At 39.5% G+C, this 72,089-nt stretch overlaps 1 protein-coding gene across 3 annotated transcripts; it reads left to right on the top strand.

Annotated features, from left to right (window-relative positions):
* The first annotated feature begins 17,371 nt into the window (after positions 1-17,371).
* On the top strand, positions 17,372-66,979 carry EIF4E (eukaryotic translation initiation factor 4E). Of its 3 annotated transcripts, none has more exons than XM_025385000.1 (7): positions 17,372-19,406; positions 46,633-46,739; positions 56,791-56,886; positions 60,165-60,228; positions 60,920-61,033; positions 63,059-63,198; positions 66,669-66,935. In XM_025385000.1, exons 1-7 carry the CDS (start codon positions 19,389-19,391, stop codon positions 66,781-66,783), a joined length of 654 nt encoding a protein of 217 aa, XP_025240785.1. In that variant the 5' UTR covers positions 17,372-19,388; the 3' UTR covers positions 66,784-66,935. The 3 variants fall into 3 exon arrangements, with proteins under 3 accessions (XP_025240785.1, XP_025240783.1, XP_025240784.1); XM_025384998.1 differs by lacking the exon at positions 17,372-19,406 and adding an exon at positions 19,415-19,606 and having other exon boundaries at positions 66,669-66,979; XM_025384999.1 differs by lacking the exon at positions 17,372-19,406 and adding an exon at positions 41,310-41,396 and having other exon boundaries at positions 66,669-66,979.
* Positions 66,980-72,089: the final 5,110 nt, after the last annotated feature.

The raw sequence follows: 72,089 nt of genomic DNA, 5'->3' as shown, positions 1-72,089 counted from the left end.
TCTTTATACCTATAACTTTCTATGCAAGCCTGTCTTCTACCTACTGGTTGCTTTCTGTCGTGCTGCTATCTTCTTTCTAAATTTACTTTTAAAATAACCTTAAATAACCTCTGAATTTAGACAAAACTACTCTTTTCTTTTAAAAAATTCTCATCTTCAAAATTTTTCTCATCAAAAATACACCTTAATTTCTTGCACATCTTGCATGCAGAATCACATATGGTAATTAGAATTATTAACTCTCAGTAACCCTAATTTCTAGTGAAAGCCCAGGATGCAAGCAAACTCGGAACTATCTGACATACATCAACCTCCTATGAATATGTATTTCATAATCTGTAGAAACACTTGCTTTCTCATAAAACAATTTTCCAATGTGAAACACAATGTATTTATTAATAAGCCCAAATACCTTTTCTCTTTCTTTGAAACTTAAGAAGTCAAAAGTAGGCCAGGTGTGGTGCTTCATGCCTATAATCCTAGCAGTTGGGGAGGCTGAGGTGAGAGGACCTCTTGAGCCCAGGAGTTCACGACAAGCCTGGGCAACATACAGAGACCCCATTTCTACAAAAAAAAAAAAAAATCAAAGGCCGGGCATTGGTGGCTCACGCCTATAATCCCAGCACTTTGGGAGGCCAAGACAGGCAGATCACGTGAGGTCAAGAGTCTGTGAGCAGCCTGACCAGCATGGAGAAACCCCATCTCTACTAAAAACACAAAATTATCTGCGTGTGGTGGCACCTGCCTGTAATTCCAGCTACTCGGGAGGCTAGGCAGGAGAATCGCTTGAACCTGAGAGGCAAAGGTTGCAGTGAGCCGAGATTGCACCATTGCACTCCAGCCTGGGCAACAAAAGTGCAACTCCAGCTCAAAAAAAAAATCAAAAAATTAGCTGGGCATGGTGGTTCACACCTGTAGTCCTAGCTACTGAGAGGCTAGGCTGGGAGGATCTGCTTGAGCCTGGGAGGTAGAAGTTGCAGTGAGCTGTGATCATGCATTCCAGCCTGGGTGAGAGTGAGATCCTGTCTCAAAAAAAAAAAAAAAAAAAAAAAAAAGCCAGGCACAGGGGCTCATGCCTGTAATCCCAGCACTTTGGGATGCCAAGGCAGGTGGATCACCTGAGGTCAGGAGTTCGAGACAAGCCTAGCCAACATGGTGAAACGCTGTCTCCACTAAAAATACAAAAATCAGCCGGGCGTGGTGGCAGGCACCTGTAATCTCAGCTTCTTGGAAGGCTGAGGCAGGAGAATCGCTTGAACCTGGGAGGCGGAGGTTGCAGTGAGCTGAGATTTTGCCATTGCACTCTAGCCTGGGGGACAAGAGCAAAACTTTGTCTCAAAAAAGAAAATAAAAAGCCAAAAGTAAATTAATTTGAATCTATGTTCAGTAATTAATGTTTTTATATTTTATCTTATTTGGCTATGACCTAGACATTTAATGAATAACTATTATTTATTTAACATAACTTTAAGATCTCAAATTATATGAAAAGTTCATTTATAAATGCTTATTCCCTTTTCATTTACCTAATTTATTTTTTTAAAATTATGCCTAGATTACTTATGAAAACAGATATTACACAGAGCTAATCATTATTTCAAGTTACCTTTCTGTTAGCCATTTTTACAGCATGTGAATGCTAGATGTTCACCTAAAGTAAGAACCTTAAAGTTAAGCATATGGATATTTTATCGATAACTTAGAAGATACAGCTGTTTTCACTAAAGTAATAATATTAAACTAGTCTTATTCATCAAAAAGTTGCACAAAAATAGGCTAGGCATGATGGTTCATGCCTGTAATCCTGACACTTTGGGAGGCTAAGGTGGAAGGATCACTTGAGCCTAGGAGTTTGAGACTAGCCTGGGCAACATAGTGAAACCCTGTCTCTATAAAAAAAATTGAAAAGAAAAAAAAGTCCGATCTATTTGCGAGGCTGAGGTGAGAGGATTGCTTGAGTCTGAGAGGTTGAGGCTGCAATGACTCATGATCATGTCACTGCACTCCAGAGTGGGAAACAGAGCAAGATCCTGTCTTTAAAAAAAAAAAAAAGGAAGGCCGGGTGTGGTGGCTCATGCCTGTAATCCCAGCACTTTTGGAGGCTGAGGCGGGAGGATCACCTGAGGTCGGGAGTTCGAGACCAGTCTGACCAACATGGTGAAACCCCATCTCTACTAAAAATACAAAATTAGCTGGGCGTGATGGCGCTTGCCTGTAATCCCAGTTACTCAGGAGGCTGAGGCAGGAAAATCACTTGAACCTGGGAGACAGAGGTTGCAGTGAGCAGAGATTGCACTATTGCACTCCAGCCTGGACAATAAGAGCAAAACCCTGTCTCAAAAAAAAAAAAAAAAAGGTGCCATAACTGTATTAGTCAGGGTTCCCTAGAGGGATAGACTAATAGGATACATATATATACACATATATATGTTTATAGATACATAGGGGAGTTTATTAAGTATTAACTTACATGATCACAAGGTCCAACAATAAGCTGTCTACAAGCTTGAGGAGCAAGGAAACCCAGTCCAAGTCTCAAAACTGAAGAACTTGGAGTCCAATGTTCAAGGACAAGAAGCATCCAGCATGGGGGAAAGATGTAGGCTGGGAAGCTAGGCCAGTCTCTCCTTTTCATGTTTTTCTGCCTGCTTTATATTAGCTGGCAGCTGATTAGATGGTGCCCACCAGATTAAGGGTGGATCTGCCTTCCCCAGGCCACTGACTCAAATGTTTATCTCTTTTGGTAACACCCTCACAGACACACCCAGGATCAATACATTGTATCCTTCAATCCAATCAAGTTGGCACTCAGTATTAACCATCACACAAAGATCATTTTGCTTTTAAGGCTGGAATTATAGTTTTATGACCTTTGTGTTGAGTCCTGACACTTTAAAACAGCTAGAACAAATATAAAATTGTCTGAACAATAAATGCAGGCAAAAATATATGCTCACAATTCTAAAAACATTTCTATTTTACTGACAAATTTAAAACCAGCTTATCTATCAAAGATTCACTTAAGTCACATAAACGAAAAGGCATTTGGGTTAATTACTCCATATTTCAACAGTTTTAGATATAATTTTACATGAGTACCCATTTATCTCTAAGCCAATCTAAATAGGATTCTTTTAGGGATTTCTGGTCAATTATGCCAGATTTTACCATGTAGACACAACATATAACATGCATAAACACATATGTTAACAAAGATCTTAATAGCTTTCACTTTGAAATGTATTCATAAGACTGTACAATATAGTAACACAAATTCATTGGTTGGATCTAAGTTACATCCCCATAGCAGTCGGTAAAAAGAAAAAATTCTCTTACCTTTTTTTTTTTAAAGCCTCAAATTTAGTGGTTAGTTTCTCAAGTGTTTTTACATTTCAGCTAGGACTCACGGAATTGTATAATGGCTGCTGAGGCATGCAAAAAAAAAAAAAAAAAGAACTCACCAGAAAATACATGAGGTAAATTTTATAGAAATCAGAAGAGTATACTCTCCAGAAAGATAAAATGTCTTTGTACCAGAAAGGATTTGTCAGAAAAATATGTATTTTCTAGTCTCAAGAGCGATACAAGGTCCTTTATTAAGGCAGCCATTATCCAAAACAAATCCCAAAGAAAGTCAAAAGAACTCACCAAAATGAGGGAGTTCAAGAACCTGAGAGGATTCACCATGACAGAAAAGGTGAGCTGTAGGATTGGAGAGCTCAAAGTGGTCAATGTGGGAACTTCACGTGATTCCAGGGTCACCGATCCATCAAGGCAAGCTCACTTTGGTCCCACTTCTCAACACCAGATTATGTCAACCTAAATAACAGGCAGAGAGAGACTCTATAAAAGAAAATAATGGTTTTGGGGATTGAGCATTGCAATGAGAATACAGGGAGCATGTTCTGGGAGGTAAAAAGGTTTTTCAAGGAAAAATGAGGGGGATTACATAACTATTTTGAAACAATTATCTTTGACTACAGAGACCAATAACAAGGATGGTGTCAGTCCAAGGCCGGACATGCAGTTGCTCAGTACATGTGCTCACAGAAGTATTTTTATTTTTCACAGAAGTATTTTTTTTGTGTGAGCTTGAAGTAGCCTCTGTGTAAGGTCGTGGTTTTTGCTGTCTTTCGTGACAGTTCTTGTTATCAGGCATACGTGTGTGAGAACCCTCCTTTCAAGGCCTTCCATTTGCCAGGGTTTTACACAAATGATTCCATTTTCATTCTGACAAGTTTTATTATATAAACTGAGATTACATTGCATGTAATATTTCATGAAATCACCAAAGCACAAAAACTTTGATAACTGGTTTGGTACAGTGGCTCAAGCCTGTAATCTCAGCACTTTGGGAGGCTGAGGCGGACAGATTACCTGAGGTCAGTTCGAAACCGTCTGGCCAACAAGGTGAAACCTCGTCTCTACTAAAAATACAAAAATTAGTCAGGCATGGCGGCCCATGCCTATAATCCCAGCTACTTGGGAGGCTGAGGCAGAAGAATGTCTTGAACCCGGGAGGCGAAGGTTGCAGTGAGCCGAAATCGCGCCACTGCACTCCAGCCTGGGCGGCAGAGCGAGAGTCCGTCTCAAAGGTTGATAATTTATTAACCAGAGTATGAGGCAATAGGCACTATCATATGCTGATAATGAGAATGTTAATTCAATCTCTGCCCAGGATGTTTTACAACATCTATGAAAATCACATATGCACACCTAATAATTTGTCTTTTTTTTTTTTTTTTTTTGAGACAGCGTCTCACTCTGTCACCCAGGCTGGAATGCAGTGGCATGATCTCGGCTCACTGCAATCTCCTCCTCCCAGGTTCAAGTGATTCTCCTGCCTCAGCCTCCTGAGTAGCTGGGATTACAGGTGTGAGCCATCACGCCCAGCTAACTTTCTTGTGTTTTTAGTAGAGACGGGGTTTCACCATGTAAGCCAGGCTGGTCTGGAACTCCTGAGCTCAAGAGATCCACCTGCCTCGGGCTCCTAAAGTGTCAGGATTACAGGCATGAGCCATGGCACCCATCCTAATAATTCCTCTTCTCAAGTCTATTCCAATGAGTTGTGTATAATGGAAAGTTATGGAACCATTCTTTGCATTAGAAAAAATGTTTTTGTTTTTGATTTTTTAAAAAGAAAACACACACAGAAAAGACTCCAAGATACTGGTTAGATGAATTATTCCTCATCTATGAAATGAAATAATTTGCAGTCAATGAAAAGAATTAGGCAACTTTCTATATACTTATATGAAAGTATCACCTACAAATATGTAAAAATAAGTAACACAAAGCATATACAGTATACTCCCATTTGAGCATGTGTTTTTTTTTTTTTAGTACATACATATATACTCAAAAATAAGTGGCAGTACGGAGATAAGATTGTTTTAGGTGCATGCAGGGAAATCATCAGCTCAATAATTAAGGAGTAAAATTTATTCCATCTCCTACTTTACATTCCTTATTTCTCCATTTCCCCCTCCATGTTGACTGCAGCCAGTTTAAGTATTCACATAAAAACAAATTCTCTCAAGAAAACGCTCTTACTTCGAGTCTACTTTCTCAGGATTGTAGAAACCTTCCCAGAAGCCCTCTAGTGGACAAAACTTTAACACCATACATCGGCCTGTTTTTGGAGACCAATGAAAAAGCAACAGGATTGCCACAAATAGTTCAGACCAGTAGTTTTCAACCTGAGATGATTTCACTGTCTAGGAGTCACTTGGCAATATCTGGAGATATTTTTAGTTGTCACACATTAGAGAAAGGGTGCACTAGCATTTAAAGGATAGAAGCCAGGGATACTGCTAAACATCTCACAATACATAAAACAACCTCCACAACTAAGAATTACCTGACCCTAAATGTCAACAGTATGGTGACTTCTGACTTAGACTAATCATTGTGAGAGATTCTTGTTGAGAAGTCATCCACCATGACCACTACGATAACCTTGACTTGCATAAAGTCAAGTGTCTGCATTCACCCTTTCAGTTATGACTCCTTCTAATTTTCCACCCACGTCACGTGCCTCCAATAATGGTGTAAGGGGAACCATGAGGCAAGTCCCAGTAGAACCACATAGTTAGAGTGAGAAGGAATAGGTCCCCAAAAGATAAGAATTGCAATTATTACAAAAAGAAAGCTGAATTATAGATCTATAGATGTCCACTATACTAAGACAGTGAGAATGAAGAGGAGAGAGAATATTTGAGAACATAAAAATATGGCCAGGTGTGGTGGCTCACATCTGTAATCCCAGCACTTTGGGAGACTGAAGCAGGTGGATCATTTGAGGTCAGGAGTTCAAGACCATCCTGGGCAACATGGTGAAACCCTGTCTCTAATAAAAATACAAAAATTAGCTGGCATGGTGGGGTGTGCCTGTAGTCCTAGCTATTCAGGAGGCTGAGGCACAATAACCGCTTTAACCCAAGAGGCAGAGGTTGCAGTGAGCCAAGATTGAGCCACTGCACTCCAGCCTGGGCAAGAGAGGGAGACTCAGTCTTAAAAAGAAAAAATAATAATAATTGCTAAACCTTGCTGATTTACTGGATGTGGAGGATGAAAGAGTGACCATCATTGGAGAGATGATGACAAGATTTTAGGAAAAGAGTGACTGGAAGATGATTTTATCATTAACAAGGATAAAGAATTCAGGAAAAGAAACATATTTGGTGAGGTAAAAGAGAGATTAGTACTATTTTTAGACTTCACTTACCTTCATCAGCATTCATCTGGGAGCAATTATCAGGATTAATTTTATAAGGTTGTCCTTGAGATTGTTTATTTATTTATTTATTTCAAAAAATTGAGACACGGTCTCATCATGTTGCCCAGGCTGGTATCAAACTCCTGGACTCAAGTCGTCTTCCTCCCTCGACCTGCCAGAGTGCTGAGACTACAGGCGTGAGTCACCACACCTGTCCTGTTCTTGAGTTTTATAACCTATTCAATAATGACAAGTGTCACTAAATTTCTTAGTCTGATATAGGGAGATACTTAACCCATGAGTCAGCTACCATATTTGTATTCTAGGGCCCTGAGTAGTGCAGGCAACACACAGCCAAATCTTTCTGGACTTTCCTTTTCAATGTGACAGGGAGACTACCGCCAATTTCCTTTCCTCTGTTAAAGCACTTTTTTAGTTCAGGCAGAGTATATTGCAACCACACAGTTTTACATTCCTTGGTTAAAATCACAATCCAATTGTTCTTCCCTAAAATTACACCTTAGTTATATTTATTTGATTTTGGTACTTTCCACTCATTATTGGGGAAGTAGTTTATGTTGTTGCATTCCTTTGAATTAATTAAAAAGCCTAGAAACTTACCAGTCCAAGAGGACTGTCCTAATTCCAAGCTCCTTAGCTGCTGAAGAGAGAATTAGAGAAGTGGACCAGTCTACCAGCAGCCCTAGTTTGCAATTATGCTTTTGTCCATACATTTACGTAACTAAAAGCAGCCACTACTGTGATTCTTCTCAGAATAAAAACATACTAAGGGGAAATTCTGTCTCCACTTAAAGTAGCAGCTGATAGTTTCTAAATTTGTTAAAACAAATATCAAGTTCTACATACCTAGACAACACATTTCACTTACTTGTTCCGTTCACACCTTGCATCATGCCTTGCTTTTAGCTCTGTGAACCACTTAAGTTTACTCACTCCCTTGCAATTTTTGTTATTGTTTTGTAAATTATTGGCTACAGCTCTATCTCAAGAGACTGGGCCTTAGAAATATTTTAACTATCCCCAGCCAACTTTCTCTTGTCTCAGATTCCTCTAATACCTTATTTTTCTTTCTTATTTATTTAGACTAAAATGCACTTTGTAATTTCATATCAGTACCTTACCAATTTTTTCTTTCTTTTTTTCTTTCTTTCTTCTTCCTTCCTTCCTCTTTCTCTCTTTCTTCTTTCTTTTTCTTTCTTTCCTCCCTTCCTTCCTCCCTCCCTCCCTCCTCCCTTCCCTTCTTCTCCTTCCTTCCTTCCTTCCTTCCTCTCTTTCTCTCTTTCTTTCTTTCGAAGTAGAGTCTTGCTCTGTCACCAGGCTGGAGTGCAGTGACGCTATCTCAGCCTACTGCAACCTCCGCCTCCTGGGTTCAAGCAATTCTCCTGCCTCAGTCTCCCAAGTAGCTCGGACTACAGGCGCACGCCACCAAGCCCAGCTAATTTTTGTATTTTTAGTAGAGACAGGGTTTCACCATGTTGGCCAGAATGGTCTTGTTGGATATAAAAATGTTCTGGAAATAAATGCTTGGTGCCGCAAAGTGAAACGAGCACTCAGACAAAAGTTGTCTCAGCCGGGCGCGGTGGCTCAAGCCTGTAATCCCAGCACTTTGGGAGGCCGAGGCGGGTGGATCACGAGGTCAGGAGATCGAGACCATCCTGGCTAACATGGTGAAACCCCGTCTCTACTAAAAATACAAAAAACTAGCCGGGCGTGGTGGCGGGCGCCTGTAGTCCCAGCTACTCGGAGGCTGAGGCGGGAGAATGGCGTGAACCCGGGAGGCGGAGCTTGCAGTGAGCCGAGATCGCGCCACTGCACTCCAGCCTGGGCGACACAGCGAGACTCCGTCTCAAAAAAAAAAAAAAAAAAAAAAAAGTTGTCTCAGCAGGGCAATTTACTTCTGAAGAAGGGTGCCACTTGTGTCAATCAAGATCACAAGAGCACCGAGAATAAAGGAGACCAGGGGGTTTTTATATTCTTAATGCAATCCCTACCTCTTTGTCCCTCCCCGATGGGCTGGGGTTAGACTGCACAATTTGAGCTGACCCAATTGGCTACTTGCAAATATTTTTCTAAATATGGAAGGGAAGGGGGATGTGAGGCACAGTGGTGAAGCATGTGAGACTGTTTGAGACGAGCAGTTTCGGGAGAACAATGGGTGCAGGTAGCCAAGGGAAAAGATGTGTTATTGATTAGAGCTGATGGGAAGGGGGTAGGCTGTTTTACAGTAACTAGGGGCAAGGAGGAACAGGAAAGTTGAGTTTGAGAAGAAAGGACAAGGATGTTAGCAAGCTAAACCTTTGAGGAGAAGCTCAAAGAAATTCATTGTATCTTACAGTCTGGATCTCTTGACCTTGTGATCCGCCCGCCTCGGCCTCCCAAAATCCTGGGATTACAGGCGTGAGCCACCACGCCTGGCCAGTACCTTACCAATTTCATCAGCCTGGATGTTATTTCTCTTACAGATAGTCTTCTCCCAGAGAGTACAACAGCTATTCCCTCTTCATTTCAAATCTACAAAATCAGTGACCACTACATTCTACAGAGTCTGTGTGGTTTTCATTATAGAAGACACATCCATTGGTTTCCAAGTAGTTGACTCTTAAACGATGTGTGAGCTAGGGGTGCTGAGCCCCCCACACAATTGAAAATTCACATATAACTATTTTTAAATTTTTTAAAAATTTAAAACACTTTTTTTTTGAGACAGTGTCTTGCTCTGTTGCTCAGGCTGGAGTGCAGTGGCATGATCTCAGCTCACTGCAACCTCCGCCTCCTGGGTTAAAGCGATTCTCGTGCCTCAGGCTCCCAAGTACCTGGGATTATGGGTCCATGACACCATGCCCAGCTAATTTTTGTATTTTTAGTAAAGACAGGGTTTTGCCATGTTGGCCAGGCTGGTCTCGAACTCCTGGATGTGATCAACCCACCTTGGTCTCCCAAAGTGCTGGGATTATAGGCATGAGATGCCCTGTTGAAAATTCACATATAACTTTTGACTCCCCCAAAACTTAACTATTCACAGCCTACTGTTGACCAGAAGCCTTACCAATAACATAGTCTATCTATTAACACACATATTTTATGCATTCATGACATACCTTTTTCTTAATTTTTTCAGTATTTCTATGCTATGCAGTTTGTGAGTTTTTTCAAATTGTTCTAAATCTCCAAAAAATTTTGCAATATATTTATATTTAAAAAGTCCATGTGTAAATGTGCCCACATAGTTCAAATACGTGTTGTTCAAGGGTAAACTGTATGTAATAGTGTCCTATTAATGTCGCTTAAAACACGTTTAAGGAATTTTGGATCTTCCATTTTTATTTGCTTTTCATGTATTACCTGAACCCCATATATCCTCACTAAAACAGGAAGCCTAGGATAGTACTTCAGGCTCTGGGTATCAATGTCAAGTCAAACCTGAGTCCGACAGTATTAGAACTGCTTGGGTGTTCCCCTTTACAAAGTATACAATTACACAAGTAAACAGCCAGAGATCATTTTGGGGGAAGAACTGGGGAATCATTAACTCCGTTGCTTGCCACAGTTCCTTTCTTCTGGCACCTAACTTCTTTAGTCAATGGATTTGGGGTCTAAAAATTGGCTCAGGTCCAGGAACTTGGCAGGAGATTGTGATGTTTTATTGGTACAACTGCGTATGGCCTCCTTATCATCCATCATTTATTTTTATTTTTTTAAGAGGCTGGGGCTCACCATGCTGCCCAGGTTGGTGGGCTCAGGCAATCCTGCCTTGGCTTCCCAAAATGCTGGGATTACAGATGTGAGTCACTTCACCTGGCCCTTATTTTTATTTATTTATATTTTTTCATAGTACAAATTGAATAGTACCCTTCTTGGCTACCCATCTGTATTGCACCTAGAGACTCCATGTTCTATTAACCATTTCCATAACTCTTCCATATGGGACAGGCCCCTTGGCTACTACACACTTTTCAAAATTACATCAGTATTCTTATCAGTCCTTATTTGTTTGTTTTGAGACAGAGTCTCACTCTGTCGCCTAGACTGGAGTGCAGCGGCACGATCTCAGCTTACTGCAATCTCCGCCTCCCAGGTTTAAGTGATTCTCCTGCCTCAGTCTCCTGAATAGCTGGGACTACAGGTGCACGCCACCATGCATGGCTAATTTTTGCATTTTTAGTAGAGATGGGGTTTCTCCACGTTGGCCGGCTAGTCTCAAAACGCCAGAGCTCAAGTGATACACCCTCCTCAGCCTCACAGTGTTGGGATTACAGGCGTAAGCCACCACACCCAGCCCTTATCAATCCTTATTGATTCAAAGATTAACAACTAGAGAATCTAGGTGAAGGGTTTATAAGTGTTTGTTGTATTGTTTCACATTTTTTGTAGATTTCAACATTTCCAAAATAACAGGTAATGGAACAAAGGTAAAGGTTGTGAATAAGTAAATATTGAAACTAGCAACAAGAATCATTAACAATACATTCTTAATTCCTTTAACACCCAACACTGATAAGTTGGCTGTGACATCTTATGCTGATACCACACTTTTGGAGAGCAACATGAATTCCATTATGTATAAACAGTCATAACTATGTATCCTATAAACTAATTCTATTGATGAAAAATTATCCTGAGGAAATCATCTAAATAGGAAAACACATTTCTCATAAATGTATGCATTAGAACATTATAATAACATAAGACGGAAATTACCTGAATATGTAACCATTTGGAGCCGATTAAGGGAACTGTGATATATCTACTCAGTAGAATATTCTGAAGCCACTAACGTTACCAATGATGATGTGATGCACCAGGAAGAATACAATATTATTTTTGTACTATTTGTCAAAATGACTGAAGAAACTGGCAAAATATGAATATTGATTTTATGATTTTTATTTTAGATAAAACTACTATTATATTTCATGATTTCATTATTTGTATTACGGTGCTGTAAGAAAACGTCTTTATTCATAGGAGTTACATGTTGAAGTATTTAGAGGTAAAGGATCATCTTGCCTGCAACTTCCTCGCAAATGGTTCAGAAGTAATGAGATTAAGAGAGGCAATGCAACAAATTAATAATTGGTGAATTTAGAAGGGCTTAGAAGAAGAGTTACTATTACAAGTATTCTGTAAGTTTAAAATTTTTCCAAAAAAAAAGTTTAAAAACTGTTATCCCATCTATAGGGAATGTCCAAAATATTTGCAATAAGATGTCATGCGGAAAAAATGTAGAATTCAAAATTGTTTGTGCAGGCTGGGGGTGACTCATGCATATAATCTCAGAGTTTTAGGAGGCCGAAGCCAGAGGATCTCTTGAGCCCAGGAGTTTGACACTAGCCTGGACAACATAACAAGATCTTTTCTCTACAAAAAATAAAAAAAAAAAATAGCCAGGCATGGTGGCACATGTTTGTAGTCTTAACTACCATTCAGGAGGCTGAGGTGGGAGGATTGCTTGAGCCGCAGAGTTAGAGGCTGCAGTAAGCCAGGATTGTGCCATTGCCCTCCGGCCTAGTAGTAGAGGAAGACCCTGTCTCTAAACAAACAAACAAAAACTCTTTGCACCCCATAATTGTAAAAGCATAAAGTGTTGGCACATGGATATATTAGAATAGAAGAGGTTTCCCTTAAAAATTTTTTTTCTTTACTTTTTCTTTTTATTGATTTTCTTTTAAAAATCAAGGTGCTGGCCGGGCGCAGTGGCTCATGTCTGTAATCCCAGCACTTTGGGAGGCCGAGGTGGGCGGATCCTGAGGTAGGGAGATTGAAACCATTCTGGCTAACACAGTGAAACCCCGTCTCTACTAAAAATACAAAAACTTAGCCAGGCGTGGTGGCAGGCGCCTGTAGTCCCAGCTACTCATGAGGCTGAGGCAGGAGAACGGCGTGAACCTGGGAGGCGGAGCTTGCAGTAAGCCTAGATAGTGCCACTGCATTCCAGCCTGGGTGACAGAGCGAGACTCTGTCTCAAAAAAAAAAAAAAAAAAACCAAGGTGCCTTATTAGGCAGTAGGTAGTGCTTCAGTCTCATAAAAATCACCAAGGAAAGAGTAAACAAAAAACTAACTAGAATAATAAAATAATTTTTTACATTCCAATTTTGCTCCAATCTTTTAATTTTCAAGATTCCTTGGTCATGTTTGAGTACATCCCATGTTTTTAAGCAATGTCCTGAGTAGGTAATGGGAATTGGTATCTCTCAAACTGTAACATTAAAATAAGGGTTCGCAGTGGCTCACGCCTGTAATCCCAGCACTTTGGGAGGCCGAGGCAGGTGGATCACGAAGTCAGGAGTTCGAGACCAGGCTGGCCATTTGTACTAAAAATACAAAAATTAGCCGGGCGTGGTGGTGCACGCCTGTAGTCCAAGCTACTCAGTAGGCTGAGGCAGGAGTATTGCTTGAACCCAGGAGGCGGAGTGAGCCAAGATTGCGCCACTGCACTCCAGCTTAGGCGACAGAGTGACACTTCTTCTCAAAAAAAAAAAAAGAAAAAAGTGTTTAAATGAAGCATTAATCATTAATGCAGGTCAAATATTTCAGTGAGCAAGTTTCAGTAGTTTATAACAATTAAAAAGAAACCTGTTAAATACTAGTATCTGAATTTTATAAAAATAAGTAAATTTATTATTGATGGCAACTAAATGATATCTATAGTTTTTATCATTCAATAGATTCTATCCATTCACTATACTTTTCTGGGTTGTCCTACAGCAAGTACATGTTTTTAACGGTGTCTGTCTTTTGTGCAGTTCCTGTAAGTTTGCTATTAAAATACATTAAGGCTGAGCATGGTGGCTCACACCTGTAATACCAGCACTTTTAGGGGCTGAGGAAGGAGAATCACTTGAGGCCAGGAGTTTGACACCAGCCTGGACAATATAGCGAGGCCTCGTCTCTACGAAAACAATTTAAAAATTAGACAGGTGTGGTGGCACATGCCTTGTAGCCCCAGCTACTTGGAAAGCTGAGGTGGGAAGATCTTTTGAACCCATGAGTACAATGCTGCAGTGAGTTATGATCATGCCACTGCACTCCAACCTGGGTGACAGAGCAAGACCCCATTTAAACTATATTTTAAAAGAGTTCCTAATTCACAGGTCTCCAGCGATATAGTTAGAGTACAAAGAGAGGCTCATGGCAATTCCTGGGGAAGGATGGTCAGTTACCCAGACAATACCTATAGGATAGCATTTCCTCAGAGAATCATCACAGTCTCAGGACTCAGAGAAAATCCAGTCCAGAGGGGTATCTTTCCCTTAGCCAAACTCATAGAGGGTAATTATGACAAGCCAACAAAGCAGAAAACCGAATACCATTTTTAAAATGGACTCTGAGCAATGTAACTATTGTGGTCTGGATAGTTATATTTTCTGATCAGCCCTACATGTAAACCAATATGGGAAGATATGTTTATCATATAGTTGCTTGATGAATCTGGAAGTCAAACAAGGTGAATTAATCATACGGTTTGTGTCCTCAAGCAACCAACCCCAAAAAAGTCCAATGGACCAGAGATTCATATTTTTGTGCCAAGGCACCCTGTCCCTGGGACAATGCTGGAGATGGATTACCAAATATTGTCATTCTAGGTTGTTCTGTTATAGATGTCAAGCAGTCAACTCCCACCTATTAACATATTTCTTTGTTTGAGACACGGTCTTGCTTTCTTACTCAGGGTGGAGTGCAGTGGCATGATCATAGCTCATTGCAGCTTTGATCTCCTGGGATGGCGCAATCCTCCCATCTCAGCCTCCCAGGTAACTAGGACTATAGACATGTGCCACCATGCCTGGCTAATTGCTTTTTATTTTTTGTAGAGACGATGTCTCACCATGTTGCCCAGGCTCATCCTGAACTCCTGGCTTCAAGTTATCTTCCAGCCTCGGCCTCCCAAAGTGCTGGCATTACAGGTATAAGACACCATACCCAGCTTTGAGTTATTTTTAAAGACTGTCGATTTATCCCATATATTTTATTTTTTCAGAATTTCAGTTTTATAAGATAAATTCCTTTTGATAAGTATCTTGTTGTTGGCTCAATATACTACCTACATACATTTTTCACATACTTTGCAGATTATTTCTTTCTGTTTCAATGATCTTTCTTATTATAGGGTCCAATTACCATCTAGTTAATAATATATAGTGGTTAAGAGCTCCAACGATAGAATTGTGTTTTTGTGAAAGTTATTTAAGTTTTTTAAGCTTCAGTTTCCTTATCTGAAAAATAAGTATATCTACCTCAAAATATTGTTTTGAAGATACAATGAGGTACTATAAGTGCATGTAAATGACTTAACACAGCAACTAGCATATAGTAATTTTCCTACTAGTTCCATTATTAGTTCTGAGACTAATCTTTAAAAAAAATTACACTTGGCCAGGTGCCTGGTAGCTCACGCCTGTAATCCCAGCACTTTGGGAGGCCGAGGCAGGCAGAACACCTGAGGTCAGGAGCTCGAGACCAGCCTGGCCAACATAGTGAAACCCTGTCTCTACTAAAAATACAAAAGTTAGCCAGGTGTGGTGGCACACACCTGTAGTCCCAGCTATTTGGGAGGCTGAGGCAGGAGGATGGCTTGAACTCAGGAGGCAGAGGTTGCAGTGAGCCAAGATCGTGCCACTGCACTCCAGCCTGGGCAACAGAGTGAGACTCCATCTCAGGGGAAAAGAAAAAAATTACGTTTGAGTTTTCCCCAAATATTTTATCGCAGTCTATCTACAAATCATCAATGAGCTAATATTTTAGTAGTAGAGGCAATCAACAACTAATTAAATAATGTTTAACAGCAAGTTTAGAGTTAGGGTTATGAACTGGCCTACAGAAAACCAAAGCAGAGTAAGGGGATAAAGAGTAATGGAAACAGTAATTTAGATAGGGTAATCAAGGAAGTCCTCCTTCAGGAGATCACATTGGAACAGAGGCCTGGATGAAATGAGGGAAGGAAGTATGTGACTCTCCCATTCATTATGTGAATGTGTGCTGGCTGTGGTGCTTGCTAACTGCATCCTTTTGGTTCTTAGTCACACTTCTTTATATGGGTACTGAACTATTTATAATTCTATGACTTAGTACACCAACCAGATTTTACAGTCAGGGAAGGAAGTGCCTGTACTTCCTGTGTCCTTTGAATATCCTCCACTGGTTACATAGTTCCCATTACTAACTTAGTGCTTATTGGATGGTTTCTGGTCAGTTTTGTAAATGAACTTGGAATTACAAGTCCTTTGAAGAGCAATAAAGAATAATGGAGAATAAATAGAGAAATAAAACATACAATTTCAGCTCTGTATATTTAAGATTGGCAAAAACAAAACAAAACAACCACATACATGCATATATAAAAACTTAATCGTTAAATCTTTGACATGGTAGAATCTCAAATAGGCAAAGACACATTAATGGCCATAAAACACATGCAACAAAGTATATACAAAAATGGAGATTTTCCTGAAACTCTGTGCTTGAAAAAAATAAAGAAAAATTGTTAAAAACTATTTAAAAATGGAAATAAACTAAATCATAAAGAATAGAACATCCATAAGTATTGTAAAAGTATGAGTCTTGATTGACAAGAGGGAGTTTTTTGGTCAACAGAAAACTTAATAAAAACGGACACTGTTGTTTAAAAAAAGTTTTAAGAACATCACTAGCTTTCAATCCTATAGGTATTTCCTTGCTAATCTCATTGATTTTCTTCTGTTATATAACAGCTTCGTGAAAATAGGACATCTGGCCAGGAATGGTGGCTCATGCCTGCAATCCCAGCACTTTGGGAGGCCCAGGTAGGGGGACCGCTTGAGCCCAGGAGTTTGTGACCAGCCTGGGGAACATAGCTAGACCCCCCTGTGTCTGCAAAAAAATAAAAAAATTAGCTAGCCATGGTGGCCCATGCCTAGCTATTTGGGAAGCTAAGGTGGGAGGATCCCTTGAATCCAGAAGGTCAAGGCTGCAGTCCAGCCTGGGTAACAGAGCAACACAAAGAAAGAAAGAAAGAAAGAAAGAAAGAAAGAAAGAAAGAGAGAAAGAGAGAAAGAGAGAAAGAGAGAAAGAGAGAAAGAGAGAAAGAGAGAAAGAGAGAGAGAGAGAGAGAGAGAGAGAGAGAAAGAGAGAAAGAGAGAAAGAGAGAAAGAGAGAAAGAAAGGAAGAGAGAGAGAGAGAAAGAGAGAAAGAGAGAAAGAGAGAAAGAGAGAGAGAGAGAGAGAAAGAGAGAAAGAGAGAAAGAGAGAAAGAAAGAAAGAAAGAAAGAGGGAGAGAGAGAGAGAGAAAGAAAGAAAGAGAGAGAAAGAAAGAAAGAAAGAAAGAAAGAAAGAAAGAAAGAAAGAAAGGAAGAAAGGAAAGAAGGAAGGAAGGAAGGAAGGAAGGAGGAAAGGAGGGAGAGAGGGAAGGAGGGAGGGGGAGGGGAGGGAAGGGGAGGGGGAGGAGAGGGGAGGGGAAGGAAAAGGAAGGGAAGAAGAAAATAGGACACCTATGCTGTCTTTTTCTCTTCAAAGAAGGTAACCTGACACCACTTTTAACCAGCAGAAGATAACAATGCGATCAATGGCATTGTTTTGGATAGTCTAAGTAGCAATAGATAGTCTCTGTAAGTAGAAATCCACTTATTTGTTTATTATTATTATATTTCTTTTGGAGATGGAGTCTCGCTGTATCACCTAGGCTGGAGTGCAGTGGCAGGATCTCAGCTCACTGCAACCTCCATCTCCCAGGTTCAAGTGATTCTCCTGCCTCAGCCTCCTGAGTAGCTGAGATTACAGGCGTGTGCCACCATGCCTGACTGATTTTTGTATTTTTAGTAGAGACAGGGTTTCACCATGTTGGGCAGGCTGGTCTCGAACTCCTCAGGTGATCCTCTTGCCTCGGCCCCCCAAAGTGCTGGGATTACAGGCGTGAGCCACTACGCCTGGCCTGTTAATTCTATCTACTTTAAAACCTAGTAGAGCTAAGCCCACTAGACAAAAACTTTCATTAATTACTTCTGATATTCAGGTAAACCAAAACATATGAACAGGCAATGACTTTGAGTTCTTATACAGCCTCAATTATGTGTTAGTCAACTCAAGTATCCATTATGTACTCAATAATAGGTATGACACAGCTCTGGACCTCAGTAACACTATAAGCAGACAGGCACAGGCAGCCTGCATATACTCCTTTTCCTGGTGTCAACATTATTTAAAAGCATGGGAAATAATGAGACATTGTCTTCTTCATTAGAACCTTGGGAATCTGCTAGATTTCTTCATCTCTATTTGTTGTATTAGTAGCCAAACTGTGCAAAAACATGGTCTTGAGAAATGATAGCACAGTATCTTAGAGGGAAAGGAAATGTAGGATGTCAGTGTGGGGACAAATTTCTGATTGCCAGTGACTGTTGTGAGCATAACAATAATTTCATGAATATTAAATCCTCTGTTGATGGCAGCTGCAGTTGTAAACGAAAAAAAAAAGGTCCTGATCATTTAAAACCACACTGGTGTACATCATAATCAAAGTAAACATAAGAAAAAAATTTAAACTTTGCTAAAACAACAACAACAACAACAAAAAAGAAGCAGCAGCTGATCTTTAGGAAGGCACGCGGTTGCTTATTATGAATCATTTCTACAGTCCAGTGCATTTTCAAAGCCGGTTACAGTCATTACAAAGTACACTCTTGTGAGGTAAGTGTATCATCACCTTTGCTTCATAAATAAAAAAGCTGAGGCGCCGAACCACTAAGTCACTCGCCTAAGGAGAATGAGTCAATGTCAAGAGGCATAGCTGACCCGGCCTAACGACTCCAGACTATCAGTCCAGGGCTTAGTCAGCTGGGCCCGGAGTGGCTTCCCTGGCTGGCACCTGGACTTAGGCTATTTCTGTGCACGTTAAAGCAGAATATTGGAACGGTTGCGCAGAACTTCCAAGTAATTTTTACTGCCACCCAAGATTTAGCCCTGAGGTCTTAATCTCAGGATTTGGGACAGTAAAAGCTGTCGTCCCCTCCCCCTCATCCAGCCGGTGGCAAGCGGGTACTGCGAGCGGTTCCGTCCGTCCCCTTTCGCAGAAATGGCAACGAATGACCACCAGCATTAGCGGAGTCGGGGGACGTGGGAGGGTTGATTGCCTAAACGACTCTGCATCGCCGCCTCTTTTTGAAACTAAGAGAAAATGGTAGGAGGTCAAAAGAAAACTAAATAAACACACAGGCAACTTGTCCTGGGACCTCAACTAAGCAAATGAAGCCTTATTGTGTGTGCTGAGCCTGCAGTTCCCAACCTTCCGGGGAAGATGGGAGGACAGGGCGACAAAGGGCACAGTAGGCATGCCTGGCAGTAAGTGTGACCGCAGCTATCCAGGAGGAAGAGCAGAGGACTGAAACCACCCTCCAGCAAGCGAGCGTCCGCCGCGTTGAGAACCGCGCACCCTACCCATCAGCCACGTGACCGGTCCTTTTTAAAAAAAATTAGCCTTTAAAAAAAAAAAAAGGTGGGGGAGAGACTCCACTTCCCAGAAGCCTCTCGTTACTCACGCAGCCGCAGTCTTGCGCAGGCGCCGCCAGGGCCAAACGGACACGTCCGTCACGTGGTCAGTACCTGGCCAATCCGGTTTGAATCTCATTTTTTTCCTCTTACCCCCCCTTCTGGAGCGGTTGTGCGATCAGATCGATCTAAGATGGCGACTGTCGAACCGGTGAGTATTGCCTTTGGCCCCCACCCCCACGGGTCCCCGCGCTCCGTCCCCCTTCTAACTGGGGGACTCCGCGGGACTGCGTTCCCGGCGCGCACTCTACCCCTTGCCGCCCCCTCCCCCTCATGTTGGACCTGACCTCCCGCGGACAAGTGGGGACGTCCCGGAGGCTGGCCGAGGCGGCGTGTAGCGCACACTTTCTGGTGGGGGCCCGAGAACTGGGGGAGCGGTGTGGGGGAGGGGCGGCGTGGCGCCTCCTGCGGAGCCGCGAGGTGTCTACAGGGTGGAGGGTAGCTGGGGTTCTGGGCTAGTTGTGTGGGGATGGTGTCTTCGTGATGGGAAGGCGCGGGGCCGGCTCCCAGCGAGCACTGGGATCCGCAGGCAGGGTGGGCGGCGAGCCGGCCTGGAGTGAGATGGAGGAGGGAGCCCTGGGGCAGTCTTTCTCTCCCTCCAGAGCCCCAGCCCCGGGGCTCGGGTGCGGGGCGCGCGCACGTCTTCCTTAGACCGGTGGACTGTGGAGCTGGTGGGCGAGTGTTGCCGGAGGGTGGGTTAGGCGGGAGTGGTACCGCGGCACGCGCGGAGGAGCTTCGACCTCGCTTAGAGGAGTTGAGAGGGGCGAGCGCCTGTTAATCCAACGCGCTGGAGTGTTGCCGGTGTTTGCGCCAGGGGAGGCGAGAAAGGTTGGGGTGGGAAAGAACACTCGAGTGTCACGGTGAAGCTCTCCAAGTAGAATGAGGGATGGTGGTGGTGAGAAGGGGTATCACATTGTCCTCGCCCCTCCATGCTTGGGACTGGGCTGTCATGGAGGAGGGAAGGGGGAGGAGCGAGGCCTACAGATCGCTGTAGCCGGTCGGCTTGCCGGCCGGCCCTGCTGCATTTCACACGCGCCGGTCTTCCATTCATTCATCCTTTCCGCGCAGTGCGCACGCCTCTGAGAATGCGAATGGGGCTAGATCCCTCTGTTCTTCCGAGTCTTTATCGCCTGGAAGATTTCTGAGACGCAGTTCATTGGAAATAGAAACTTTTACATTTACTTTTCCATTTGATTTTTTTTTTTTCTCTATGCTACAGGCTTTCCTTTCAATTTAGGCATCATTTTAAACTTAACTGAAGCAAGCTGGTCCCAGGGTAGGTTTGTAGTTAATCTTTAAGCAGAGGGTATATTTTTTCATAATTTGAGTTTGCCAGGACTGGCTCACTGAAACTTCTGGGCTCTGTTGCCTTTTTAGAAATGGCACAGCTAAGTGAAGATATCTTGGGTGCATAATGGAGTTTATTAGCAATCAGAAAACCATTCACACTCTGGAACCACCTCTAGACTTTGGTTGCCAGATACTTTTGTGTATCTTTTCATGGTAGCTTGTGGTTTCGCTAATGGTTTACCAGTTTGCTTTGACTTTTAAAGATTTTTTTTTTTTGAGATGGAGTCTTGCTCTGTCGCCCAGGCTGGAGTGCAGTGGCGTGATCTCGGCTCACTGCAACCTCCGCCTCCCGGGTTCAAGCTATTCTCCTGCTTCAGCTTCCTGAGTAGCTGAATCCGGATTACAGGCGCGCGCCACCTTGCCCGGCTAATTTTTGTATTTTTAGTAGAGACGGGGTTCCACCATGTTGGCCAGGCTGGTCTCAAACTCCTGACCTCAAGTGATCCTCCCACCTCGGCCTCCCAAAGTGCTGGGATTACAGGCGTGAGCCACCGCGCCCGGCACTTTTAAAGACTTTAGTGAAACAATTTCAAAAACTCTTATAGACTACACAAAGGCTTATTTTTCATTGCGTTGGTGTAAACTATCCTTACCTTTTTGTCAGAATTCAAGGCAGCGTTTCTGCTTGCTTACTTGCTTGCTTGTTTTTTTATTGGCACCAGTTTTCATTTATGTTCCTGGGAATTAGATTGAAAAACTCTTAAGTTGTTGCTACAGATAACTGACTTTAGATTATTAATGTTACATAACACTAATGAAGGATAGGTATGTAAAATATAAATTTTAAACCCCTTTGACAGGTTCTGATGTCCACTTTTGTCTAGATCTGTTCCTACCCCACTATACTAGTGTCAGTAAAAAGCATTACATCTGGTAATAGGGGCAAGGCTACAAGACTGTAAACTATAAAATAATAAGGAATTCTGTGAAGTTTCTGTCACATTTAGGTCCCTTGAGTTTTGCAGAGTTTATGCAGTTTTGTTTCAGGAGCACAGAACAGAACTGCAAAGTGATGAAGGACTATATTTTGAGTTAGTAAATATTAATAGCTCCTGATATATCCAGGGTGTTGTACCAAGTGTTCTTTAGGATACAAAGTTATACAAGATGTGAGTCTATACCTTGTTGAATGTAAACCCTTAAGGAACTTAATTCCTAGGGATGTGGTCAGTGATACAGTATTTGTTCTGGTGCAGACTTTGGGAGATTTGGATGTCACCTTTAAATTTGGGGAGTAGGGGAACCTAAAAACAAAGTGTGTGAAGGTGGAAACCAAAGTATTTTGAGAATATATAAGAGTATCGAAGTGTTTATTTTTAGTGAGAAATGAATTTTTTTTTTTTTTTGAGACTGAGTTTTGCTCTTGTTGCCCAGGCTGGAGTGTAATGGCGCTATCTTGGCTCACCGCAGCCTCCGCCTCCTGGGTTCAAGCAATTCTCCTGCCTCAGCCTCCCGAGTAGCTGGGATTACAGGCATGTGCCACCACGCCTGGCTAATTTTGTACTTTTAGTGGAGACGAGGTTTCTCTATGTTGGTAAGGCTGGTCTTCAACTCCCGACCTTGGGTGATCTGCCTGTCTTGGCCTCCCAAAGTGCTGGGATTACAGGCATGAGCTACTGCGCTCGGCCTGAAAAATTTTAGTACTTTTAATATACCCTTTTCCACAGGTTAGTTATGTAGAATTATTTTCAACAGTCGGATTTGGTGTGTGGAGGGTGGAGGGTCTTGCTCTGTTGCTGGGGCTGGAGTGCAGTGGTGCGATCATAGCTCACTGCAGCCTCACACTCCTGGGCTCAAGAGATGCTCCCATCTCAGCCTCTCGTGTAGCATGCACTACAGGCGCGGGCCACCACGCCCGGATAATTTTTAAACTTTTTGTAGAGATGGAATTTCGCGATGGTTACCCAGGCTGGTCTCAAACTCCTGGACTCAAGTGATCCTCCCACCTTGGCCTCTCAATGTGTTGAGTTACAGGCGTGAGCCACCAAGCCTGGCCTGGATTTTTTTTTGAAGCAACTGATTAGGATTGGATTGTGCTTGAGATACCCCTCCTGAAGGCTGTGAAAGTCATGTTTTTTCTTACTTCAGCTAGCTTGTGAGCTTCCATAATGCTTTTCTGCTGTGCATAATCATAAACACTTAAAAAGAGCCAAGGGATTTTCCTGCTTATCCCATCATTCATAGGTATCTGGATGATTTTTTTTCTATGGACATTGCATAAAATATAATTTTCAGTTTGATATTATTGTGTGGTTTTCTCTTTGTATGAGTTCAGTTACATGAAGATGTGGCCCACAAATATTAAATTTGTTGAGAAGCTTGAAAGGGAAAATTAAGGGAAACATTTTACCTCTTAACAGATAATTTGGCAAAAATTTGAACATTAGGACAAACAATACTCTGCTGTTACTCTGTTGGCATTTGAATTGTGGCTGGGTCAAAATTAGGTTTAATATTAGTCTGTGAAAATGGCAAGGCCATCTTACCTCCAGTGGGTCGTGTTTCTTTGCAGCTTTATCTTCATTCTACATCCTTCATTATTAGAATTTAAAAAGTTTTTTTGACTTATTCTTTTTGAGGTAAGAGATTAATTTTGGTTTCTTTAGCTTAATTGAAGGTATATAATTTTACTTGTTTTTACATTGTAGCTCTTGAATTTTTTAAAACCACACTAATTTTCTAAGTGAATCAACTTGGACAGTCAGCTGATCTAATGCTTCCTTTTTTATACTTTGGAAACATGCTCTGTACTACATAGTTTATTAATAAGAGTAAATAAGGCTTAAATACATGTTGACAAATATATGTTGTGCTATATAATTCATATTAATGAACTATTGAATGCCAACCAGACTGTGCAAATTAGCGGGCTTTTTGCTTAATGAAAGAAACCATTATATCAAAGTTTCTCGATAATCCACGTAAATTTGGCACTGGTGTTCATATTCCAGATTTCTTCAATTAAAAGAAAAAACTGTAATCTCAGCACTTTGGGAGGCCAAGGCAGGTGGGGATCACTTGAGGTCAGGTGTTCAAGACCAGCCTGGCCAACATGGTGAAACCCTGTCTCTACTAAAAATACAAAAATTAGCCAGGCGTGGTGGCAGGCGCCTGTAAACCCAGCTACTGGAGAGGCCGAGGCAGGAGAATCACTTGAACCTGGAGGCGGAGGTTGCAGTGAGCTGAGATGGTGTCACTGTACTCCAGCCTGGGCAACAGAGCAAGACTCCATCAAAAAGAAAAACAAACAAACAAATTTCATACTTTATTTTATAATCTGAGTTAATGAGCATGATTATTGGACTTAGAGAAATTCAATGTGGACACACAGTTTACACACAGAAGTGGCACAAGGGATAATATGCAAAATGAATTATGTAAGTTTACTCTAATTTGGACAGAAAACTGTAGGGAAAAAACATTTAAGTAAAATATTATTTAATTTACATAAGAATATGGGCCGGGTGCGGTGGCTCACACCTGTAATCCCAGCCCTGTGGGAGGCCGAGGCAAAATCACCAGGTCAGTAGTTCGAGACCAGCCTGATCAACATGGTGAAACTCCATCTCTACTAAAAATACAAAACTTAGCTGGGCGTGGTGATGCGTGCCTGTAATCCCAGCTACTCAGGATGCTGAGGCAGAAGTGCTTGAACTCGGGAGGTGGAGGTTGTAGTGAGCTGAGATTGCGCCACTGCACTCCAACCTGAGTGACAGAGTAAGACTCTGTCTCAAAAAAAAAAAAAAAAGGTTTCCTTAATCTATTAGTACTGTTGAGTTGCACCATCTTAGTCATAGAGACTTTTTGGAGAAGTGGAAATGAGCATGGGTTGTAGTCTTATTTTAATATCTGAGTGATCTTGAAGACTGAAATTTCTAAGTCAACTGAAAGCTGGAATAAGATATCTTAGTTATTTCGATATTTTTGTTGTTGTTGTTGTTTTTGAGACGGAGTTTGGCTCTTCTTGCCCAGGCTGGAGTGCAATGGCACAATCTCAGCTCACTACAACCTCCATCCACCTCCTGGGTTCAAGCGAGGAGGTACCTCAGCCTCCCTAGTAGCTGGGATTACAGGCATGCACCACCACGCCCGGCCATTTTGTATTTTTAGTGGAGACGGGGTTTCTCCATGTTGGTCAGGCTGGTCTTGAACTCCCTGCCTCAGGTGATCAGACTTCCTTGGCCTCCCAGAGTGTTGGGATTACAAGCTTGAGCCACCACGCCCGGTTGATTTCAATTTTTTTTTTTTTTTCTTGAGACGGAGCCTTGCTCTGTCACCTAGGCTGGAGTGCAGTGGCGCAATCTCGGCTCTCTGCAAGCTCTGCCTGCTGGGTTCACGCCATTCTCCTGCCTCGGCCTCCCGAGTAGCTGGGACTACAGGCGCCTGCCACTACGCACGGCTGATTTTTTTGTGTTTTTAGTAGAGATGGGGTTTCACCATGTTAGCCAGGATGGTCCCAATCTCCTGATCTCGTGATCCGCCTGTCTCGGCCTCCCACAGTGCTGGAATTACAGGCTTGAGCCACCGCGACCGGCCCGATTTCGATTTTTAAATGCATTATTCAAAGGTGACAGTTTGTCAACTGTAAGGGACTGAAGTTGACATTCCATGAATGTTTTACATTCATGTATATCCATGGATTTACATACTATTTTCCCTCTTTTCTAGGAAATTCACATCGCTGCTTTTAAATTATTAATCCTTAGCCATTAGCAAGAAATGCAAAGTCTGTGACTCACAATCCTCAGATGTTCTTCCGACTCCTATCCCTACCATAAAAATCACTAGTGTTCCTTCAAAAGTCCCTAATCGTGTCTCCAGAAAAAGAAAGGGTCTGGGCTTGGTGGCTCATATATGTAATCTGAGGCTTTGAGAGATGAAGGCAGGAGGATCACTTGAGCCCGGAGACCAGCCTGGCCAACATGGCAAGACCCTGTCTCTCCAAAAAATTAAAAAATTAGCTGGATGTGGTGGTGCGCCCCTGTGTCCTAGCCACTCAGGAGGCTGAAATGGGAGGATCCCTTGAGCCTGGGAGGTCAAAGCTGCAGTGAGCTGTTATCACACCACTGCACTCCAACCTGGGTGACAGAAAGAGACCCTATCTCACCAAAAAAAATAAAAGGATTCTTGTGTGTGTGTGTGTGTGTATGTGTGTGTCTAAAATACTAATAGTCATTTCTGGGCACTTCGAGAACCTGAGAATGTGGTCAGAAATATAAGTGTTGTTGTTGTTTTTTTTTCCTTTCCCCAGTTGGAATTTTTGATATATTATTCCATAGAAACAATAGGAAAATGGGCCGGGCGTGGTGGCTCACACTTGTAATCCCAGCACTTTGGGAGGCCAAGGTGGGCAGATCACCTGAGGTCGGGAGTTCGAGACCAGCCTGACCAGCATGGAGAAACCCTGTCTCTACTTTAAAAAATTACAAAATTAGCCGGGTATGGTGGCACATGCCTGTAATCCCAGCTTCTCAGGAGGCTGAGGCAGAAGAATCGCTTGAACCTGGGAGGTGGAGGTTGCCGTGAGCCAAGATCTGCTATTGCACTCCAGCCTGGGCAAGAAGAGGGAAACTCCGTCTCAAAAAAAAGAAAAAAAAAACAATAGGAAAATGAAGTTTAGTCATACTATATTCAGTAAGTTTCTGTGGAATCATTAAAAATCTAGCCAGCATTGGATTTATAGGGATATGGAATTAAGGGTATGGATTTATAGTTGTAAACAACCGATTAAAAATAAATTCTTATAAACATACCTTGTTTGTAACAGCTATTTTTAATGCAGAAAGATCGTTATTTGTAATTGCTACACATAGCACTTATTCTGTGTTAAGTACCACACTAAATGCTTTACCATATATTAACTCATTTAATTCTTAACAGTACAGATAAAGTCATTATGTGACTAACTTGCTCCAAGTGGTGGGGTGGAGTTTAAACTAACGCAGCCGAAGTGCAGAGTGTATGTTCTTAACCATTGCACTGTCTTTCTAGTAGGCATGTAATGTGCTTTGCTTGGGTGACTTCAGAAGGGGAGATGAGTTTTGATAAGCTTACTATGTGTTTTGCTACAGCTATAAAATAAAATGTGTGGACATTTATTTTTAGGCCCCGTTATATTACAGTGTTAGATAACAAAAACACATAATCTTGAGGACTAAACCAAGCAATTACACCAATCGTATTTTAGTAACTGATTGAAAACTTTGTGGATAGATTTCTAAAGAAAGTGGGTGGACACTTACTTTCTCCTCCTTTCTAATTTGATTTCTGGCATTTGCTAGTTTGTATGATTTCCCAGTTAAAATATTTTGCTAGTGAAAAAAGTTTGAGTACATTTTTTTTTTTTTTTTGAGACGGGGTCTCACTCTGTCGCTCAGGCTGGAGTGCAGTGGCGCGATCTCGGCTCACTGCAAGCTCCGTCCCCCGGCTTCACGCCATTCTCCTGCCTCAGCCTCCCGAGTAGCTGGGACTACAGGCGCCCACCACCACGCCCGGCTCATTTTTTTTTGTATTTTTAGTAGAGAAGGGGTTTCACCATGTTAGACAGGATGGTCTCGATCTCATGACCTCGTGATCCACCCATCTCGGCCTCCCAAAGTGCTGGGATTACAGGCGTGAGCCACGGTGCCCTGCCGTTTTAGTACATTTTTAAAGTTTGTGGATTTTGGATTTATTCTAGACTCAACTACCTTAGTACTTTTAGTAATTTTGGTGGTAAGTCTGGCAAAGGGTAAAACAGTTGTTTTGAAAAAGTTTAAGCTAAAATGTGCACATACATGTTTCTTTGTGTGTTTTAAGCTTGTTACTACAAAATGTTATACAGAAATTAATTGTAATATTTTTTTCTGTGCTCTGCTCATTACTGTCATTGTAATCTCTACCGAAAATACAAAAATTAGCCAAGCGTGGTCGTGGGTGCCTGTAGTCCCAGCAACTCGTGAGGCTGAGGCAAGAGAATGGCTTGAACCTGGGAGGTGGAGGTTACAGTGAGCCGAGATGGTGCCATTGCACTCCAGCCTGGGCAACAAGAGTGAAACTCCGTCTCAAAAAAAAAAAGAATGTTTTAGCATGTATTACATAAAATACATAGGTTTACAAAGGAAACCAATTATACTGAAGTACAAGGATTGAATTAGCATGAATCATATTAAGGACATTATCTGGCACAGGCTAAGTTCTGTTTAATGTGAAAAACCTATCTCATGTCTGTCTTCCCCAGCTACCTCATTCCCCTTTCCAAATTGCCCAGTTACAGTTTTTTGAGGATTCTACTAGAAAAAGGCTGTCCAGGAGAATTTTCTGAGATAACGGAAGGGGTCTTTTTTACTGTCCAATACAGTAGCCACTAGATGGTAATTGAGCATTTGGATATTGTGGCTTGTGCAACCAAGGAAATACGTTTTAAACTTTATTTAATATTAATAATTAACCACATGTAGGTAATAACCACCAAATTGTGCAGTATGGTCTCAGAATCTAGAAATTCTGGCCAGGCATGGTGGCTCACGCCTGTAATCTCAGCACGTTGGGAGGCCGTGGTAATTGGATCACTTGAGGTCAGGAGTTTGAGACTAGCCTGGCCAGCATGGTGAAACCCCATCTCTACTAAAAATACAAAAATTTGCTGGGTGTGGTGGCACGTGCTTGTATTCCCAGCTCCTTAGGAGGCTGAGATAGGAGACTTGCTTGAACCTGGGAGGCGGAGGTTGCAGTGAGCCAAGATTGCGCCACTGCATTCCAGCCTGGGTGATAGAGCAAGACTCCATCTCAAAAAAAAAAAAAAAGAATCCAGAAATTCTGGTGTGTGCAAACGTATGTATGCATATTGTATTTAGTTCAACTTTATAAGGTGTAACTGTATATGTCCAATTTGGTTAGATACGTTATTCTATCCTAGAAAAGCTGCTTGTTGCTTTGTATTTTAATCTTTCAAAGACAGTTATTTACTCTTGTATAGAATTAGAATTGTTCTGTGGGTTAATTTTTTTTTTGCTAGTCTTTTTTTTGTTTTTGTTTTTGTTTTTGTTTTTGTTTTGAGATGGAGTCTCACTCTGTTGTCAGGCTGGAGTACAGTGGCATGATCTCGGCTCACTGCAACCTCCACCTCCCAGGTTCAGATGACTCCTGCCTCAGCCTCCCAAGTAGCTGGGACTACAGGCGTGTGCCACCACTCCCAACTAATTTTTGTATTTTTCGTAGAGACAGCATTTCACCATGTTGGCCAGGATGGTCTTGATCTCTTGACCTCATGATCTACCTGCCTCAGCCTCCCAAAGTGCTAGGATCACAGGCAAGAGCCACCACATCCGACCTTTTTGCTAGTTTTTTAAATGTGTGTGTAAATAGGCAGTACTTTACGTTGTTCAAAACTCAAGTCTTATGCAATAGTACACAGTCTCCTCAATTTGATCTCTGTCCAGGCAGATGACCTAGAGACAACCAGCATTGTCAATTGTTTAACTTTATTTAATAGAGATTTGTGCATATACAGCAAATATGTATATTTGTGAAAAGTAAATAGTAGGTAGCTATGTGCACTTTTCTGGCACATTGTGTTTTTTCACTTAATATGTCTTGTAGAGCATTACATATCAACACATAACGTTTTCACTTCTTTTTTCTGATCGTATATATTATACTATATGGTTTTAACATAATTATTTCTATATTAATATTTAGGTCATTTCCAACCATTTACTATTTCAAACATTACTGGGATGAATGAACTTTTCCCTGTATCATTCCATACATGAGATAGTATATCTATAAAGTAGATGTTTTGACAACAAATTGAAAAATTTTAAACTCTGTTGGTCAGATAAAACACTTCTGCAACTATAGTTGGTTTCCCAGCTACAATTTTTTTTTAGAACTTCTCCCTTTTTCAAAATAATGAAATGTTTATATGTAAAAAACGAAGTATAAAATAGGTATGTAAGTTTTCTTGTATCTTTTTTTTTCCCCCCCTAAACGGAGCTTTGCTCTTGCCCAGGCTGGAGTACAATGACACGATCACAGCTCACTGCAACCTCTGCCTCCTGGATTCAAGCAATTCTCCTGCTTCAGCCTCCCGAGGAGCTGGATTACAGGTGCCCGCCACCACGTCCAGCTAATTTTTTGTGTTTTTAGTAGAGACAGGGTTTCATCATGTTGGCCAGGCTGGTCTCGAACTCCTGATCTCAGGTAATCCACCCGCTTTGGCCTCCCAAAGTGCTGGGATTACAGGTGTGAGCCACCACGCCTGGCAAAAAAAAATTTTTTTTGAGCCAGGGTCTCACTGTTGCCGAGACTGGAGTGCAGTGGCGTGTTCTCTGCTCACTGCAACCTCCACCTCCCAGGTTGAAGCGATCCTCCTGCCTCAACCTCCCAAGTAGCTAGGAATAGAGGTGTGCGCCACCACGCCCAGCTGATTTTTGCATTTTTAGTAATGATGGAGTTTCATCGTGTTGACCAGGCTGGTCTCAAAACTCCTGGGCTCAAGCGGTCCTACTGCCTTGGCGTCTTAAAGTGCTGTGATTACAGGTGTGAGCCATCACACCTGCCAGGTTTTAGAGTAGTAAACTGAAGACCTGTGTACCATGACCTAGGACATCATAGCAGCATTTCAACTTTTTTTAATACTCCGTGATCACATTATTGTATCTTTGGCCCCTCCTCCATCATCTTTTCCGATTTTTGAGTCAAGCATTCCCTTGCTTTTTGTTTTTTCTACACTAATCTCCCATATATGTATCTTTCACCTATGTGTTTAGTTTTGAAAAAACTAAAAAGCTAGATGTCTAAGGGAAAGATAGTATCGCCACTGTTGATGAAGGCTCATAAAAAATGATAATCTGAACACAGTTTCTGGTTTATAGTTTGGCTTCAGCTTCCTAGAATTTCTACTAGAGCCCTTTTTGGGGAAACCAGTGGGCATGATCATGAACATGTCCTGGGAAACATATGATTTATAGTTGTTATCTGGTGAGACTGTTTTGTGGGCCAGGCAAAGAATCTTCAGTAAGAGAGTAGTCTTTGGGAATATGCTGCTCTGTATCTTGTTTTAAGATTGAATTAAAGCTGAACTCTTCTGATGTAAAGAAAGTTATCTAATATGGTTAGCAGGACATAAAAGAGAGAAGTGGAACTTCATGAACACATGGTCAAACAGAGATAATAGTCTGGGCTGGACACTTGAGCATTTGGGTTTTGTGTGTGTGTGTGTGTGTGTGTGTTTAGAAAAGGTAGAATAATAGGCATTTTAATCGTAACAGCCATTAAATCACATTGCTCCAATCACATTCACCTGAATCACACTGTTCCAGTCTGGACTGTTGCCCTTTATATATGGTAAACATTTGTCTTCTCTGGATCTCCTTTTACCATGTTCCTGATTCTTTCATTTGACTTTTGTGTTCCACCCTTCCATTTGCTGTGCCCTTTATCTTCCTGTTATTTGGTTTCTTGTCTCACTTGGGTGGGCCACATCCCCAGCAGTTTTTTGAGAAAAAGTACATAGTAAAAAAATGTTTGAAACCTTGAATATTAAGTGTCATACCTGTAGTTTGGCTGGACATAGAATTCTTCAGGATTCTGAAGTCATGTTTCATGGACTTCTGTTGTAGCTACTGATGAGTCTGAAATTATTCTGGTAGCTAAAAATTACTTTTTAGTGTGATCTGTTCATCTCTCACCCTCCCTAGAATTTGTAGACTCTTTCTTGTCCCTATTTCACAATGATATACCTTAGATAAGTTTGTTTTCATCATTGTACTGTGTACTTATTGGGCGTGGTTTTTTTTTTTTGGAGACGGAGTCTCGCTCAGTCGCCCAGGCTGGAGTGCAGTGGCGCGATGATCTCAGCTCACTGCAAGCTCCGCCTCAGGGTTTACGCCATTCTCCTGCCTCAGCCTCCCAAGTAGCTGGGACTACAGGCGCCCGCTGCCACGCCCGGCTGATTTTTTGCGTTTTTAGTAGAGACGGGGTTTCACCGTGTTAGCCAGGATGGTCTCGATCTCCTGACCTTGTGATCCGCCCGCCTTGGCCTCCCAAAGTGCTGGGATTACAGGCGTGAGCCACCGCGCCTGGCCTTATTGGGTGTTTTAAAATGGCAACTCATGTCCATCACTTCTCATAGGTTTATTAGTGATTCTCCTCTCTTTTCTCTTTGAAACAGTTGCTCAGATATTAGATCTCTTGGATTAGTTCTCTGGAAAATTTCATTTATTTTTCAACCTTCATTTTAAATTTCCATTCATTTTGAAATTCCAGGTATTTATTTTCTCCCTCCCGTCCTCCTTCCTTTTTTTTTTTTTTTTTTTGTCCTCTGAATGTTCATTTTTATAGCTTCCTATAATTGTTATATACATGCAAAATCTTAACTTATTCCTTTAAGTATGTAGACATGTGTTTTTGAGACAGAGCCTCACTCTGTTGCCCAGGCTGGAGTGCAGTGGCACCATCTTGGCTCACTGCAACCTCTGCCTCCTAGGTTCAAGTGATTATCCCACCTCAGCCTAGCTGGGATTACAGGCGCCAACCACTATACCCAGCTAATTTTTATGTTTTTAGTAGAGACGAGTTTTCACTGTGTTGGCCAGGCTGGTCTCAAACTCCTGACCTCAGGGAATCTGCCCGCCTTGGCCTCCCAAAGTGCTGGGATTACAGGCCTGAGCAGAAGCAAAGTTTTAAAAAGGAAGAGCAAAGGCGAATGGGGAACTTACCATATCATGAAGAAAAACATTGTTAAAAGTAATGGCTGGGCGCAGTGACTCTATAATAGTAGCACTTTGGGAGGCTGAGGCAGGTGGATCACCTGAGGTCAGGAGTTCGAGATCAGCCTGGCCAACATGGCGAAAACCCATCTCTACTAAAAATACAAAAAATTAGCTGGACGTGGTGGTGGGTGCCTGTAATCCCAGCTACTTGGGAGGCTGAGGCAGGAGAATTGCTTGAACCCGGAAGGTGGAGATTGCAGTGAGCCAAGATTGCGCCATTGCACTTCAGCCTGGGTGACAGAGCAAGATGCTGTCTAAAAAAAGAAAAAAAGAAATTTACAAAAATATGATATTCACGTAGGAAGGGATGGACAGATTATTGGAATACACTGAGCCATCCAGGAGTAGTTTCAGATGTTTATTTGGGCTTTAATATAACTTTGTTATAATACATTTGGAATATTTAGATCAGTGTGAAAAAAATAATCTGTAATCTCAACAACTAAGTGTTCTCTGAAAGTGAACTTTTTTTTTCTTTTTAACCATATCCCTCTTCGTACCTTTTCGTTTTTCCCTTTAAATACTTAATTTTCAGCTGGGTGCAGTAGCTCATGCCTGAAACCTCAATACTTTGGGAGGCTGAGGTGGGTGAATTGCGTAAGCCCAGGAATTCAAGACTAACTTAGGCAACATGGTGAAACCCTGTCTCTACTAAAAATATTAATACAAAAAACTAGCCAGGTGTGGTGGCATGCACCTGTAGTCCCAGCTACTCAGGAGGCTTGGGCGGGAGGATTGATTGAGCCCTGGAGGTCGAGACTGCAGTGAGCTGTGATTGTGCCACAGCACTGCAGCCTGGGTATCAGAGCGAGACCCTGTCTCAAAAACTAACTACTTAATTTTCTTAGAGCAGTTTTAGGTTCAGAGCAAAATTGAGCAGAAATTACAGTTCCTGTAACTTACTCCTTGCCCCTGTGCAGGAACAGCTTTCCCACTGTCAACATCCTGCAACAGGATGGCACATTTGTTAGAACTGATGAACCTAAATTGACATTATTGTCACCCAAAGTTCATACTTTACATTAGGGTTCACTCTTCATGTTGTACATTCTGTGGGTTTGTCAAATGTATAATGACATGTATCTACGATTATAATATCGTACAGAATAATTTACTGCCCTAAAAATCCTCTCTGTTCTGCTTGTTTATACCCTCCCCACCAACCACTGATCTTTTTGTCTTTTCCAGAATATCACAGAGTTACAATCATACAGTACATAGCCTTTTCAGCTTAGCTTCTTTCACTTAGTAATATGCATTTAAGTTCCTTCTATGTCTTTTTATGGCTTGATAACTCATTTTATTTTAGCACTCAGTAATTTTTCATTTTCTGGATGTACTACAGTTTATTTAGGACTTCTTAATATAGGTCAAAAGCACAAAAATAGTGCTTCTTTTTTCTTTTTTCTTTTTTTTTTTTTTTGAGACAGAGTCTTGCTCTGTTGCCAGGCTGGAGTGTAGTGGCGTGGTCTCGGCTCACTGCAGCCTCCTCCTCCTGGGTTCCAGCGATTGTCCCGCCTCAGCCTCCAGATACCTGGGATTACAGGCACATGCCACCACGCCTGGCTAATTTTTGTATTTTTAGAAGAGATGGGTTTCACCATGTTGGCCAGGCTGGTCTTAAACTCCTGACCTCGTGATCCGCCCACCTTGGCCTCCCAAAGTGCTGGGATTACAGGCATGAACCACCACGCCTGGCCTTTTTTTTTTTTTTTTTTTTTTTTAAGTGCTCGTTTTTATATGGTTCTGTAATCTGCTTTTCTCCACATTTGTATTAGTTTTAAAGTAATTCTTACAAACATGTTTAGTGCTTACATTATAAATGCCATGGTTTATCTGTTACCTTTTGGGTATATCTGTTGATAGATGTATTGTCTCTTAGAAGTCTAATTACTAGGTTAAATAATGTAGATCTTTTTATTTTAATTTTACTATTTTTCTATTTTCCCATTTAGCTTTGACTTGGAACTCAGTAGATCCTTTTACGTTTGGAAGCTTGATAGTTTATTAACTTAAACTAAGTAAATAGAAGGTTGTATTTCACTCTGTAATCCTGGGGACATAAGAAACTGACTATACCTGGTTTTGTAAATTTTTTTAAGGCATATATTTCTTCAAAATATTTTCTTTTGAAAGGTGATTTTAAAACCTTAGTACATAAAAAGGCAGGCATGGTGGCTCACGCCTGTAATCCTAGCAATTTCGAAGGCTGAGGCAGGAGGATCACTTGAGGCCAAGAGTTTGAGACCAGGCTGAGCAATATAGTGAGACCTGTCTCTAAAAATTTTCTGGGCATGCCTGTAGTCCCAGCTATTCAGGAGCATCTCTTGAGCGTAGGAGTTTGAGACTGCAGTGAGCTATGATTGCATCCCTGCACTCCAGCCTAAGTTAATAGTGATACCCTCCTCTGAAGGCAAAAAAAAAAAAAAAAAAAAAAGAAAAAATCTGTTGGCTAAGAAGTTGTTACAGAAAACAAAATGACCTTATTAAAGCTACAGTTTAAATTGAAATTATAACCTTTAACTTTTAAAAATGAACACATGTAATTTATTTATTTATTTTTTTGATACGGAGTTTTGCTCTGTTGCCCAGGCTGGAATGCAGTGACACTACCTTGGCTCACTGCAACCTCTGCCTCCCAGGTTCAAGCAATTCTCCTGAGTCAGCCTGCCGAGTAGCTGGGATTATGGGCACGTGCCACTATACCTGGCTAATTTTTGTATTTTTAGTAGAGACAGGGTTTCACCATGTTGGACCAGGCTGGTCTCGACCACCTGACCTCAGGCGATCCACCCATCTCAGCTTCCCAAAGTGCTGGGATTACAGGTGTGAGCCACTGCGCCCGGCCAAACACATAGAATTTTAACAGTAACTGCTCATTTGTTTGAACTGTGACATGTAAAGATAGATTTTTTTAAAAAAAAAACTAGAATTTAATTAGTATCATGAAATTTTAGTTATGTTTTCTAAGTTTTAAAATGTATAAACATTTAAATAGCAGTTAAATTCTTTAAAAGATTTGCCTTTCAAATACTTCCTATAAAGCTTTAAGGAATAATTGAAATGGAAAATACCGTGTTACTGCAGTCAACAGTTTTGTGCACTGGTCCTAATGCCATTTTAATGTTGATATATTTTGAATCATTTTTTACTTTTGTATAATGTTCAACGTATGTAAATTTTTCTTTGTTTTCTTTCTTTTTTTTTTTTTTTTTTTTTGTGAGATGGAGTCTCGCTCTTTCACCATTCCTGGAGTGCAATGGTGCGATCTCGGCTCACTGAAACCTCTTGACTCCCTGGTTCAAGCGATTCTCCTGCCTCAGCCTCCTGAGTAGCTGGGATTACAGGCATGCACCACCAGGCCCAGCTAATTTTTGTATTTTTTAGTAGAGGCTGGGTTTCACCATGTTGTCCAGGATGGTCTCGATCTCCTGATCTCATGATCTGCCTGCATCAGCCTCCCAAAGTGTTGGGATTACAGGCATGAGCCACCGTGCCTGGCCGTACGTAAATTTTTCTTTTTCTTTTTTCTTTCTTTTTTTTTTTGAGACGGAGTTTTGCTCTTGTTGCCCAGGCTGGAGTGCAGTGGCGCGATCTCAGCTCGCTGCAACTTCCCTCTCCCGGGTTCAAGTGATTCTCCTGCTTCAGCCTCCTGAGTAACTGGTGTTACAGGCATGCGCCACCACGCCTGGCTAATTTTGTATTTTGGGTAGAGATGTGGTTTCACCAAGTTGGTCAGGTGGGTCTGGAACTCCTGACCTCGTGATCCACCTGCCTCTGCCTCCCAAAGTGCTGGAATTATATGCATGAGCCACCGTGCCCGGCCTGTAAATTTTTCTAGTTATTTTAAATTATGAATCTTCTGGTAGCCTTTGGTTTAAATAGTACTGACATTTAAATTTTATCATTAGCCTTATCATCCTAGTTCACACATCTGTTATTTCTTGTGTCTGTGTTATCACCTCCCCAAACCCAAACTGAATTTGTGATGTTGGCTTAAGCTGCATAATATGTGCAAAGTAATTTGATCAGTAGGTACATATTAGTGCTCCCTTAAGAATGTTCATTTAAAAAATTTATTTTAAAATGTTAAAAGGTGCCCACAAGTCTTTCTTTTTTCTTTTCTTTTTCTTTTTTTTTTTTGAGACAATGTTTCACTCTCGTTGCCCAGGCTGGAGTGCAATGGCTTGATCTCAGCTCACTGCAACCTCTGCCTCCCAGGTTGTAGTGATTCTCCTGCCTCCACCTCCCGAGTAGCTGGGATTACAGGCATACGCGCCACCACGCCCAGCTAATTTTGTATTTTTAGTAGAGACAGGGTTTCTCCATGTTGGTCAGGCTGGTCTCGAACTCCCAACCTCAGGTGCTCCACCTGCCTCGGCCTCCCAAAGTGCTGGGATTACAGGCGTGAGCCACCACGCCTGGCCTCCTACAACTCTTTCTAGTAGTTAAGAATGTGCTGGGCACGGTGGCTCACACCTGTAATCCCAACACTTTGAGAGGCTAAGGTGGGTGGATCACGAGGTCAGGAGTTCAAGACCAGTCTGACCGAGATGGTAAAACCCCATCTCTACTAAAAATACAAAAATTAGCCAGGCGTTGTGGCGGGCACCTGTAATCCCAGCTACTCGGGAGGCTGAGGCAGGAGAATCACTACAACCAGGAGACGGAAGTTGCAGTGAGCCGAGATCGTGCCACTGCACTCCAGCCTGGGCAACAGGGCAAGACTCCATCTCAAAGGGTTAAAAAAAAAAAAAAAAAGGATGCATCCAAGTTTTAGGCTGGGCGCGGTGGCTTATTCCTGTAATCCCAGCACTTTAGGAGGCCGAGGCGGGTGGATCACTTGAGGTCAGGAGGAGTTCAAGACCAGCCTGGCCAACATGGTTGAAACCACATCTCTACTAAAAATACAAAAAAATGAGCCAGGTGTGGTGGTGCATGCCTGTAGTCCCAGCTACTCGTGAGGCTGAGGCAAGAGAACTGCTTGAACACAGGAGGCGGAGGTTACAGTGAGCCGAGATCATGCCACTGCACTCCAGCCTGTGTGACAGAGTGAGAATCTGTCTCAAAAAAAAAAAGAATCTATCCAAGTTTAAAAATTTGTTTATTTGAAGATCAGAAATGCAAGTGTGAACTGTTGGGATTTTTTTTTAATTAATATGTTTAAGTATAGTTTGCTGAATATCCAGAAATATATAGCTCAGCAAACTTAATCATCTCGATTCACTCATGAGTTTAGTGCTACTTACTAATTTTGATCAAGTAATTAGGTTATTATTTAAATAAACAGCTATTGAATTTTTATAGTATTTTTGGACACTGCACAATTTGTACACATCATCACAACTCTTTTCTTTAGTAATCCAGCTACCAGTGATTTTTTGTTATTGTTTAGATGCCATTTTATATTAATTGAAAAGCACTTTAAGAAGTACTGTCTTTTGAATCATAATTGATACATGATGTCTCAGGGTCTTTTACGTGAAAAAATTTTTTCCATGTGAGCAGTGTTTTAATGTTGAAAGATTTGTATTTTGCTAAATCTCCATGTGTTGTTTTTTTACTTCAACTTTCTAGGTTAAGGGAGGAGTACAAAAGTCATAGTTTTGATCCTTTATTACAGGTAAGGAAGACCTGCAAAATCCACAGCCACATTTTCATGAGTGATGCCATATTAGCTGGTATTCCTTTACTATAAATATATGTTTCAAAGCTAAAACCAAAACAGTTTAATAGAGGCAACTTTTCAGTGTTTTACCAAATTTTTTATTCCTTACAAGACAGGTGGCAAGACTATAGTTGTTCTTGTGTACTAGTTAATTAATTACACTAATTTACATATGGGAGGGTGCTGTGAGGAAATGCATGGTTTCTTGAAAAGAACTGGGGACTGACAGCCACCTCCTCCATGGTTACCCTGGCTCTTTGTCCCACCCTTCTCATGGTGCTTGAGGGACCATGGCTAATCCTGGCCTGAGACAAATTAAGACTACTGTGGTGAAGCAGTTGGTCAAAAAAAAAGTGATGCATGAAAAAGAAGCAAAACAACAAGAAGAAAAGAAAAAAAAATGAAAGCTAAAGATGGTGAAAATGATGCCATTAAAAAGCAGTTAGAAATTCTGCAAGAATCCCAGGTGATAAGCTCTGATTGCCAGCACAGGTTGGAAGCTGCATAGTTCTTTGGTGGATGTTAGAAAGTGAAAAAGACTTGAAAAAGGCTGAGGAATATAAAGAACATTTAGTACTGGATTCAGTAAAGTTAGAAGCCTGAAACTTTTCTGTACGGAATGTTTTTTGCATTAAATCATGGGGTCCAGTTTACATTTCATTATTTTTGACCACTGCTGTGTGTTCAAGTGTGAAAACGTGATTCTTTTTATGTAATTGTATACATTTCTTTGCCTGATTTAATATGTCAAATGAAGGACAAAACTGAGAACTGAGTGGATACTACAAAGGAACAGAAAAGTATGAAGTCTGTTTACATATTTCTATTAAATAATGTTCTCATTAAAGTTATTTGTACACATAAAAGAGGTTTTTACTTACACTTACCTGTATATGTGAGATATTTGACCAATGGTATTTAGGGTCCTGTTGTGCATAATAATACAAACTCACTATATAGTTGCTTTTTTTTCCTGGTGGTGGATTTTTTTGTGTGTCTGGGAGGAAGGGTGAGTTGTACCATTCATGCCTCTTTTACTAGTGTACTGGCAGTGACGTGCATTGGCAAGATGAGCAAAGGTGTTGAGCCTGAGGCTGTAGAGCAGAGCACAGTGTATATTATAGACTTATGTTGCCTAGAAAGAGAATCTTTGTAACCATATAATTTATTATTCAGTCCTGGCCACCTTTGGGAGTGAATGAGAGTTCTGTTAACAATTATACTGAAACAACAAACAGGTAGAACTAGGACATGTGGTGTTCTTAGCCGTAAACCCTGGTAGTCCCGGATTTAAATGACATGTTTACTTTTCCAGGACTTCAGATTTGTCTGAAGAGTGGAGGGAATAATGGTTGTTTCACAGGATCATGAATATTGACTAGATTGAGATGATTTATAGTATGTTGAGGTAGTATGTATGCAAATAATGTAGCACATGGCCTGGTAGTCGCTGCTTAGTAAATGTTACCTATCAAGTAAAAACTCATAGTTTGGATGAGGTGTGAGCTTTTCAAAATCATAAAGCACCACCCTTTTCTGTTCTTACTGTGTCTATCTATCCTTCTGCTCATTATTTCATACCTTTATTTAATATAGTGCCTTCAGTTTACTAGAATGTTGTATTAGTACCTTGTAGAAATAATTGCAGCTGTCTTTGAAATATGTAGCATTTACATTTCTAGTATGGACACAGCTGGTCTTTCCAGTTTAGCTACAGAAAGTGAAGGAAGGGGGAATATAAGGAAGCGCTACTGAATATGGGTCACCAGTCATGTTGTTACCCATTATTTGATGCTATAGCATTGACTGAACACATTTATTTTGTGTCATCAGGAAGGGGGAGAGTGTTGGTATCAGAATTATTTAGGTGTGGTAATAGTCATCTGGGTAGTTATTTCTAAGTTAATCACGAGTTCTTTCTCTTTCCATATCCCCACTTACTGTGTATATGATTGGGGGTGTGGGGAAGGTCTGGTGTAAGGATTTGAGGATAGATAGAAATTATTGAGCCAGGACAAAAATTTAGAGAGCATACCCTAGGTAGTTTAGGTTTCTACTCCCTGTTCAGTATATTACTGGGATATGAATGTTAGTGATTTATCTTCTATTGTTCTTGAAATTTCCTCATCTTAAAATTTAAAGGACTAGCCGAACTTCTTCCAGAGTTTGAAGTCTAGTTCAGCATGCCACATTTACTCAGCTCTTACCTTTCTGAACTCTTATGTTAATGTCATCTCAAGTACTGATTGCTAATGGTAACTGACAGTTATTGATCACTTAAGTGCCAGACTCTTGGATTGTTGATTAAAACCTACACAGCACTTTTTACAAGGGAAGAAACTGATCCTTACAGGGGTTTTAAGGGCTTGCCCTAGATCACTTAAACAATCCCTGTTGTTCTCTGAAAATTTTCTCCTATCATACTCATCTTAAGACTTAAAGGACTCATCAGGTTGGGGTTAGAGGTGGATCCAGACTGTGTTGTTGAGATACCCATTTTGCAATATGGCTCCTAGTGCACCAGGGATTGGTAAACCTGGGATTTCTTTTTCTGTTATCAGAGGAAAACTGTGGTAGTGAAGTCAGAGCCTGGTATACAGATACCTGGTATATATATAGATGGTATGTGAATAAATGTGCCTGATACATAATTTCTTTCTTCCTCTAGCCCCTTTTTTTGTGCTTTATTTTGATGCTTGATTTCAATGTCCTTTATGCTATTCCTTGGTAATAAATAGTTCAGCTCAATGCTACATTTTAGCCATTCATGAGGCCAAAGATATGATGCCTTCAGTACAGAAAAGGGGAAATATGGTTTCTGGGAGTACCTTTAAAAGTAGGAAAAGTAGGTTTCTTCACTTGAATGTTACTTTAAAATGACTTTATATTGCATTAATCGTTATTGTTCTGGGAGGAATACCTATATCTACATATATCAGAAAAAATTTAGGAAGGAGGAAAGTGATAAATATAATTTAAAAAATTTTTTTTCTTTCTAAAACAAATCATATAAAACAATTCAGCATAGTGTCTGGCCATACAGTTTGCTCTGAATAAAAATTTGCAGAATGGCAAACCAGGTAACCGCTTAAAATTTTTAGCTACTTTATAAAAAACAATCCTTATTTTGCATTTCCCATGTACCAGACAGTTTAAATGCTTTTGTGTTTTAATTCATTTAATCCCCATGGTGATCCTAGGAGATAAATGTCACAATGCCCATTTTAAGATGAGGAAATTGAGGCCACAAAAGTTACTTGCTCTGAATTTACAGCTGTGAATGGCAGAGCTGGGATTCCAACATGGGGAACGTGGCTCTAGAGGGTGTGATCTGAAGCAGTGCATCTCATATTCTGACGACAAACTGGTTTGTGTTTGTTTTTAAATTTTCATTTAATTTAATTTTTTAGAGACAGAGTCTTACTCTGTCAGCCAGGCTGGAGTGCAGTGGTGCTGTCTTAGCTCACTGTAGTCTTTGAACTCCTGGGCTCAAGTGGTGCTCCTCTTTTGGCCTCCTGGGCTCAAGAGATCCTCCTGCTTTGGCCTCCCGAGGTGTTGGGATTACAGGGGTGAGCCACCATGCCTGGCCTTTTCTTTTTTTAAAATTTCTAATATAATACTTTTGTAAAATTATAAAGATGAAGACATGCATACAAAATGTAAGCCTGAATGTGATTAGTTTCCGCAGATAAAAAATTGTCAAATTGCTACAAATTTCCGAAGTGTTTACTTTGCATTTCTATACTTAACCTCACTGTCAACCATAACCAGTTTGTGGACCAGTAGTAGTAGTCTGTGGACTATACCTTGAGTTATTGGTTCAAACCATTAACCAGTGCCTAGGGGGACTACTGATTATTACATACTTCAAATAAGGTGTTGGGTGATTTGTCTTAACCCGGAAAAAAAATTTTTGGAAGTTCCTGTGAGTAAATATTTGTTGAATGAAGGTAATGGAGTACACAAATGGGGTGTTCTGAGGGGGAAGGCTCATCATTATTTCTAGAAGAAATGGTTTATATGTGTATTTGGGTTGAGAATTGCTGAGAAATCTTGAATGTTCCAAACCGTGGAAAAGCGCATCATGGTTTTGAAATTTAAGCAATGTAGACTTGAACATGATGAGGAGAATCTAAAGTTTAGTCAGATTTATTGAAAACATCACAGAATGATGCTAGATCTGGGAAATATTTACCTCTATAATATTAGGATTGTCCCATAAGATTAATATTATACCTGTGCTAGTTTTTGCAGAATGTAGTAAAAAGCTACCTGACATTCTTTGCAGCCAATTGTTAGACTTTTCTTGCCCTTGCTTGCTTTTTTTCTTCACTTTCAACTTTCTCTTGTTGCTATGACAGTTTATTCAGCCCTGGGTTTGCTAAATTACAATACTGAACATTTTTATTTGAAGCTGATAAACTGAGCAAATCTTAAACCAGGTTTAATACTTTGCTCTCAAATTGGTTATCTTTTTCTGTTCCCTTACTTGCCATAAATCTCTTTGACCTTCTAGTTAATGGCTTTCATTGCCCCCAAGATGAAAGCTACACTTTTAGCCTGACCTCTGAGGCCTTTAACAATCTCACTCCAACCTACCATTCTAGCTCTGGTTTCACGAACCCTCTCTTTCAGCCACATTGGTTACTACCTGGATGAACACAGCACCATCCCATGGCCTCGCTCTTACTCCCTATTCTACCCACCTAAAATGTGTTACACAATGCTTTTTCAAGGGAAGATTGCCTATTTTAGGTTAAAAATGTGTTTGATTACTTTGAGATTAGCCATAATCTGCTAAATTAGCCTTTACTTTTTTTGTCCAGATAGTTTATAAACCTAGAAATGTTAGTCATTTAATTTTTTTCCTTTTAATTCCTCAGTAGAACCTGAGATTGGTCATTTAGAATGTAATTTCCAGTGAAATTTGCTCATTGAGAAAACACCAGCCTAAGAGAGTAGTGAGAGGAATATGGTAGGATTTTGCAGTAGAGTTTTGTTTTTAAACTGAATGCAAACTTAAAACTATTTAGTGTCTATAGGAAGCAACCTTAAAAATAAGGTTATATATCTTAAAATAGAACTTGTTTCTTGAACTATTTTTAGTTCCCATATAGATCATACGAAAAGAAGACTGTCTATGCCCAATAAAAATTTTTATGGTATTTCACATCATTTGTTTGAAAATCTAATATGTTTATATAATTAAAAGTGAAGACTAAAGATTTTAAATTAGTATACTTACTGATTCATACATACACACACATTTCAAAATGTGTAGCTCCTTTTTTAAGTTGTTGGAAAAGTACAAAATTATGTGTCCTTTTTTGTTTTGTTTTGTTTTGTTCTTGTTACCCAGGCAGGAGTGCAGTGGCACGATCTCTGATCACTGCAATTTCTGCCTCCTGGGTTCAAGCAATTCTCTTGCTTCAGCCTCCCGAGTAGCTGGAATTACAGGCACACGCCACTGCGCCCAGCTAATTTTTGCATTTTTAGTAGAGATGGGGGTTTCACCATGTTGGCCAGGCTGGTCTTGAACTCCTGACCTTAGGTGATCCACCTGCCTCGGCCTCCCAAAGTGCTGGGTTTACAGCACTGAGCCACCGTGCCTGGCCAATTACGTGTTCTTAATATGAAGACTAGTATCAGTTACTTACAGTGCGACTTTTATTTTAATTCAAAATAACACTCAAAATAACACTTAAAATTCTAGAAACTGGATATGTTTTTCCTGAGTGATAACTTGCTTTTAATTCCTGTATGTCCAAAGATTTGATGCCATCTTAGTCTTTCATCATTTTCCCAATAATGAAAAGAATGGAATAACATAAAAGAAGGGAAAGTACTACGTTATTTTGGACACCTTAAACTTGTAATTAGTCATATTGTAACTCACTGTTTATGTGCTGCTGAGGTGAAAGGTTTAAATAAGTGTTGTGAATGGTTTATAGTGAGGATTTTGAGCTTGTGAATAAATATAAGAGAATTTACAGTGCTATTTAACTTTGAGAGGAAGAATATCTTTTACTGGCATATTCAACATTGAAAACCCCTGTATGCCTAACCTTGTGGTAGGACCATCATTATGTGAAACCCCAAAACATATTATAATCATTGCTCCTTTAAACTGTTAATGGTCGTTTATATAGGATATTTACCTTTTCAAGTGCTTGTCATTCTTTTTGCATCTCCATCTGGGATCTTTTTTCTGCAGGCTGAAGACTTTTCTTTGGTATTCCTTTTTGGATCTGAGAGAGAGAGGATTGTTTCTTTTTCTTTCTTCCCCTTTCTTCACTGGGTCTCACTGTATTGCTGAAGCTGTTTTCAAACTCCTGGACTCAAGCAGTCCTCTCGCCTTGGCCTCTCAAAGTGCTGGAGTCACAGACATAAGTCCCTGTATCCATTCTACTTATGTTTCACAAATACTGTGCGGTCTCTAGTTTTGGCTCAGCTGTTCTTGTTCTCTGTTAGGCCAACCAGAGTTACACTCCGAAAGTGCCAGTTTAGCCAAAAACCTGTGAGGGATTTTTACATATATTGAGGAGCCCACTTCTCATCTACAGCAGTTTTTCTCTGGTACCCTGTCCCCTAAAGCCTACCTGCCTGCCAGTCTCTCATTGTTTTCATTGAGACTCCCACTGTCTGCCTGGAAACCCATCATTAATTTTAAGCTAGTGGGATAGGAAATGGCATTCAGTAATTATCATCTGTTTGAACACTTAAATTTACTGGTAAGTGAATGTTGATAAAAATGTTTGGTTTTAAGGCATTAATTACTGTATGTCAATTTTCAGGCCTTAACCATTCTATGTAAACATTTAAATTTATTCAGTTAAGTAATGAAGTCAGTAAGTTCCTATTGGGTTAAGTACTGTGATTATTGAGTGAGATCAAGACAGGGTCTCTGTTCTGGGTGACTTTATAGGCTAATAGAAATTCTTATACATGTCATATGTTGATAAGAAAAAACATATCCGTTAGGAGGCCGAGGTGGGAGGATCGCTTGAGCTCAGGAGTTTGAGACCAGCCTGGCCAACATGGTAAGACTTTGTCTATACTAAAAATAAAAAAGAATTAGCCAGGTATCGTGGTGCCTATCTGTAGTCCCAGTTACCCTTGAGACTGAGGCAAGAAGATTGCTTGAGCCAGGGAAATTGAGGCTGCAGTGAGCTATGATTACCCACTGCACTCCAGTCTGGATAACAGAGTGAGACCCCATCTCTAAGAAACATAAAATACAGGAAAACCCATATTCTTTCAAATAAATATTTACCACCTTTCTGCTCTCTGAGGTCTTTTAGATAATAAATATTCGAGTTACATATCTTACTATGTTAACATAGATCTCTTGTTTGCTGCTTCAGTTTGATTTCTAAACACTTGTTGCATTGCCCTTTTTTTGGTATCAGTCTTTGTCCTAGTGCCTTTCTTTGGCTTTTTTCTTTTGTTGACAATTTATGATAGTATGAAGAGCTACATGGAAGAATGTGGTGAACACCTATTTTAAATTACTGTCCCCCGGCTTGTTTTCTTTCTGATATTTTTAGATGACAATGTTAATTATGCCTAGCCTAAGAGAATATTTAAGTTCAAGCCAATGTCCATCTTGTTAGGGCCCACTGAAAATATTAAGCTGCCAAACTTTTAGGTTACCATAGGGTAAACAGTATGCCATGAAGGTAAGACCTGCATATCATTGACTTGATCGCTTTACAAAGCTTTTTTGTCATCATAATATAGTTTTGTTTTGTTTGTTTGTTTTTGAGACTGGGTCTTGCCATGTTGCCCAGGCTGGTCTCAAACTCCTGGTCTCAAGCAATCCTCCTGTTAATCTCCCGAGTAGCTGGGATTATAGGGACGCACCACTGTGCCCAGTGATATAGTTGTTGTACTCTTGAAACTTTAGTTTTAATCCTCTATCCTTCCTGATACCCCCTTCAATACCATATGCAGTATCTCAATATGATGGTATGTTAAGAAAAATAGCAGATTTTCCCAACTTTGTTGCATAGTCTGTGACTGTCTTCCTGCTATTTAAAAAAAAAAAGTGCAAGTGGAAGGGTAACTATAAATATCATTACATTTTCAGATTTGAGAAATCCTTTTCTTTTTGTTCTTAATGAAGAGATATGAGAATAGAGAATGGTTCTTTAGAGGTTGGTCTGGGTGGTCTGTTTTATGAAGCAATCTGCTTTAATTCCTTCTTAAAAAATATCAGTGCCGGGCGTGGTGGCTCATGCCTGTAATCCCAGCACTTTGGGAGGCCAGGGTGGGCGGATCACGAGGTCAGGAGTTCAAGACCAGCCTGACGAACATGGTGAAACCCCGTCTCTACTAAAAATAGAAAAATTAGCCAGGCATGGTGGCACACAGCTGTAATCCCAGTTACTCAGGAGGCTGAGGCAGGAGAACTGCTTGAACCTGGGAGGAGGAGGTTGCAGTGAGCCAAGATCGCACGATTGCACTCCAGCCTGGGCAACAGAGAGACTCTTGTCTCAAAAAAAAAAAAAAAAAAATTATCAGCATGTCAGTTCAGTTTTAGTTAGAATATTGCTGTCATAGATGTCTTAAGAAATTTAATGTTTTATATTATTTTCCACTAGGAAACCACCCCTACTGCTAATCCCCCGACTACGGAAGAGGAGAAAACGGAATCTAATCAGGAGGTTGCTAACCCAGAACACTATATTAAACATCCTCTACAGAACAGGTAAGCTTTCTGACACTTAGGTTTTCTGAGTTAGGCCACAAGGTAAATGGTGAATAGGGCAAGTTTGAAGGCAAAGTTAGATTATGAGACTAGTTTTAGATATGCTAAGGTTGAGGGTTCTGTTTTCATTTGGATGATCCATGACCAGCAGACAGTTTCATATGTGAGTCTTGAGTTCAAAAGGAACTATGTGAGAGATTAGTTTGAAAAGTATTGGTCATAATGGAAGCCACATTAGTAAATAAGTTGCCTTAAGGAGAAGTGCACTTGACTCATGACAAAGACCTGGGATACTAGCATCACATGGGGGCTTTTGTTGAAGAAGAATACCTATGAAGGATACAAAGACATACAAAGACAGTGGTGGTTGCCCAGCATGGTGGTTCTCGCCTATAAACCCAGCACTTTAGGAGGTGGAGGCGGGCGGATCACCTGAGGTCAGGAGTTTGAGACCAACCTGGCCAACATGGTGAAACCCCGTCTCTACTAAAAATACAAAAATTAGCTGGGCGTGGTGGCAGGCGCCTGTAATCCCAGCTGCTTGGGAGGCTGAGGTGAGATAATTGCTTGAACCCAGGAGGTGCAGGTTGCAGTGAACCAAGATCGCGCTCCATCTCACACACACACAAAAAAGACAGTGGTGATCATGGAAACCAAGAAGGTGGTTTGTTCTAAGATAGCGTGTAAGTTCATAGCACATGCTAAAAAGGTCAAATGAAGCAAGGTGTCAAAATATCCATTGATTTGAACACTTTTGTAAAAGTCCCTACTGACTTAGGAAAAAGTGTTTTAGTGTAGTTCCATAAAACATGGAAAAAAAGATTAGGGCAGTTTGAAGAGTGAATAGGAGATATACAGATGTATAGAGGAAGAACAGGTGACTTGAAGCTGGACTGAGAATGAGAAAGGAGAGCCAGGGAATGTGGAGTTTGAAGATTGGTTGGTTTGTAACTGAGAGACGGGAGGAAAAGGGTACAGATTAAAATTAGTTAAGTTTTCATAGTTAACAGTGTAGCAGACAATTGAGTATTAGTTCATTATATGGCTTTTCCCAACTCTTCCCACTCCTTTCCAGTAGATTTGTTTTTATTTATTTTCTGGGGTATGTGAGAATTAACCGGAGTTCACTGAATGCTGATGGTGGGAAGAAAATGGCAGTTTAGAAACATTGTAACAATGTAGAGGAAAGTAAATTGGAATTAACTTCTAAGGTTCTTTCAATTCATTTCCTTATCTTTTTTTCTTTTTATTTACTTTTTTTAGGGCAGACCATTCACTCTCTACTTAAAAGAGTCCACAAATCTATTTATAATTTAGTTTCATTTATTAAAATTTTTTTTATGATCTTAATTTTTAAAAAATGTTTCCTTTATTCGTCATGGAAGACCTAGTGAAATAAATAGTTCAAATATGCTGTATGCAGTTTTCTCATAGGAGACCCTTTGGTTCAGTATTTCCTCTAATGAGGAACAAATCAGTTTTTTAGACAATGGAGATTGTCAGCTAGTGGGATATCAGAGGTCAAACAGTCTATAAAGGATAAAATCCTTCCTCAGGAAAGCAATGTACCACATGTATTAGGTTGAACAATTCATTAGTGGCAGTTTTATATAGTTTAACCTAATAGTAGCACCAAAAGCCACATTTTTTTTTCTCACTTTTTTCAGTGATATAAAACAAACTCTGTATATCTTCTAGCTGTCTGTGAACCCAGTTCTTGGTGTCGCTCTTATTGTGGGGAGAAGTAAAACAAGGCGTATATCCCGCACAGCTTGAATGGAGTCTAAGAAGGGATTCTTAAGTGTCCTCATCAGTTTGGAAAACAAACAAAAAAAAGTTTAAAGCTTAAAATGAAATCCCTGGGGACTTCAGTTTCTCTATAAATTCTACTTTTTGTGTAAAATAGCAAGTATCATTTGGAAAAGTACTATGTTTTATGGCTCCAATGTTGGCAGTTTTCTTATTATTCACTTCTTGCGTTTTACTTTTCTTTACTCCCCAGAGTAGTCAATGTTAAATTTGGTTTGTATTCCAGAAGTATTAAATGCACATATGTATACTTTTTAATACAAATGTCTATACGGTTGACTTTTCTGTTTGTATGTGCAGATTATACCTCATAGTTTTAAACTGCCGTCTTTTATTATATTCATATACAGCCATGTATTTTATTAGGCTTACATTAATGGCTGTATAGATTTTTCTTTTTACACACAGTACTGTAATTTACATACTTATATACTTGTGCACTTGTGTGAATATATTTATAGGGTAAAATTTTAGATCTAGAACAAAGATTACCCTTTAACAACTTTTGCACAGATACTGTTGCATTATTCTGCTTTATTGACTTAGACTTAATAGTTTGAGAGTTCCTGGTTTCTACGTCCTTGCCAACTTGTGTGATTAGTCTTTTAAGTTGTTGCCAATCAGGTCGGTCCCAGTCTGATTTGGGAAAACAATTTCAGTATTTTCAATTTTGCATTTTAAAATTGAAGTTTCAAAATATTTTCATATTGATGATTTGTGGTTTTTATCTAAGGACAGATTATTCAGTTCTTCTATTTTTTTTTTTTATTTGGATTATCTCTTTTTCCCCTACTTTCAAGCTAACAAGTTATGGAATATCTTTTCCAAGTTTATTTCCAAGCATTTTGTATTACCGTACTAACTCACCCAAGGCAGGGAAGTTGGAGGAGTATTAAGTCGGAAACAGTTTGTCCAAATCATTTGTCTTCTAACATTGACTGTGGAATTACAGGGTTTTTTTTTTTTAGAGGTCTTTAGTTTTCATGTAGGCAAATACTGCTTTTCCTCAGTGACTTCTGGGTTTCATATCAATTTTAGGAAAACTACCACACAATTAAGCTTTTTTTTTTTTTTTAACTTTTTAATAGTTGCATAGTAGTCACTTGCATGGATGTACGATATTTTATTTAAATCAGCAGTACTCAAATATTTGGTCTCACAATCCCTTTACACTCTTAAATTATTGAGGACTCTACAGAGCTTTATGTGAGTTTTTATCTATTGTTATTTACTACATTTTTACAGTAAATAATGCTAAGGTGTTTTTTCACATTTAAAAATGAATATATAATTTCACCTGAAAAACTTGAGAAATGTAAAATTATTCGTTTAGAAAATTTATCCCATGTTAACATAAATGACATTTTATAATGAAAATAATTATTTGAACTAAAAAATATATAATAGAAAGAATGGCATTTTTGCCATCTTTTTTTTGTTTTGGTTTGGTTTTGGTTTTGGTTTTTTGAGACGGAGTCTCGCCCTGTTGCCCAGGCTGGAGTGCAGTGACACCATTGCGGCTCACTGCCACCTCCACCTCCCGGGTTCAAGTGATTCTTCTGCCTCAACCTCCCGAGTAGCCAGAACCACAGGCGCGTGCTACCACGCCCGGCTAATTTTTATAGTTTTTAGTAGAGATGGGGTTTCACCATGTTGGCCAGGCTGATCTTGAACTCCTGACCTTGTGATCCACCTGCCTCGGCCTCCCAAAGTGCCGGGATTACAGGCATGAGCCACCGCGCCCAGCCACATTTTTGCCATCTTAGAAGTCAACTGGATTTTCATAGCTGTTTCTGCCTTCAGTCTGTGGAGTTAAGGTGTTTCATTGGAAGTATAAGAAGACAGTACAGCCTCACACAGGTATTTGGTTGGAAAAGGGAGAATAGTTTTTAAAAGCCTTTAAAAATAATTGTTGATATTATCCTTTGATACACTACTAGGTGTCTTCCCCCCCCTCCCCTTTTTTCCTAGGACACATGCTCAAGAGATACTGGGTTTCTTAGAGATTAGTTGAAACGTGGAATCTGAAACCATATCCAAGAATTTGTTTCTACTTTGTTACATTAAAATCCATTGGTCTGTCTCACATCTGGAATGGATCTCTTACCTGTGTAAGATTTTTAACATCATACATTGCTTATTTGGAGAATAATTTTTCAGTGAGTTACGCAGATCTTCCAAATGTTGACACATTTTCTTATATAGTGTCAAACAATAATAATTCATTAACATTACCTCTAAACTCATTAAGCATCTTTGGCACCTGCCACCATGCCCATCTAATTTTTGTATTTTTAGTAGAGACAGGTTTCACCCTGGTGGCGAGGCTGGTCTTGAACTCCTGACCTCAGGTGATCCGCCCACCTCAGCCTTCCAAAGTGCTAGGATTGTAGGTGTTGAGCCACCGTGCCCAGCCCAAAGGCATTCTTATATGAAACTCACATTATTAGTACTGTGAGAGTTGGTAGTAATAAATGTACAGTGACTACTCGTATAGTTTTGTGTCACTGTCTTGGTTCTTGCTAAAGCACCAGCAGATTTAACTACTGTTGCTTTTGCACCATTAGTGCAAATGTGAATACTGAAAAGCAAAGTGACTTCTTAGCATTATTATGAAAATGGATCTTAGGGCCTCCTGCCTGTCTGCAAACCACATTTTGAGAACTGCTGATTTAAATAATTCGTTGTTGATAAGCACTTAGGATGTTTTCACATTTTCCAAAACTAAAAATGTCATTTGTTTGTTTTTGGAGACAGGGTCTCACTCTGTCACCCAGGCTGGGGTGGTGTAATCTCGGCTCACTGCTGCCTTGACCTTCTGTGCTCAAGCCATCTTTCCACCCCAGGAATGCATCACCACCCATTTTAGTATATTTTGTAGAGTTGGAGTTTTGCTATTTCCCAGGCTGGCCTTGAACTCCTAGACTCAAACAGTTCATCCACCTTGGCCTCACAGAATGCTGGGATTACAGGCATGAGCCAACATGCCTGGACTTTTTTTTTTTTTTTTTTCTTTGAAGAGACATGGTCCCATTCTGTTGCCCAGACTGGGGAGCAGTGGCATGATAATAGCTCACTGTAGCCTCAAATTTCTGGGCTCAAATGACCTTCCTGCATCAGCCTTCTAAGTAGCTAGGTCCATAAGTGTGCACCACCATGCCTGGCTAAGATTTTTTTTTTTTTTTTCTTTTTTGGAGAGATGCGGGGTCTTGCTATGTTGCTCAGGCTGTTCTCAAACTCCTCACCTCAAGCAGTCCTCTCCCCTTCCCCTTCCTTGACAGGGTCTTGCTGTGTCACTCACGTTGAAGTCCAGTGGCATGATCATAGCTCACTGCAACCTCAAACTCTTGGGCTCAAGCAATCCTCCCGCCTTGGCCTCCTGGGTAGCTGGGACTATAGACACTTGCCATCATGCCTAGTTAATTTTTGTTTTTTTGAGACGGAGCCTTTCTCTGTCACCAGGCTGGAGTGCAGTGGTATGATCTCGGCTCACTGCAACCTCCGTCTCCCAGATTCAAGCGATTCTCCTGCCTCAGCCTCCTGGGTAGCTGGGACTACAGGTGCGTGCCACCACGCCCAGCTAATTTTTATATTTGTAGTAGAGATGGGGTTTCACCATGTTGGCCAAGATGGTCTCCATCTCTTGACCTCATGATCCACCCACCTTGGCCTCCCAAAGTGCTGGGATTACAGGCGTGAGCTGCCGCACCTGGCCCATGCCTGGCTAATTTTTTAAATGTCTAGTAGAGGCAATCTCTCACTATGTTGCCCAGGCTGGTCTTGAGCTCCTGGGCTCAAGTGTTCTTCCTGCCTCAGCCTTTTAGAGTGCTGTTATTGCAGGTGTGAGCCACCTCGCCTGGCCTCGTAGATCTTTATGTGTTTAAATGGCTGGGTGCAGAGTTTTTTTGTTTTGGAATTTATTTTTAAAAATCCAGAGTGTAGTACTTGACCTCGTTGGTTTTCTTGCATTTTCTTTTTCTTTTTTATTGATAATGGGGTGGCAGTTGCTGACAAATTATCAAGTACATGTTGAAATGCATCTCATTTTTCTGTCTAGGTGAGGTTACTGAGTATTAATTATGGGATTATGAAATATATATTCAATTTGGAAGGCTCTTCAGACAACATTTGTGTTGATGAGAAAATGAAATTTCCCTTTGACTTTCCTTTGGTATTGTAATCAGAATATTCAGTTTAATTCTTCTAAAGGAGAATGATCTTGGCAATCATCTTGGGATAAAGTGTAACTTTAATGTTCCACGAGTTTATCTTCAAGGCATTAGAGAAAATATTATACAGGCATACCTCATTTTACTGTGCGTCACAAATCATGCCTTTTCTATAAATTGAGGGTTTGTGGAAATCCTGTGTCAGGCAGTTCTGTTAATGTCATGTTTCCAATGGCATGTGCTCACTTGGTGTCTCTGTCACATTTTGATAATTCTCACGGTATTTCAGACTTTATTGTATCTGTTATGATCTGTGATCGGTGATCTTTGATGTTGCTATTGTAACTGTTTTGGGGTGCCATGAATATTGGCCATATAAGACGGCCAACTTAATTGATAAATGTTGTATGTGTTCTGAATGCTCCACTGACTGGCCATTCCCATCTCCTTGTCCTTGGGTCTACCTATTCCCTGAGACACAACAATATTGAAATTAAGCCAATTAATAGCCCTACAATGGCCCCTACATGTTACAGTGAAAGGAAGAGTTGCATGTCTCTCACTTTAAATCAAAAGCTAGAAATGATTACGCTTACGAGGAAGACATGTCAAAAGCCAACACAAGCCAAAAGCTAGGCCTCATGCACCAAATAAGTTAGCCAGGTTGTAAAAGCAAAGGAAAAATTCTTGAAGGAAATCAAAAGTTCTGCTCCAGCAAACATGTGAATGATAAGAAAACAAAACAGCCTCATTGCTGATGCGGAGAAAGTTCAAGTGGTTTGGGTAGTAAATAAAACCAGCTACAACATTCCCTTAATCCATAGCAAGGCCCTAACTCTGTTCAACGTTATGAAGGCTGAGAGAGGTGGGGATGCTGCAGAATAAAAGTTGAAAGCTAACAGAGGTCAGTTATAAGATTTAAGGAAAGAAGTCACCCCCATAAAAGTACAAGGTGAAGCAGCGAGGGCTGATGTAGAGATTGCAGCAAATTATCCAGATCTAGCTAAGGTAATTGATGAAGGAAGTTTACACTAAAAACAGATTTTCAGTGTAAACAAAACAACCTTCTACTGGAAGAAGATGCCATCTAGGACTTTGCTAGCTAGAGAGAAGTCAGTGCCTAGCTTCAAACTACAAAGGACAGGCTGATTCTTGTTAGGGGATCTTGCAGCTGATGACTTTTAAGTTGAAGCCAGTGCTCATTTGCTATTCCCAAAATCCTAAGAATCCTTAAGAATGATGCTAAATCCATTCTGCCCATGCTCTGGAAATGGAGCAGCAAAGCCTGGATGACAGTGCATCGATTTATAGCATGGTTTACTGAATACTTTAAGCCTACTGTTGAAACCTACTGCCCAGAAAAAAGTTTCCTTTCAAAATATCACTGCTCATTGATGATGCACCTAGTCACCCAAGAGCTCTGACGGAGATGAATTGTTTTCATGCCTCTTAACACAGCGTACTTTCTGCAGCCTGTGGAGCAGCAAAGAGGAATTTTGACTTTCAAGCCTTATTATTTATTAAAAAGAACTATATTTCATAAGGCTATACATGCTGTAGATAGTGATGACTTTGATGGATTTGAACAAAGTAAATTGAAAAACTTCCAAAAGGATTCAGCATTCTGAATGTCATTAAGAACATTCATGATTCATGGAAGGTCAGAACATCAGCATGAACAAGACTTATTCCAGCCTGTATTGATGACTTTGAAGGGTTCAAAGAAGTCACTGTGGATGTGGTGCAGAGAGTGAGAGATGTACAGTAAGAAATGGAGCCTGAAGATGTTACTGAATTGCTGCAGTCTCATGAGAAAACTTGAATGGATAAGGAGTTGCTTCTTATGGGTGAGCAGAAAAAAAGGTTTTTTGAGATGGAATCTATTCCTGGTGAAGATGCTGTGAACATTGTTGAAATGACAACAAAGGATTTAGAATATTACGTAAACCGAATTGATAAAGCAACTGCGGGGTTTGGGAGGATTGACTCCAATTTTGAAAGAAATTCTACTGTGTAAAATGCTTACAAACAACATTGCATGCTACAGAGAAATCTTTTGTGAAATGAAGTCAATCAGTGTGACAAACTTCATTGTTGTCTTAAGAAATTGCCACAGCCACCCCAATCTTCAGCAATCACTACTCTGATCAGTCAGCAGCAATCAACAAGGGAAGACCCTCCATCAGCAAGAAGATTACCACTCTCTGTAGGCTCAGATGATCATTAGCATTTTTAGCAATAGAATTTTTAATTAAGGTATGTACTTTTTGTTTTTTAGACATAATGCTATTTCAGACATAATGTAGACTATAGTGTAGTGTAAACATAACTTTTATATGCACTGGGAAACCAAAAAATTTGTGTGACTCTCCATAAAGATAGTTCCTTTATTGTGATACTCACTTTATTATGATGATCTAGAACTGAACTCACAATATATCCAAGGTATGCCTCTATATATAATGTTAGGTATATATAAGCTATTATGTATTATGTAGGAATAAAACTATTTTAAGAGAAGTATCTACAGATATATTAAAACTAGTATACGTTGTTTCAGTACATATCTGTGCAGCATTACTCAATCTTTATTATTTTCCCAGTTAGGTGTTTGATTAAATATAGAGTCACATTTAATAGTTTCCCCACTCCTGGCACTCTCGTTTCTTCTTGGCTAATTTGTTCCTCTGAGAAATATCAGCCATCCTGTTTCTTGCCTTCTTTTTTTTTTTTTTTTTTTGGAGACAGTTTCCCTCTGTTGCCCTGGCTGGAGTGCTGTGGCACAACCTCGACTCATGGCAACCTCTGCTTCTTGAATTCAAGTGATTCTTGTGCCTCAGCTTCATGAGTAGCTGGAATTACAGGCATATACCACAATGCCTGGCTAAATTTTTTTTGTATTTTTAGTGGAGACCAGGTTTCACCATGTTGGCTCGGCTGGTCTCGAACTTCTGACCTCACGTGATCCACCCACCTCAGCCTCCCAAAGTGTTGGGATTACCAGTTTGAGCCACCGTGCCTGGCCCCTTGCCTTCTTTTATAGTTTAAGTGTTTCTGCTGTGGTTTTTTTTTTTTTTGTAATGGAGTTTCACTCCTGGTGCCCAGGCTGGAGTGCAGTGGCGCGATCTCAGCTCACCACAGCCTCCTGCCTGAGCCTCCCAGGTAGCTGGGATTACAGGCATGTACCACCATGCCTGGCTAGTTGTATTTTTCGTCGAGACAGGGTTTCTCCATGTTGGTCAGGCTGGTCTTGAACTCCCAACCTTAGGTGATTCACCCACTTCAGCCTCCCAAAGTGCTGGGATTACAGGTGTGAGCCACCCGCGCCCAGCTCTGCCGTGTTTTTCTTAAATAATTGTGCTTGCTTATCTCTGTCATAGCACTTAGCACACTGTAGTTGTCTCTCTGCCTCATCTCTATGAATTCCATTGAGTGATGAGTTTCAGTGTGTCTTGGGTCCCTAGGTATAGCAGAGAATCTGTTATGTAGTAGACATAAAATACATATTTTTTAAATGAAAGAAATGGAGAACTCTCATTATTTGCCACTGTAATAACAAACCAGCATTTTACTTTTTTTTCCTAAATTTTTGTGGTAAACATAAAATTTACTGTGTTAACTATTTGTAAGTGTACAGTTCAATTAATGTTAAGTACTTTCTGCAACCAATTATTGTACAACTAATCTCCAGAACTCTTGTTCATCTTCCAAAACTCTGTAAACTCTGTAACCCTAAACTCCCTTCTCCTTGGTTAGTGGCAATCACCATTCTTTTTGTTTCTGTGAATTTGACCTCTTATCCCTCATAAAAGTGGAATCATATAGTATTTATCTTTTTTTTGGAGAGAGGCTGGCTTATTCACTTAATGTCCTTAGCTTCCCCTCATGTTTTATCAAGTGTTAGAATTTCCTTCATCAGGGCTTTTTAGTATTCCATGGTGTATATATGTACATTTTTCATTCATCTGTTGATGAACAGTTGGGTTGCTTCTACCTTCTGACTGTTGTGAATAATGTTGCTTTTAACATGGGGATGCAGCTACCATTTTTTGACATTGACTTTTTATTTTTAGATGGGCACTCTGGTTTTTTAAAAATGATAAAAGCAAAACTTGGCAAGCAAACCTGCGGCTGATCTCTAAGTTTGATACTGTTGAAGACTTTTGGGCGTAAGTAACCATTTGTTTTAGTATGTTGGTTTTTTTATTAGTTGTGTAGTTTATTTTTAAGTCCAATTCACAAAATGAAGTGTGAGGTAAACAGTTAATGAATGTTCGTCTATTTTTTTATCTCCTCACAAAAGTTTGAACTGGTGATTATGCTTTGTTAGTTTTACAAAGCTTCAATCTTGTCATCCCTTAGCCCTGATTATTCTGTTTCTTGTCCTGAGATATCCTTAGCTCAAGAATCCTTTATTGCCCTTAGAACTTTTGACAACTAGTTGCAACTTGTTCCTCTCTTGGTTGCCAAGGTAAATTTGCCTCATAACTGGGTATTCCAGTGCATTGTTGGGTTCTCATTTCTGCAAACTGTTTTCAGTGCAACATCTGGAATTTCCTGTACCAGAGATTTTACGATATCAAAGGTTGAAGTGTTCAGAATTCAGAGTTTGTCAAGGGAATGCCAGTATCTATCATGATACTTTATTCATTTCATTATACTTTGATCAACCTCAAGAAGAATAGTTGAAATATTTTTGAAATTTTGTTTCTGTATAAGCAGAAAGTTAAGAATTGGGATCATCAACTTTTGCATGACCTCAAAACAAAATTTAAGGCTGGGCTCAGTGACTCATGCCTGTAATACTAATACTTTGTGATACTGAGGCAGGAAGATCACTTGCGGCCAGGAGTTCAAGACCAGCCTGGTCAACATGAGTCCCTGTTTCTCTATAAAATAAATAAAATTAAAAATTGTAAAGTCTATTTCAAGAAGTTTTGATTATTGATTCTCTTAAAAACAAAGTTAATCCAGTGTGTCAAATTTACTTGGAGAATGAGTAGGGAGGTACTATGTGAGACCCTGAAAGGCAAAACTTTTTAATAAGTGCTTTAAATTACCTAGCAGTTATTTAAATATTCTAACTTGTACATCTTTTTTTAGGATCATATACATGCTGAATTAGTGATGCTACTCTTATGTTTTAATGTAACTCCCTCAAGATATTCTGCTCATACAAAGGAATAGATTGTGGTATAAAATTTATACATATATACATACATCTTCAACAGCAGAGACATTTTTGTCTGTATTTCCAGTGCTTGACTTCTAATAGGTATTTTGTATTCATTTGTGTTGCTGAAAAAAGCAAAGCATACAGTTAAAACTATAAACTTTGAGAGTATTTGAGAACATTCATTTGAGAGTAAACTTTGAGAGTATTTATTTTTTATTAAAAGCATTACACTTAATAGTAACTACATTTAAGGCCTAATAATTTATAAGTGTCTAGTTGTCTAGTTAAACTAGGGTTATTCTTTGCCCATCATCAAAACATCAAGTAGTTTTTCTTCTCTAATTGTGTTTATTCAGAACTCTTAAATAACTCTTCTGCACCAAAAAAAGCTCTTCATTCTCCTAGAGAGGAAAAGGAAGCCTTGAGCCACATTCCCCAGTCAGATTTGCATTTATCTAGTTTGTTTGGCTTTTACCAGTTTACGTAATTGTACCAATTAGAACAGTGCCTCCACACTTCAGTTATGTGTAGTCAGTGTCATTGCATAGTAGATTTTTATACCATAATTTAGAGATATGAAGGATTTTTCAATTTTCTGTAAATGTGTGGGCCACTTCCTAATTTCTGGCTTTTCTAGCAAATTTATTACAAATAACCATTGAGTCCCTCTGTATTTATCCAGACTGCATAGTCTTAGGATTCTGTTTAGGTGTGCCATTATAAATTCTCATTATGGACTGACTTGAGAGACCTTTGAGCACCACGGAAGAGAAAGGAGGCAGCAAAAAGAAAAATATTTTATTGAAGTTCGTTCCCACAATATCCATTTATTTTATGAAATTAGTAGTGCTAATTTTATAGTCACTTAGTATGCAGGCTTTTTTTGTTGCCTAGGGGAGGCTGTCATAGATGATGTAGTTGGGAGTTACCATGAGGTGTAGTGACTCACAAACCTTATGTGATCTTAGGTTGTCTCACCTAAACTATTATTTGTGTGTTATACTATGGAATTTCATTTAAAGAATGCCAACTTCTGTCTTAAATCTTTTTTTTTTTTTTTTTTTTTTTGAGATGGAGTCTAGCTCTGTCACCAGGCTGGAGTGCAATGGGGCAATCTCGGCTCACTGCAACCTCCACCTCCCGGGTTCAAGCGATTTTTCTGCCTCAGCCTCCCGGGTAGCTGGGATTACAGGCGCATGCCATCACGCCCGGTTAATTTTTGTATTTTTAGTAGAGACAGGGTTTCATCATGTTGGTCAGGCTGGTCTGGAACTCCTGACCCCGTGATCCGCCTGCCCCAGCCTCCCAAAGTGCTGGGATTACAGGTGTGAGCCACTGCACCCGGCCCTTAAATCTTTTCCTGAAATATTCCTAGACGGGGTTAATATAGCACCAGGAGAACCAGACTAAGGATAATAGAATCATCCATGGTCTGTAGACACAGCTAAGTTCATTATTTCTGCCATCTAATATTGGAGACAGGCAAAAGATTCTTAAGAGTTGCCAATTTTTTAATCAATTTTGCTGTACAAGACTACAGGAGATCAAATGGTCTAAGCCTCCTGCCTTCAGGCAAGCAACTAAGTCATTGCAAATGTTATTCTGCTATTTTGATACTTGGGAAATAGTTTAGAAATACAGACTGCAGGGTTCTATCTCATATTTAGGTGATTATAATCCCAAGAGGTAGGGCTTGGAACTATATTTATTTATTTATTTATTTATTTATTTTTCTAAAATCATTTTTAAAATGATTATTATGTTGACTAACCAGTGACAGTTTGTGGTGTTTGGGAACCATTGATCTATTTTACTCTTGGATACCCTCGAGGATAATAATCAACTGTTTCAGTCATGCAATCCTGGTGGTCAGGAAGTTCATCTTTTCTTCTGTTTTTTTTTTTATGTTTGTGAAAAAACTGTTGATTAACTTCAGAAATTACTTCATCTACTTAAAGCCACCTTATACCTCTCTTCTCAGTTTCTTATATATATACATATGTATGCACTGAGTTAACTAACATATAAAATATATTTTTGTCAGAGCAGTCACTAGAAATTTTTTGAAAATTACACCTTTCATCTAAAGTTGATTATTTAACTGCTTTTAAGATCTGTTTTGTCCATATTAGAAATTGACTCCTTAGAAACAAGTAAACATGAACTTTTATCTGTTTATTTTCATCATATGTTCTAAATGTATATATATGTAAGCACCTGAACTCTATATTACATGTTCTGTGTTTTTAATTGTTACTTTCTTTTACCTAGTCTGTACAACCATATCCAGTTGTCTAGTAATTTAATGCCTGGCTGTGACTACTCACTTTTTAAGGTATGCTTAATTGGTGATTTTATATATTTATTATAGGACTGGGCCATTTGGTATTCATTAAGAAATCTTGCCATAAACTTAGGAGTACTTGATAGTGTGAAGAACAGGCTGATAATTGAATTGGCTGTAGTATGCTTTAGTATCAATATATCTTACTCTATTTGTTTATAAAAATTGAGAGTGAGTTATTCTGTGGGCACATACTGAGATTGATTTTGATGAGAGCTTTGATTTTCCAGTCTACTCCTTTATATATTTGAGCAGACTAAGTTTATCAAGCATTCTTAACCTTAGGAGCATGGGTCCTTGGAATACTTATTATTGGGCTTTGTCAGGTGGTAGGGGGACGGGACATTCATTAACTGAAACTGCATAGTTTTTGCATGTATTTTCTAGGTATAGAAATGTACAGAGCTTCTAAAACATGTTTGCTACTCAGAAAGTTTAAGAACCTTCAAATTAAGTGAAACTCAAGATTTGATAGCTAATAAGTGACAAAGTCAGGACTCTAATTCTGCAATGTCATGCTTCTGGCTTTAAGTCTTATGCACTTTTTAAAAACTGCATCAGTGGCAGTTTTATGGGCAATAAAGTAAGAAGTTGACAGTGTTGTTGCTTACTGTTTTTAATGATTATCTCTCAAAGTCAAGGTAACAATATTGTGTAATACTGTTGTCTTCTAACCCTGTAGGATGGTATTGAGCCTATGTGGGAAGATGAGAAAAACAAACGGGGAGGACGATGGCTAATTACATTGAACAAACAGCAGAGACGAAGTGACCTTGATCGCTTTTGGCTAGAGACAGTAAGGTTTTAAAAGTATAAAGCAGTTTTAGAGGTAGTTTGGGAATACTGAAACTTAAGATATGTTATGTTTTACATTTGTTACTTAATTTAAGAGAAGGATGCCCAACACTAGAAAATCAGGGTCAGTAATTGTTTTCATTCTGTCATGTGACTCCTGTTTGTAGTACAGTGAAACATCCTACCACATTGTAAGTCAGATATTTTAAGTGATTGGCAGTGTGACTCTCACCACAATAAGCTCACTGTGGTCATTTCATTAACTTCGAAATTATAGAACCTTACATTTTATATGATTGAAGTTTTTGCAACCCTCTTACAGCATTGCTATATGTATACTAAACTTTTAAATATTTATGTTTTTAGAGTAAGGGTCTTGCTCTGTTGCCCAGGCTGGAGTGCAGATATTTATTTATATGGCTCACTTCAGCCTCACCCTCTGGGTTCAAGTGATCCTCCCACTTCAGCCTCTTAAGTAGCTGGAACTACAGGTGCATGCCACAATGGCAAGCTAATTTTCTAAATTTTTTCCTAGAGGTGGGATCTTGCTGTGTTGCCTAGGTTGGTCTCAAACTCCTGGCCTCAAGTGATCCTCCCATTCAGCCTCCCAGAGTGCTGGAATTACAGGTGTGAGTCACTGTGCCTGTCCCACTAAACTTTTTAGATCAGTGAAGCAAACAATAAAATTGTTGTGTACTACCATTCAACCTACATGTTGTGATATTAACTGGAACTTTTGGCTTTACAAGACAAATTAAATATGAGATAATAGGCATTTTCTGTCGACAGAGGTTCCAAACCCCAAGCTTATAGTAGCGGGGTTTGTAGTCTCTTTTGTATCCCTAGCACTTGAAACTGTGCCTGGTTTATAGTTAGCACTTGTTGAGTTAATCACTTTAAATATTTGAATAAGTGACTATTGTTTTTTTAGAGACAGGGTCTTGCTCTGTTGCCCAGGCTAGAGTGTAGTGGGACCATCATAGCTCACTGTAGCCTCCTGGGTTCAAGCAGTCATCCTGCCTTAGCCTCTCAAGTAGCTGTGACTACAGGTGCATGCCAGCACACACAGCTAATGAATGAATGACTTTTTAAGAAGAAAATTCTGTTTTTGAGGGCGAAGATCATCAGCAAATATCATTTTGGAATTCCACATTAAAAAGTCAGGATATTTCCATTTTTCAGTTAAAAAAAATGTTCTGGAGATGGATGGTAGTAGTGATGGTTGTACAACAATGTTGAATGTACTTAACGCCACTGAACTGTACACTTAAAAGTGGTTAAAATGGTAAATTTTATGTTATTTGTGTTTTACCACAATTAAGAAACCCGTTAGGGCTGGGCTCACACCTGAAATCTCAACACTTCAGGAGGCCAAGGCAGGCATTTCACTTAAACTCAGGAGTTCAAGACCAACTTGGGCAACGTGGCAAAACCCTGTCTCTATAAAAAATACAAAAATTTACTGGGTATGGTGACATGTCCCTGTGTGTATGCCCAGCTACTCAAGAGGCTGAGGTGGGAGGATCATTTGAGCCCAGGAGGTTGAGGCTGCAGTGAGCTGTGATGGTCCCATTGCACTCCAGCCAGGGTAACAGAGCAAGACGCTGTCTCAAAAAACAACAACAAAAAACCAAACCATTAACAAATACTCAGAAAAAATAAGAACAAGAAGAAATTAACCATGAATAGCTATTTTTGTTATTCTATTAATATTTGTTTGCTCGTAAATATAAGCAGCAGCAGAGCAAATGAATATTAATAAAATCAGCTTTTATATCTGCCACGATATTAACTGCCAAATTTCCTGAAAAAGGTGAAGACAACTGTTAATGATTTGATAGTAAATAAATGAATGAGTATTTAAGAGTCAGGATAGATCTATATATGCAAATAAAATTTACACATTTAAAAAATTAACTAGATTTAAAAATTGTCTTTAGTTATCTACACAAATATAGAAGAGAAATTTGCAGTGTAATAAGCTTGTTTATAATCTATTAAACGTAATTTGGGATTTTCTTTTAAGCTGCTGTGCCTTATTGGAGAATCTTTTGATGACTACAGTGATGATGTATGTGGCGCTGTTGTTAATGTTAGAGCTAAAGGTGATAAGATAGCAATATGGACTACTGAATGTGAAAACAGAGAAGCTGTTACACATATAGGGTAAGTTTTGCTCTTTGCATACTTATTTTACAATATTAGGATGGCTAAAACCAGAAGTTACTTTATTTGTAGCTTTAGAAATACTTTGTTTGTAGATCCTGTTTTCCTTGTATTGTTTTCGGGAACACTTATAATTTTGAACGGCTCAATTGGTGCACAACATCTTGTTCATATATATCTAATCTATATCTATATAGATTTATATAGATATCGATATAGATGTTTTGGAGGGTTTTTTCACAGCTATTTATATATTTAGAGACAGAGTCTCACTCTGTTGTCCAGGGTGTAGTACAGTGGCATGATCTAGGCTCACTGCAACCGCTGACTCCCGGGTTCAAGTGATTCTTATGTCTCAGCCTCCCAAGTAGCTGAGAATACAGGCACGTGCCACCATGCTCAGGTAATTTTTGTATTTTTAGTAGAGACCAGGTTTTGCCATGTTGGCCAGGCTGGTCTTTTAACTCTTGGCCTCAAGTGATCCATCCACCTCGGCCTCCCAAAGTGCTGGCATTACAGGCATGGGCCATTGCGCCTGGCCTTGTTCATGTTTTTTATTTCTGTAAAATTGCTTTTTCTTAGCAGTGAAGTATATAACCACTAGAACGCTCTGCTTTGGCATGTAGCATTTTTTATTCATTCACAAATGAGAATGTATTATTTCCTACTTTGAAAGTGCTGTTTGAAAAAAAGTACTACTTTGAAAAGAGCTAATGTATGCTCATAATAAATAATTCAGTGATTATTGGCAAATAGTGTATGTATATTTAAAGCATGTGTGTTTACTACATATAATTTTCATTAAAATTTAACATACTTTGGCTTTTGTTCGATGTTTAAAACCCACATGTAGGGTTTTATTAAACCTTTTTTTGTAAATTTTATTCTTTGCAAAAATGGCTTTTTTTTTTTTTTTTTTTGAAGCAGGGTCTCACTGTGTTATTTAGGCAAGAGTGCAGTGGTGCAGTCACGGCTCACTGCAGCCTCAACCTCCTGGGCTCAGGTGATCCTCCCACCTCAGCCACCCAATTAGCTGGAACTCAGGTGTGTACAACCACACCTGGCTATTCTCTTGTATTTTTTTTGTAGAGAAGAGGTTTTGCCATGTTGCCGAGACTGGTTGTGAACTCCTGGACTTGATCAAACCACCTCAGCCTTTCAAAGTGCTGAGATTACAGGCATGAGCCACCATGCTAAACCAGCTGGCATTTCTAACTAGGATTTCTTTTTACCTCAATTATATTAGTAATATTTGACGCCGGGCGCCGTGGCTCATACCTGTAATCCCAGCACTTTGGGAGGCCAAGGCAGGCAGATGATGAGATTGGGAGATCAAGACCATCCTGGCTAATACGGTGAAACCTCGTCTCTACTGAAAATACAAAAAAAAACCTTAGCTGGGCATGGTGGCGGGTGCCTGTAGTCCCAGCTACTCAGGAGGCTGAGGCAGGAGAATGGCGTGAACCTGGGAGGCGGAGCTTGCAGTGAGCCAAGATTGGGCCACTGCATTCCAGCCTGGGAGACAGAGTGAGACACCGTCTCACCAAAAAAAAAAAAAAAAATTGACTTAACAATTTTATGTTAAAATTAAGTGCTGGTCAGTCAGTGGTCACAAAATGTTTGGTTTGTCCCTTTGTGATTTTTCAAATATTATTAATTTTTCTTTTTAAAATTAATTTTTGAGACAGAGTCACACTCCGTTGCCCAGGCCGGGGTGCAGTATCGTGATCTCGGCTCACTGCAACCTCCACCTCTTGGGTTCAAGTGATTCTCTTGCCTCAGCCTCCTGAATAGCTGGGACCAGAGGCCTGAGCCACTACAGTATTTTTTGTGGAGACAGGGTTTCGCCATGTTGGCCAGACTGGTGTCAAACTCCTGTGCTCAAGTGATCCACCTGCCTCAGCCTTCCAAAGTGCTGGGATTTCAGGTGTGATCCACTGCTCTCAGCCATGTAAATTTCTCTGTGAACATAATTTATTTCTGGATCAAAAGGTATAGGGATTTTCTACATTTCATGCTATATGGGGTTCCATAAGAGAAAGGAGTTGATTTGTCATCTTATTTTAATGTTTCTGCCAGCATCAAAACCTAATTTTGGAGGACTTACTTTTTTTTTTTTTTTTTTTTTTTTAAAAACAAGAGTTAGATTAATTAAGAATTTTTTTTCCTATGGAAGTTTTTTATTTTTGTCACTATTAAATGTCTTTGAGTCTATATTAAGACTTCAGATTTTCAAACAAAGATTTTCTTTTTTTAACCCTTCCAATTTGCATGACTCAATGGTCATGGCTTTTGGTATTTTTAATAATTAAGTATAATTGAAAGGAATGCATTGTATTATAATGCAAATTTGATAATTATCACTTTAGTTACCATAAAATTACTTTTTAATGCCTTATTTTAGTGGGAAGGTAGTAAATCTGGAAGGTATTAAAAAAACTATCCTAGTATCATGTTGGAGGATTTAACTCCATTAGTATGTTTATTCCTTTATTTTTATTTGATTTTGCTTATTTTTCAATTTTTACTATTTTTTCTTAAAGATTCAGATTTTTAAGGTGACCTATGAAGTTTTCTGTGATCTTTCTTTGAAACCTTGTCAGCTTTATCTCATATTCTCTTTACTTACGAGCCATAGTCACACAGCCTGATTTTTATTTCTCAGCTTTCAGATGTGCTCATTATCTTAACATTATCCTTTTGACCTTGTGATATTTAAAGGGGAAGACTTCTCTAATTTTGTAGATGAGATTAGAATCTCCTTGTTATTACAGCCCTTGTATTTACTCTTTGGCACTCATGACAAGTGCCATTTTATTCTTGCTATAGAGTCATGTCTTACTTGAAAATTAGGTTGTAAAGTTAGTATGTAAAGCAGAAATTACTTTCTCCCTTGAAGTGTTTCATTTTAATCTCCCTCAAAGTGTTTAGTTTTTGTGCAGTCTTATAACAGGTATGGTAAATATAATTTGTGTAGTAATATACAATATTTGCTAGGGTTCAGACGTGAAATGTAGCATTTTAGATCAAAGAATGAAAATAAATATGTTTGTTATACAGATTTCTGTTTTAAGTATGCATGTAATACAGGTCCGTCATTTGTATTTGTGATTTTGTGTTTACTAGACTATAAATACAGTGAGCTCAGGGACTGTCCTTGCTTTGTTCACTATTGATTTAGTAATAATTATAGTATCATAATAAATAACAGTATAATAATATAGTAATGCTCCTGTAATTTAGTAATAATAAACCCGACTGGCTCTCAATATTTTTAAAGTAATTATCCAAGAATATCGCAAAAATGAAAAGTAAATTATGCTAAAAGGAAAAGGGTGTATAATTAATTTCCTATTGTACTCTCATCTATATTTTTTAATACAAAGACTAGTAACCCTAAAATTTTGAATTTATTTACTTCTTATGAGTAAAAATTAATGGCTACTTTTTTCTTCTTTTTTTTCTTCTAGGAGGGTATACAAGGAAAGGTTAGGACTTCCTCCAAAGATAGTGATTGGTTATCAGTCCCACGCAGACACAGCTACTAAGAGCGGCTCCACCACTAAAAATAGGTTTGTTGTTTAAGAAGACACCTTCTGAGTATTCTCATAGGAGACTGCGTCAAGCAATCGAGATTTGGGAGCTGAACCAAAGCCTCTTCAAAAAGCAGAGTGGACTGCATTTAAATTTGATTTCCATCTAAATGTTACTAAGATATAAGAGAAGTCTCATTCGCCTTTGTCTTGTACTTCTGTGTTCATTTTTTTTTTTTTTTTTTTTTTTTTTTTTNATACAGTTTTCTAGCAATTTTCTTTGTTTCTTTTTACAGCATTGTCTTTGCTGTACTCTTGCTGATGGCTGCTAGATTTTAATTTATTTGTTTCCCTACTTGATAATATTAGTGATTCTGATTTCAGTTTTTCATTTGTTTTGCTTTTGTTTTTTTCCTCATGTAACATTGGTGAAGGATTCAGGAATATGACACAAAGGTGGAATAAACATTAATTTTGTGCATTCTTTGGTAATTTTTTTTGTTTTTTGTAACTACAAAGCTTTGCTACAAATTTATGCATTTCATTCAAATCAGTGATCTATGTTTGTGTGATTTCCTAAACATAATTGTGGATTATAAAAAATGTAACATCATAATTACATTCCTAACTAGAATTAGTATGTCTGTTTTTGTATCTTTATGCTGTATTTTAACACTTTGTATTACTTAGGTTATTTTGCTTTGGTTAAAAATGGCTCAAGTAGAAAAGCAGTCCCATTCATATTAAGACAGTGTACAAAACTGTAAATAAAATGTGTACAGTGAATTGTCTTTTAGACAACTAGATTTGTCCTTTTATTTCTCCATCTTTATAGAAGGAATTTGTACTTCTTATTGCAAGGCAGTCTCTATATTATGTCTTCTTTTGTGGTGTCTTCCATGTGAACAGCATAAGTTTGGAGCACTAGTTTGATTATTATGTTTATTACAATTTTTAATAAATTGAATAGGTAGTATATATATGGAATTAAATTGATGTGGCTATCTTTGTTTTTTATAAAGTAAGGCACAGTCCTTCAGTCTTAGGTAAATAATGTACTCTCTTAATATGTTAATACTCATGAGAATTGGGATCTGATGCATCACCATTTGATTGGTAGCAACAGTGGTTGTAAAACTTGGTTGCTGAATTGAGTTGTTTTTATGTAAGTGTCAAAATGATAGTGTAGGGAAAGTACAGGTGGTGGGAACATAATGCATTAAGAATTTTGTTAGTGTTGCAATCTAAATAGAATGGAATAAACAGGTATTAAGACATATTTATAGTGGTAAATTGTTGTAGTATGGTATTCTGTAAACTTGAAAACTTGATCTACTCTTTGTAGGTATCATTTGAAAGCAAACTTGAAAATGTTTTGTACATAGTACATACTTGTATAGTCCTGTGAAATGAAGTATGGCTATCAGACCAAAGGATAAGCCAAACTGTAGGTAGCAGAATGGAAATTATTAGTTTGAGAGGAAAATTTTGTCTTTTAATCATTTTAAAACTGATAAACTTGACAAAAACCCTGTATGAAATAAACATGAAATTAATAGCACTGATTTCATTGTAAAATTTTAAAGCAGTTTAAAGGGTACCACAGGTTGTCACAGTACTCTCAATGCCACAAACACCTCTTGTTCAGTATTCTAGAAATACTGAATCTTCTGTGTTTATTATTATTATAATCTCAGCATACTGTATGTAATATCTGCTAGTTAAACTTGGGGAATTGGTTAAGCTGACTTACTGTCTACATTAATATATATAGTTTTGAGTACTTCAAGAGTTTGCTTAAAAGTGATGCTGTTAGTGGTATGTTGGCAATGGGTGGGACCGAAGTGGTGTATCTATTATAAGTTAATGATCTATTTTCTTAATTCTAAAATGAAGTCCAATTTTAAGAAACATCAGCTTTTAGGTGCAAAGGAGGAATAACACATTAAATGTATACAGTTCTAAATTTTTGAAATAACTGATTTGTAGCATTTGATTATTGTTATTAGCATTTTAGAATCATGATTTTAAACCTTTTTCCTAGGGACAAGAAAGGATAATAAATTACTCTGAATCACTTTTGGCAGTTGCCACTTAAATAGTACAGTGATTTGCAACTTTTATAACTTTATTAGCACCTTCTCTACATATAAAATTAGGCTATATGTTATTTTCCAACTTACTCTTTTCTCTCTGTTTAACAGGATATTATAAATAGATTAAATAGATAAATTTTCTTTTCTTTTCTTTTTTTTTTGGACCGAGTCTTGCTCTCTCGCCCAGGCAGGAGTGCAGTGGCGCAATCTCAGCTTACTGCAATCTCCTCCTGGGTTCACACCATTCTCCTGCCTCAGCCTCCCGAGTAGCTGGGACTACAGGTGCCCGCACCACGCCTGGCCAATTTTTTTTGTATTTTTAGTAGAGACAGGGTTTCACTGTGTTAGCCAGGTCTTGATCTCCTGACCTGGTGATTCGCCCGCTTTGGCCTCCTGAAGTGCTGGGATTACAGGCGTGAGCCACCGCACCTGGCCCAAATAGATGTATTTTCATAATAGAGAATTGAAATAAGCTTTAACAGGCGAATAGCAGTTTATTGTAGGAATGTGACGTTTCATTTAATGAATTTAATGTTTATTATCCCAATTCTACAGAAGGATTTAATACATACTATGCAATTAAATAATTATAACACTTACATAGTAATAATTTATGTGCCAGACAGTAGTTTAGTCACTTTACATGCACATTAACCTGCAGAATAATCTTTTGAGATGTAGGTGCTGTTACTGAGAATTTAAGTAACTTTTGCTTGTAAATTGCAAAGGGTGAATTTGAATTCTGGAAATTTGGTTCCAGAGACAATAATTACATAACATTTTCTCCATAGGGTACAGCTTAACAGGCTATAGTAAAATCACCTCAGCTTGTTATAGGTCGGGCAGACAAACATTTCTCCATCTTACTTCCTTTGGTAATGAGTCTAGTAATAGATGGAAATTTTCCCTAGATTCACTGTGTTAGTCAGTTGGGGAAGTTTGGAGGCAAAGGTACAGGAGTTTACAGTAGATAGTGTTAGTAAATATAGTCACATGCTATGTAAGGAAGTTTTGGTCAGCAGCAGACCACATATAGGATTGTGGGCCAGTAACATTGTAACACTATTTTTACTGTACCTTTTCTATGTTATGTTTAGATACACAAATAGCATTATGGGGTATTCAGTATGGTAACATGCTATACAGGTTTGTAGCCTAGGAGCAATATTTGACTGTTCCACGAAGCCTATATTTGTGGTAGGTTATACCATTCAGGTTTGTGTATGTACACAACGATATCACCTAATGACCCATTTCTCAAAACCTATTCCCATCATTAATGCATGGTCATGTTTTCATATACATTTTAAGCTTCTGTATTCTAATCTAATATAAATGGGAAAATAAGGCAAAATGTTCAAACTAATAGGCATTGAGATTCTTAAATGCTAAAGTTGCATTCAAAAGGATAATTTTAGGCGTTGTGACAAAGCAGTGTTGTATTTTAAAGTTAATGACAAGGCTATGCACCTTTTATCTCTTAATTGTTTCTTACAGAATGTTTTTATTGTCGAGTAGTAAAACAATGTCAGATCCTTTTTACACAAATTCAAGAGTTTAGGCCAGATTGACGTTGATAAACAAAACTTCAGCATATCTCTCGAGGTCAAATTGTATGTGTCTGGAAACTTCTATAGTAATTTCATATTACTGTGACAATATGTGATCACTTTTCTAGTAATGTTTTAAAAAATATCTTACAGGCCAGGCAATAGTGGTTTATACCTATAATCCCAGCACTTTGGGATGCCAAGGTGGCAGGATTGCATGAGTCCAGGAGTTCAACACCACTTTGGGCAATAAAGTGACACCCCATCATTACAAAAAAATTTAAGTATGTGTGTGTGTGTAATATATATATACATTATATATATATATAACAAAACGTGTATGTGTATATATAGTATGTCTGGCAGAGTACAATTTAGGGGTCAAGGCTGGTCCCTCACATACGGTGTGAGAAACTCTGTTGTCAGGTTGCTTTGCCCATTAGCCCAGGGCAGCTCGTTTGCCCATCATTCCCTAAAACAACCAGGTCTGTTAGGTCTACAATTTTCATCTTCATACATTTATTTGGTGTCAAAAACTTTGGTCCTGTTCTTCTTTTACCATCTTAAACTCTTGTGTCCTGCTTTACTATGAATTCCAAAGTAGACACTAGGTAGCCTTCCTACTACCATGGTTTAGAGTTCAATATTCTTACGACCATTCCACTGGTAGAAGCAAAAAATCAAATTGTAGGCATGTAGTCACATGTGCCTATGGTGCTGCCTTTTCCAATTCAGGGGAACTAATTTTCATATTTTAATCTTGCAGCTTTTTTTTTACGTCATACATTGTGATTTCTCATAGTTGTGCACAGAACTCACTTCCCTACCTTTTCTAAAGAAAGTTATGTATACACACATATATATGTATTGAGCACTTCTATTTACTATGTTCCACGTGCTGGGCATGTAGCAAGAACAGAATGGTCTGGGACCCTGCTCTAAAGTTTTAAAAGCAGAGACATACATTAAAAGTGCATTAGTCTGGCCGGGAGCAGTGGCTCATGCCTGTAATCCCAAGCACTTTGGAGGCTGAAGCAGGTGGATCACCTGAGGTCAGGAGTTCCAGACCAGTCAGGCCAACATGGTGAAACCCCGTCTCTACTAAAAATATAAAAATTATCCGGGTGTGGTGGCGTGTGCCTGTAATCCCAGCTACTTGGGAGACTGAGACAGGAGAATCACTTGAGCCTAGGAGGTGGAGGTTGCAGTGAGCTGAGATCGTGTCACTGTACTCCAGCCTGGGTGACAGAGCAAGACTCCATCTCAAAAGAAAAAAAAAAAAACCCCAGCACGTGTCTGTTCTACAAATAGCTTTTGTTACTGAAAATAGGACTAGGGTGTTATTACTGGGGATTAGGTAGTCTAGAGGTAAATATAAAGTGAGGTTTTTTGTTCTTTTTTTTTTTTTTTTGAGACTGAGTCTCGTTTGCCAGGCTGGAGTGCAAGGGCGCACTCTCAGCTCACTGCAACCTCCACCTCCTGGAAGAAGGCTCCTGGGTTCAAGCGATTCTCTTGCCTCAGCCTCCCGAGTAGCTGGGACTACAGGTGCGTGCTACCATGCCCAGCTGATTTTTGTATTTTTAGTAGAGATGGGGTTTCACTATGATGGCCAGGATGGTCTCAATCTTTTGACCTCCTGATCCGCACACCTCGGCCTCCCAAAGTGCTGGGATTACAGGCGTGAGCCACTGCACCCGGCCCTGGTTAGTTGT

Source organism: Theropithecus gelada, chromosome 5, assembly GCF_003255815.1.
Source record: "Theropithecus gelada isolate Dixy chromosome 5, Tgel_1.0, whole genome shotgun sequence".
Lineage (NCBI taxonomy): Eukaryota > Metazoa > Chordata > Mammalia > Primates > Cercopithecidae > Theropithecus > Theropithecus gelada.
This window is presented reverse-complemented; position numbering and strand designations above follow the sequence as displayed.

Coding starts and splice junctions, on each gene's coding strand:
- EIF4E (XM_025384999.1), top strand. CDS start 41,310: ATGGCAGAGCTGGGATTCCAACATGGGGAACGTGGCTCTAGAGGGTGT. Junction 41,397..46,632: donor CATATTCTGACGACAAACTG/GTTTGTGTTTGT, acceptor ATTTTCCACTAG/GAAACCACCCCTACTGCTAA. Junction 56,887..60,164: donor ACTGTTGAAGACTTTTGGGC/GTAAGTAACCAT, acceptor TCTTTTACCTAG/TCTGTACAACCATATCCAGT.